The sequence below is a fragment of the Panicum virgatum genome, chromosome 3K (assembly GCF_016808335.1).
Source record: "Panicum virgatum strain AP13 chromosome 3K, P.virgatum_v5, whole genome shotgun sequence".
Lineage (NCBI taxonomy): Eukaryota > Viridiplantae > Streptophyta > Magnoliopsida > Poales > Poaceae > Panicum > Panicum virgatum.
In genome coordinates this window covers 50945579-51017261 of record NC_053138.1, presented here as the reverse complement: position 1 = coordinate 51017261, position 71683 = coordinate 50945579, and the positions used below count along the sequence as shown (strand labels likewise).

Genomic DNA, 71683 nt, shown 5'->3' with positions numbered 1-71683 from the left:
ATAGAACTTCCAGAGTCTCCAACCTCTTCAAATGACCCGGCCTTGGGGGTATATATAGCCGCATACCCCAAAAGAGCCGTTGGAGGAAAGCTGACAGAAAAAGTATGTAACGCCGGTTAAACCGACGTTTCTCCAATAGCCATCGTCGGTTCAACCGGTGAATATAAACTGCCCACTGAAAAACTATTCGTTACTTGTACGGGCAATCAACCGACGTATCATCGGTTTGACCGGTGAATGTAACTATCCCCTGATTCCCAAAAAACCAACTCTCTGGACAATTACACCGACGTTCACTTTTCCTTCATCACCGGTTCAACCGGTGTCCCTCTGTGTCTGACTTCACTTCAGTCAAGTGTTGTGTTGTCTATATCAATCACCAAAACATTATATTGAAAAGTAGCATAAGAGGCCATTTTCTCTACAGATACAAACTTGTTCAACATTTTAGTAATGTTAACTCAATATTTTTTTAAACACGTTCAACATTTGGCTTTCAAAATGTTAAAACTGTGAAGACAAAATATTGAAATGGGAGATATAAAATGTTGAAAATGTTGAAATAGAAATGTTGAAGATTTTTTCTCTCACGAGCTGAGTGTTTCTTCTCTGGCGTCGGCATGTCCTGGCGTGGCGCGGCGCGGCGCAGCAACAGCACGGGGGCAGCGCGTGGCAGCAGCAGCAATGCCGCGGCGCAGGCAGCAGCGTGCGCCGGCGGCAGCAGCGTGCGGCACCAGCAGCGGCGCAGCGTGCCGCAGGAGCAGCAGCGGCGCTGTAGGCTGCAGCGTGCCGCAGCAACACGCGGTAAGCATGCGCGGCAGCCGCGCGTGGCAAGCAGGCGGGTGCGGCACTCGCGACGGCACGGGGCGGTGGCGGCGCACGGTGAGGAGGAGGGCAGTAGGAGGAAGAAGGTTAGGGTTGAGAAGATCTAATAGATGAGATGATTCGCATGACTCTTAAATATTGAAGGGTGGAAAAGAAAAAAAAAATTCGAAAGATGTATAGGATTCCCGCCTTCCTCCTCCGGTCACCACCACACAGACATAGCCGGGCTCGATTAGCTAAGGTGATTATGTGCGAACCATCACATGAAGGCGTCAAGATCGGTCTGCACCGTCAAACCCCCACCAGCATACTAGGCCCAATCAAATTTTAGCCCAATCAAAAATCAACACGCAACAAGCATCTATGCATGGGCAGTGAGCACATGTAAGTCATCTGCATGCACATGTACTGAAGATTAAAAAATTAATAAATTTTAAACTGTATATCTAAATTAAATTCTGATTGCACCGTTAGCTTTTTTATGGCAAAATCTTCAAAATAAGACCACACTTGCTTATGTTTGCATAATATTTTGAAAACATATTATTTAAATACTAAATAATTATTTTTAGCTACTGGGAACAAGTATTTTAACAATATGAACAAATGATTATTTTCTACGAATAAAAAATTAAACATGACCAACAAAATAATAATGTTCTACGAACAAAAATATTGATTATATAGGATAAGAGATGGAAAATGAATATTGCGAACAAATGATTTAGTGTCACCAAACAATTTAGCCTGCAAACTGAACAAATAATTTAGCATTACAAACAAATTAGTTCAAGCGGATTTACATGAAGAACAAAAGCATCCACATGTCGAACAATTTTATCTACAAAACGAACAAATAATTGAGTTCTACGAACAAATTGATTTGCAAAATGAACAAGATTGATCTATACGCGAACAAATTCTTCTACGTATAGAGAAAATGCGTCCACATGTCGAACCAAATCAGCACTAAAAGTGAACAAATTAGTTTAAAAAATAGTTGCAGTACAGGACCCATCAAATATAGATTTGTTAACATCCGAATATTCAGAAAATAAAAAAGAATGATACGAATTATAAGTAAACTATCAAAGAAAAGAATATTTACATGACTATTTGAAAGATAAAATAAACAAAGGGACAAAAGGCATGGATAAAATTATATATTTCGATAGTTAGATGAGAAAAAAGAAAATATAAAGTGTAAGTCTATAAAATAGGAAGGGGAAATAAAAATGAATATTGCGAACAAATGATTTAGTGTCACCGAACAATTTAGCCTGCAAACTGAACAAATAATTTAGCATTACAAACAAATTAGTTCAAGCGGATTTACATGAAGAACAAAAGCATCCACATGTCGAACAATTTTATCTACAAAACAAACAAATAATTGAGTTCTAGGAACAAATTGATCTGCAAAATGAACAAGAGGGATCTATACGCGAACAAATTCTTCTACGTATAGAGCAAATGCCTCCACATGTCGAACCAAATCAGCACTAAAAGTGAACAAGTAAGTTTAAAAAATAGTTGCAGTGCAGGACCCATCAAATATAGATTTGTTAATATCTGAATATTCAGAAAATAAAAAAAAGAATGATACGAATTGTAAGTAAACTATCAAAGAAAAGAATATTTACATGACTATTTGAAAGATAAAATAAAAAAAGGAACAAAAGGTATGGATAAAATTATATATTTCGATAGTTAGATGGGAAAAAAGAAAATATAAAGTGTACTCTATAAAATAGGAAGGGGAAATAAAACTATATAGAAAGACAAAATTATTAACATGAAAATAAGAAAATAAATATGAATATAAAATAAAAGAGAATAAAATAGCAAGCAATGCAAAAAGGAATAGGAAAAGAAAAAGAAAATAGATTGAAGATGAAATATATCACTAGTTGTGAAAGTAAGTAATTGCAAGCAGAAGAAAGAATGTACACAGGAAATACAAGAAAAAGAAAGAAAGAAGAAGCAAATGAAGAAGAAAATGAATAGGAAAGGAAAATGAAGGGAAAGCTATCCTTAGCAATTTCACACGGACGGACTTACTGTTTAGAAGAATAAAAACAAAGAAATAAAGAAACTGGCACATTGCGTGTGGAATGACAGTGGATGGAGTGCATAGCAGACAAAATAAATTTCGGTGCACGCGTGAACCACACCTGTTCGACGGGCCACAGAATTAAATAAATTAATTCTCATCTATTGCCTAAAACATATAAGTGTTGCAGTGGTATTGAACTCCGATTTTAACTTTTAAGTATTAGATTGCAGGTTCGAAACACACCACATCCTCTGCACATGGCTGATGGGCCGAGCCGGCGAGCCGTAACTCGTAGGCCGAAGAAATATAAATGGGCCCGACAGAGCGCGCGGCCGGAATAAGTAAAAACTGGCCCAACAGGGCGCGCGTGGAATGCTTCAGGCGATGGTTCCGCAGTTTGCAGCCCGTGCAACATATAGCCTCCGCGGACATAGCCGCACCAGGTCCAGCTCCCTCGCTGACTCGGACGACGTGGCCATTCCCTTCCCCATTCCAGGACCCGAGGAGCGATGAGCCAAATCGAATGGCGGAGTGACGAACGATGGATGCTGCGACGAATCCGTCCCGTCCGTCCTAGCATAGCTGCAGTTGCCTATCTACGCTTGCAGCATCACCACGAGAAGGTGGCAACAAATTTGTAAAGGCTTTGAGATGAGGTGGAGATGGCCTCATCAAGCTTGCTTGCTGCACCTAAAAATAAATTGAACATTATAAATGAAAAGGCCAAGAGGCATTAAAAGTTACCGTTGCAGCAAGAAGAGACGATACTGATTCTCCCTTGCCCTCTTGCAACCAGAAATGAAAGGGAGAGACTAGAGGAAGCAACACTACCCGTTCACGAGGAGCAACCTGCATCAGCCAGCAGGAGGATGCGGCACTGGGCTGGCTTGATGCTGAAATCGACGTTATTCACTCGTGTTCGACCTCATCGTCAGGCGCCGCCAGCTGCTGCAAGACCTCCATCGCGACCAGCCGCTAGACCTCCTCCACGCCACCTTATACTAAATCTAGGGGTGCCAATAGGTGACCCTTAGGGACACCTTCAACATTCTTTAGTTCAAAATACTGTACTACCTTTTCAAATTGTAATTTATTTGCACTCCTAGCTAAATTCCTAGTTCATCTGCAAATTGGGGAAATCCAAAATCATTAATGTGGCATCTTGAAATAAAAAAGAGAAGATAAGGAGGTTCATTTCCTAAAAAAAAGATAAGGAGGTTCCAAGATTACCTGCGGAGGTCAGAGGAGCAGCTGATTGATGGAGCTTGCAGCTACCCGATATGAAGCTCAACATTGGGGGACAGCTGATTGATGATGGATCTTGTGGCTGCTGAACATTGACCTCAACGTTGGGCACTCCGCACTGGCTCTGGGGAAAATTCGAATTGGTTCAAAGGGTCTGTTTGCTAATTTCGAAGTAATACAGGGTTGTAGTAGAAAAATTGTGTGAGCCAGTGCGGGCGGTAAATTGTAAAAAACGTGCCATGGGACTGCTGGGTTCATCTGGGGCCCCACGTTTCAGGTTTGATGGTTCACGGTGCAAGTTCCCAGGTTTGCAGCTAAGTTCAGTGCCGGGGCTGTCGGCTAAGTATTTACCATTCTTATGTGGTACTACCTTCGTTCTTAAATAAACGATGTTCTCACTTTCGAAAGAGTCAAACTATTCTAATTTTAACTAAATATATACAAGAAAATACTAATATTTATAACCCATAATTAGTATCATTAGATATATTATTGAATCTACTTTCATAGTAAACTTATTTGAATACATAAATGTTAATACTCTTGTCCATAAATTTGGTCAAACTTGAAATAGTTTGACATAGGAAAAAACTAAAACATCGCTTATTTAGGAAAGGAGGTAGTACTTCTTAAGAAGAAACCACTCTTACAAATGCTCCTTCATATTTGTCATCGTGGAACAAATGATGCTATAAAATTGCCATTTTTATAGACGTGACATGCTAAATCCTTAGTAACAGCATGGACTAGGTACGGGAAATGACCATGTTGCCCCTGCCTTCTTCACGTTAGCCATCGAGTACCATCCCTTCTATCCTGCCACTGAGGTGTGGGATCCATGCTCAGTCGTCTTCAACCTCTGGTAGGCTTGATGGCGCGGGGCACCTTTGCGAGGAGCCACGGGCTCAGGGCGGTGATGCGGCCGGCCATATGGGCCCCTTTAGCAAGTGGTTACGAGGACGGGCGAGGGCGGCAAGGGGCGGAGGCACGAGGTCCTCTGCCTCCGCAGGTGAGGAACGACCACGCCAACTCCTTCCTATCATTAAGAGGAAGAAGATAAGGCAAGAAGGGGGGCGGAGTTGAAATGAGCCTGAGCCATGGGTCCCACATGCTAGTGGCAAGAGAGCGCGGAATGATGGCTAACATGAAAAATGAAGGGGCACCATGGTAATTTCTCGTATCAGGTCCGTGTTGGAATAGGATTTGGCATGCCATATCAGCAAGAATGGAAAGTTTATTGCTTCATTATTCAATAGGTGGTGGCGAATATGTAGGAGCAGGAGCCATTATTAGAGTGGCTTCTTAAGGAGTTCCATCCCGATGGCAAATTGTTCAATATTCTGAATAGCGAACCAATCATGGAGGCGAAGCGAGGATGACCATGACGCGATATGGAGACGGAAAAAAAGGGCTGAAGGAATGGAGGGGCGATACGGTGAGAATTTTTGCACGTTGCTAACCGATTGTGGCGATCAACTGTGTTTTATGCGTACGAAGGGATGCCGGAGACAATAAAGCTAGCAATATCGCTGGGTATATCTCTTATCAACCCTCTTTTCCCCATCCCAGACACTGGTCAAGAAACATGCATTAGATGGTCGGTAATCCCTTTTAGTATTTGAGGGGTGGACGATATAGCCTCTTCGGTACTAAAGAGGGTACCCATTAATACCTGGTAGTACATCCAATCTGTACTAAAGGGATGCTCTTCTCTTTTCTATTGTTTTCCTTTTTTTTGTTTTGTTTAGTATTTGTATTCCTTTGTCTATAGGCTGCCGAGTATTGTACTACTGTACCACTGTACATAATACCAAATACATTGTTGTTGTAATATTTGGACCGTTGATGCACCATTTTGCCAAGTTATTGCATCAAGTTGAGCATTTTATAAGTTGTTGTACCTATATGCACACACTTATTAAGTTGTTGCACTAAATAGAGTATTTTACAAGTTGTTCGACAAATTTGCACCCAACTCTCAAGTTGTTGTATGGTGGGTGCAATTTACTCTTATTGCCGTGGTGGTGGTGTTGGAAGTCAGTGGTATGGTGGATAGAAGGTAGGGTCCCTAGTGCCATGGCCCTAGGCAAGGGCTAATTAGGTGTTGGGCTGACCCAGACCAACCCCAGGTTTAACTGGTCCATGCCACCACCACTATTGGGTACTTTTTGGATCATATAACTTCTGATCAAGGAGTTGCCACTGATCTTACCAAGACATCAGAACTGCTAGAATGGCCCACTCTTACTAATTTCACCGAACTGTGGGAATTTCGAGGTTTAACTGGTTGTGCCACTACTAGACCCCCCTTCCCGTCCCCTTTAGAGACGTTGTAGTTGTAACGTCAGCTGAAAGCGTCTCTATGTCATCAAGTAGAGATGATTTCTGACATGTTTTAGAGAACTTGTCAAAGTGAAATGATAGTATCCACACTTTTCAACGTTTAGAGATGTGTAAAGGAATTTTCTAACACGATATTGAAAATGTCTCAAAATAGCATGAAGCTAGACAAGATGTTTATGTAAAGTGTATCACGCGATCATCTATGGCCATGTAAAGATGTTTTTTTTTTTGACATGCTACTTCGATAGTGGACAATCAGCCAATTTTTATAGGATTAAGGGATTCAATGCTATAAGTGCTATATGGGGTTCGATCAATATTATTAGTCTATTTTTGCTAGCAAATTTGAAATATTCTAACGATTGTCATTTTACCATTTTATGATTATGTTTTATATGTGTTTTCCAAATCCTAGCTCCGCCAAATCTTGGCTGGCTACTGGCCATTTGAAATATTCTAACGATAATCATAAGAATATGTTTAGCTGGCTACTGGCCCACCCTATCCTCAAATCCTAGCTCCGCCACTGCCGCGTGGGTGTGCGGCGTCTTCTCGCGCGTCCAGGAGCTGAGCAGGCTACGCAGGAGGCAGCAGGCTTCAAGCGCCAAGGTAGCAGCCGTGCAACAACCAGCAAAGAAAAAGAGGTAAGAAATTTATGTAATTTTCTGTAGGAATAAGATAGTTACTTGGTTAGGTACTTCAATTGTAGAAATAAGCAAATTTCTATAGGATTAAGGGATTCAATGCTTGGGGTTTCATCAATATTATTAGTATATTTCTTGCTAGCAAATTTCAAACTTAATCACTCATAATAAAGATGTTGTAATATTTTTAACTGTTACTATTTTACTGTTTTATTATTATGATTTATATGTGCTTTTCAAATAAGAATATGTTTAGCTGGCCGCCAGCCCACTCTACCTTCAAATCCTAGCTCCGCCACTGTGTGTAAGAGCCAGCTATTAAAAAAATGAACTATGCTATAGAAATAAACAGAGAGTATTTACTGCCATATGTGTAAGATCCAGTGAATTAATGTGCACCGGGAAAAGCAAAGAGACGGGAGATGAGGCATTTTTCGGCCTCGTTGATGACAGCAGTTGTAGATAATTAATATTTTGCAAAAAAAAGGTTGTACATAATTAATATTGGAATAATTTATTGAAGGAAAATAATTATATATTAACATCATATGATATGCCACATTAGTATCAATAATATAAATATAAAGGAAATCATGTGAATTTTTTTATTATGTACGATTCTGCTATAATTACTGCGAGTAGAAAGCACTGAAAAATGATGATGCAATCCTCTCCTTTGCTATGCTAGCTGCTTAATAACCACTCCCTCTATTCCAAAATGTAGGTCGTTTTAGCTTTTCTAAATACGTTCATTTTGCTATGCATTTAGATATACGTCGTGTGTCTAGATACATAGCAAATACAATGTATCTAGAAAAATGCAAAACAACCTACATTTTGGAACAGACCAATAGCTAGGTCTACATATGAATGGGACTCCTAAGAAATACTCCAGAGAGTTGGAATGAAATAAATGTTTTCTACAATAGAAGTTTGCCAACCCAAATTCTCCCTACTCTATGTGGTGAGAAATAAAGTTGTGATCCTTCCATAGATAATCAAGCACATATTCAAAGGCATTAATTGCAATACTTTAAAATACAAAAAATGTCCTGGCATCCATATATGCACCATGATATGCAGTACCTTCAAGTGTATATATATTGCATTCGCCTGATCCGTTTTCCCTAACCATTACAGATTTACAGTACAAAACATACCAACTCAAAAGTGGTCTAGCTATATCATTCAGCAAGGATCCATGACGAAAGCGACTAAGCTGTTTATTAGCAGTCTAATCCTTTTTCTCTTCACTACCCTCTGCATCCAAGGTTTGTACATCTCCTAAACAAAATATTGATCGTGTAATAGGAGGAGAAACAAAATCCCCACCATGTTGCCAAAGACATGCATTTCACATATAGATTGCGTCGTAGTATATGTGAAAATAATATGTATGTAAAGACAAGTGATTTTTTGTTTTTCTTAACAATATTTTTCATATGCATATGAATTCAGGGTAATGTGTATTTTTTATTTCAATGAGATGTGCTAAGCGTCCTCCATTATGTCTTGATTTAATTTAACATAAGAAATCTACAGCTAAAGTATTTGTGATTTACTACAGGTGCCGCAGAGTACGACAATGTCACTGGACACAACCCTGCCCAGACCCTGATCCAAATTAGGAGAGGTTGTGTACCGAATTATCTATGTTGCCCTGGGAAGAGTGCAAAAGACTGCTATCGAACTAATGTCTGCATAGAATTCAGATGCAACGGCCCTAACCAACCAATAGGCGCTTGCCAGCAAGCAACGCTAGCTTGCAATTGTAACAATTGCTAAAACAACGGATGGATGAATGCCTTTGTTTTTATCATGCATGATGGATGCCAATAATGTACGATATATTTTGATAATATAATCTTGAAGATTAACACTATCCTCAGTATATGTCACTGTGCTTATGACATATTTTGGAGACATGCTTTCTGACAAATTTTGGAGAACATGTCAAAGTGAAACAATAGTATCCACGCTATGTGATGGGAACATGACCCGATCTGACGAGAGGTAGGGATAAATTCGATTAGTGGAGTATGTGACGTTGGCGATCCGGACTTCTAATCAGCACGATTCGAAGTCCTGCAATCGTTACACCGTTATTTGTTGGTTATCAACCAAGCAAAATTTGATTGACCTCGCCGAGAAGTCTTGTCCAAGTTAGCGACGACTCGTAGCTTGGTGATGAGTTTGGCTTGTGTGTGTCCCCACATGGTGATGTCCTCGTCACTATGTGTAAAGACATTTTTTCTAACACCATATTGAAAGTGTCTCAAAATAACCCGGAGCTAGACATGCGTTTTAGTGTGGAGAACCTGTAGGCACGTTGAAAAGTGTATCACACGATCGTCCATAACCATGTAAAGATGCTTTTTGACATGCTACCACTATATAGGAAAAGACCTATATTGACGGGCGTCATCTCCCTATGGTGACGGGCATCGCGCCTGTCACTCCTACATCCTCACTGTTTAGAACAGAAGGGTGACGGGCATTTGCCCGTCACCTATGTGACAAAAAGGTGACAGATATCAGTAGACAACCGTCACCTTGCTTGGTGACCAAGCCCGCCGTGTGAGGTCTTCGGCCGTCACCTTTGTCTACTCTAGGTGACAGGCCTTTAACAAAACCCGTCACTTATCAGTATGTAGAAGGTGACAGGCTTCAGTTTAGCACAATCACCTTTCTCGGTGACCACGCCCCCCGTATGGGGTCTACGACCGTCACCTTTGTCCAACACATGTGACGGTTAGCTCACGACGCCCGTCACCTACAATTCTAGATAAGTGACGGGTTGTGCTTTACTGCGCCGTCACCTGGTGAGTATACAAAAGGGACGGGTTTGGTTGTTGCCCGTCACCTTAGAACCTAACCCCTGCAAGCTGATATTTGTTTCCTGGATGCATCCTAGAGCACAGCTAGGATTTGACAGCCTTCTTGTTGATCTAGCAAACACACAGAATAGAACTCAATTGATATCTCACAAAGCTTACATAAGAAACAACCACCAACTGTACATGACAAACTATATATTGTATCTCTTTACTACAAATTAACAGTACACATATACAATAATCACATGAAATCAGTTCAGCTGCGATAGTGGAAGTCACCTTTGTCGCTTATGACATCTACAAGCAAGAAGGAGGCAAGCCTTTCTCTAATAGCCGAGAGCTGCTTATTGTCTAATTGCTTGTCCGGATGACCCCGCACGTCCTAGAAAAAAATGACAGTCAAATGATGAGTGCTTGTACGACAAATATATATATGTTGATGCAGCAAGCGGTCAGAGATATATTTGACAAATGCTTACTTTTGCTCATGGTTTTAAATAGCCAGCTATAGTCCCGTTATAGCTTCGCTATAGCCTTTTTAGAGGGTTCCCACTACGCTATTTGTATTTGTGCCGCTATGGCAGCTATGGACGCTAAATTGGGTTATAGCTGCGCTAATTGCCATAGCTATAGCGTTATCCTTATCTCAGTATTACTATTTTGGTCTTTTGGACAACTGAATATTTGATTGTATGAATTTTATTGTATTGTCAACTCAAGTAATGTTCCCGTAGTTCTAGAAATATAGTTATGTTTATAAAATTCACTAATTATTATATTTTTGTGCATCTATTACTTGTATTTTTTATGATTTAGTAGCAAATCGCTATTTGCCATAGCCCGCTATAGCCTCCCCTATAGCCTCTTAGCCTCGGAAAAAAATACGCCGCTATTTGTCATAGCCTGCTATTTAAAACCGTGCTTTTGCTCCTTTAAGGTTTTTGAAACTTCCAGCAAGGCGGATCATGTGGTATGCAACATAGAACCCGCATTCATTTTCAGGTCCTTGCTGCATGCACTGCTCAAGATGATATATACTGTTAGGACAAATATATTATTTAGTGAAATCATTAAAACTTAGTATGCAGGCGGTCATTGATATACTGGAAAATCGGTCAGATGCGTCAACCTAGTTTTTGGAAGACAGTGCTCGGCTCGAAAGGTGGAGAAAGCACTGCATTAGGTGTTATGGATGTCGTTAGCTGCAAAATAAATAGGTAACAGGCTCCAAATGAGAAGATTGCAAATGTGGCAACTCAGAGATATACCTATCAATAACCGCCTTGATGCTGGTGTAGTCTCGTTCTCCCAGAGTGATGCCATCGTCGCCGCGTGGTCTTACAGAGTCGAAGTACCACACTATTTCCCACTTCGGACAGATGACGACTAGGAGATAGTGGGTGCCTGTGTGGTGCGCGGCAAACAGACAGCCTGGTGAAGACTTCAAGACCATTGAGATGGCAGACTGTACATGCTGTGGATCTGAATCGATCACTCTGGCAGAGAAATCCTGGGGTCAATGAACGCATCACCAAGTTGACATTCCTTTGATTTTGTGGCCAATTGCCTACATACAAATACATTAGTTCTCAAGAAGCTGACATAGGGTTTAGCATTACGAAGTAATTAACAATGACAGTGAACAATCTTTTGTGCTATATATACTCACAGTGTCAAGCAACGGATGAGGGAGATGTCCAAGGCATCGAGGTTGAAGATATCATACAGATCAGACCAAGAAACGGAGAAAAAACAAGGCCCACTATGCAAGTCCTCAGCCTTGAATTCACCCATGATTGCTGTATTATCATTGTCCATGGCATGGGTGATGTAGTGCTTGTGGAGTCCCTTGGTTTTCACCCCTGCAGTGGCCAGATCCAGCTCTGACAACATTGGCTTGCCCATCTCAAATTTGGAGTGAGCAGAAATCCATACATTCTTTGCTGGTTCCTTGGGTGCCACCTTACCCTTTGATTCCGTTGATTTGTGTGCTGGTTCTTTGGGTTGTGCCTTACCCCTTCCCTTTTTCTTTGGGGTGGCTGGTCTCTTTTTCTTTGGTGCTGGGGAGGGTCTGTAAGGATCACCGGGGTGTCCGACCCTAGAGGGGGAGGGGGTGAATAGGGTCGATAATCGCTTTTTAACCTAGGGCTCAAACTACTTGCATAAGATAAACCTAACACGTCCTACACATGCTAGTTATGACTAAGGTTTATCTATGTTACTCTCTACTTACCCCTAAAAGACTTTGCAACCTAGCTAATCCTAATCAAACTAACTAGGAAAGTAAAGGTATGCAAGGTAGAGTAAACGCGGAAACGTAATGCGGTAAGTAAAGAGGTAAGTGCAAGAGGGATGCAAACTCCCGAGTAGACACGGTCATGTAATGTGGTTCGGCATAAACGCCTACGTCCACGGAACACCGAGGCTCTTCCGATCACCGTCTTGCACAACGCCACCAATGGCGATGCCGGCAAGCAAAGGCAAGTGCTCACAAGACACCGAGTCTCGTGCACCGCCACCGTCTCTCTCGGTCACCCGGCCAAAATCCACTACGGAGCTTCTCCACCAAGGAAGGGGCCTCATCTTCCCCTGCACAAAGTGTCGTTGCCACTCCACACCAAGACGGAGGGTCACACGACGGATCACAAGTTGCTTGCCGCAGCAAGGCTTCTCTCAAGGGAGCTCTCGCAAGAACTAATCCCTATTACAAACACTAAGCACTCTCACAAGTGTGCTTAAGCCTATATGATGTACAATGAAGCTCTATGGTGGTTGGAGATGTTCTTAGGTGTGTGTGGGATGTCCAGCAACTCTAGCAAACTTCAAATGGCCGGGGTGAGGCATATATATAGGCCACCAAGTCTTGTAGCCGTTGCTCCAACGGTCAGCGGAAAATATGCGTGCCACCGGAAGAACCGATGCCTCTGGCAGGGGTAGCGTCGGTTCTTCCGGTCACTCATAAACCGAAGTAGCCGTTGAACTCCTGACAGCTAACGCAGTGACCACCGGTTGAACCGATGCTTTGCACCGATGCTTCACCGGTTCAACCGGTGCTGAAGGAATCTTCTCCTGGACGCTGACGTCATTACACCGATGGTATGCACCGATGCACCGTCGGTTGAACCGGTGCTGAAGAAACTTCTTCTGGGCACTTGACATCGTCTCTGGTACAAAGGACGGCCAATGCACCGATGCCCTTTCTTGGACCGTCGGTTCAACCGGTGCCTAAAGGCTGACTTGGCTTCGATTCCATCCTGCACCAAACATCATGGCGTCGGTTCTTCCGACTACCACCGGATGCTCCGATGCCCATGGCGTCGGATCTTCCGGTGCTTCTGATCCGAAGAGCTTTCAGGGCGCTGCCCTGAGACCCGTAGGGGCGGCCCTTTGGGCCTTGCTACGCCTATCTTCTCTTCCTCTTTGTCATCACTTGAACCTAAAGGCCTGAGAATGATCATCTTAACAATTATATTAGTCCAAGTGTTGTGTTGTCATTCGATCACCAAAATCACTCGAAATGGCATAAATGGTGCCATGTTCGTTTCAATCTCCCCCTTTTTGGTGATTGATGACAACACAATCAAAGCAAGCATAAATTTGCAAGAATTGACAAATTAACCACTTGATACCAATAGAAATCAATTTAAAACTGCTTACGCTTGCTTGGATGTTTACCACCATCCAATGATGACTTGGCCTCCCCCTAAAACCATGATTTCCCCCTTTGTTCCTCCCCCGATCTTGCTACTTCTCCCTCATGACTTGATTCACTTAGGTGTTTCTCCCCCTTTGGGATATACTTCTTTTCCTTGAGAAAACACCTTGCTTTGATACACATTTCTCCCCCTTTGGAATCAAATCACCTAAAAGGTCTTGCTCCTAAAAACAAGGTCTTGCAAAACAATATAGCTCAAGAGAAGATTAGTAGCCTAGGGAGTTAGTTCCATGATTCATGATCCAATTGTAGGTTATCAATGAAGATACCAATTGAAAACTTCACTATGGTGGATCACAAAATCACAAAACTAGTATGACATGAGCTAAGCTTTCCACAAGTATGTGCACAAAATGATAATGTGAAAATCAAGTGCACAACTAGATGTTATAACTAGAAAGCTTAGATCATATCATGCACGGAGGTAGCTCCAAAATAAATAGAATATGGCAAAGATACCAAATTAAAGAATTTAGAACCTTGCATACCTCCGGGGGACTTTGTTTACCTTGCATGTACCAAATGAAAGTGACTTGCAATCAATTGAAAGTCTTTAAAAGAAGAGCTCTTGGTACACCAAGGTTAAGCAAATGTATGAGCGCATAGCTTATGAACTTAGATATGAGCATTTTAAGTTCAATAGAGCATGGCTCAATATGCATGAAGCACAATTTATCTAAACACTCTTATAGAGTTGTTTGTTCACATTGATCGTGAGAAACATTCTCTTAGAGTGCTAACTCCAAGTGAGACTACAAAAGATAAACTTGTAGACATGTTAGTCTCAAAATCACAAGCCATAGGATGAACTCCCCCTAAATGTGTGCAATTAGTGTTTGATTCATCAAGCAAATGTATGCACATTAATTTTGACACAATTAGGAAGTTTACCCTATAGCTTGTGTTCAAGGTACATATATGAAAGATATACCTTATGAAGTCCATGTACCATGAAAGGTGACCTTGTGTAGCTTTCTACATACTTATCAAACCATGTAGGTTGCTCATGGGTTAGAATCATGACACAAGCAACCCACCATATAAAACTCTAGGTGATGCAATGCAAACAACCTAGCAAGAGCAATGGAGCTATATGATGTTTGAATTGAAATCTAGCTACCATTACCTTATGGGGGACTTGGGCAACAAATGTCCAAGTTGTGAGCTTAGCTTCTTTGGCTTGAACCTTCACTTCAACTTGTGAGCTAAGCCTCCAAATCCCCCGTTGCACTTGTTTGGTGCTTAAGTCTTAGGAACGCAAACCTTTTGAGAGCCATCCATGGTATGAATAATATCCTTGGGCACCCAAAAAGGTCGGTTCCATCCATATGTTCTCCACCCCATGACATGAGCCACCACCTTGCCATTCTTCTTTTCAAGTATGTAGTGGTTGCTCTTTTGCTTGTTCTTGTGGGTGGGCTTGGTGTACATGTAGGACGCCTTCAAGTATGGAGATGTGTTTTTCTTGATCTCCTTAGCCTTCTTATATCCCTTCTTGCTCTTGTTCAAGTTCTTGGGCTTGCTATTTTCTTTGCCCTTTGCATTGCCCTCTTTCTCCTTGCATTGGTAGGACTTGTGGTCTTCTTTGTGACACTTGAAGCAAGTCACGGTTTCTCCCTTCTCAAGCTTCTTCATGCCCGCGGAGGTGTTATCTTGAGAAGGTTGGACTTGCTCTTGAGTGTACTTTCCTTTGAGCCGCCTCAAGTCCGTCATTAGCCTTTCTACCTCTTGTTTAAGCTCATCATTTTCCTTAGCAATGAGATCATCACAAGTTTCTATAATCACATTCTCATTGCAAGGGGTTAGATCACAAGAGGTAGACGCATCTACCTTGTCAATAGAGATAGCACAAGGAATATTGCAAGGAAAAGATTTATCCGATGAAGATTCACTTTTAGATTCAAGACTCTCATATTTTATTTTAAGTTCTTTATGCTCATTGTCTAACAAATTGAATTTGTTTAACAAGTTCTCATATCTTGAGACAAATGAAGCATGAAGTTTTTCTTTAGCCTTGAGAGTTTTGATTTCTTTATTTTGTTTAGTGAGATATTCTTGTTGATTATGGAGAAGTGTCATCATCTCACAAATTTCATTAGTTTCAACATCGAATTCATCATTGGAGGAGGAGTCATCACTTACATCGTTATTACCTAGTGCCATAAGACACATGGGTGGTGGTGATAATCTCCGAGGGCGATGGGTGGTGGAGCTCTTGGAATTTTTCTTGTGACTTGAGCTTTCACCACTTATCTTGGGTTTGTAGATGGCGGAGAGAGCTTGAGGTTTTGACTTGTTCTTTTTCTTCGCCATCTTCTCCATCCCAACCGCACTCCCTCTAATGAGTGTTTTGTACCCAAACTCATAGAGCTTATGTACATGCTCGGCAATCTTGCGGTGATGGTATAGCACGGCCCTTGGATATTCTTCATCACTTGAGCTTGATTCATCATCACTCTCTTCCTCATCCTCTTCTTCTTCTTCTTCACTTGAGCTTGATGAGTCTTGTCGCCTTGGTTGATGCTTGCATGAGTGCTTGGCGGCGAGACTCTTTTTGCTTGAAGAAGAGATGGACTCTTGCTCTTTCTTCTTTGTCATCCCCATACTATATTCATGGGCAATGATTTGATTGATGACTTGGTTGGGTGTAAGCTTGGCCAAGTCTTCCTTTTGCAAGAGTGTGTTGATGATGTCATAATCGGGCTTGCGAAGGCTTCGGAGGATCTTGCGGTTTATGTCCTCATCTTCAACTTGATTTAGACCTAAGGCATTGATTTCATTGACAAGAGTGTTTAATCGTGAGTACATGTCATGAGCATTTCATTAGGAAGTTGCTTAAAGCTACTAAGCTCCTCGCCGAGAATATGATATTTTTGATTGGCAACATCCTTTGTGCCCTCATGATTCTCGACAATTTGCTTTCATAGCTTATGAGCATTTTCATTTGCAAAGACACGATTAAACACACTATCACATAGAGAAGACAATAGAATTGATTTTGCAATGGCATCATATTGTCTCTCGGCCTTATTCTCATTTTTCTTGCCCTCTTCGGTGACACGCCAAACATCAAGCCCCCGGGCTTGAAGATGTGCTTGCATAAGCACTTTCCACCGTGGAAACCCCGTGCCATCGAAAAACGGAGCCCTTTCGGTACTCATCCCTTCCCCGGACATGATACTCACTCGACGGTTAAGTCGACGGGTCTCCTACGAGCTTTCTCACAAATTTACCAATAGAAATTGGCTAATCCTCGTAAGAGGTGTGAGACCAAGCTCTGATACCAATTGTAAGGATCACCGGGGTGTCCGACCCTAGAGGGGGAGGGGGTGAATAGGGTCGCTAATCGCTTTTTAACCTAGGGCTCAAACTACTTGTATAAGATAAACCTAACACGTCCTACACATGCTAGTTATGACTAAGGTTTATCTATGTTACTCTCTACTTAACCCTAAAAGACTTTGCAACCTAGCTAATCCTAATCAAACTAACTAGGAAAGTAAAGGTATGCAAGGTAGAGTAATCGCGGAAACGTAATGCGGTAAGTAAAGAGGTAAGTGCAAGAGGGATGCAAACTCCCGAGTAGACACGGTCATGTAACGTGGTTCGGCATAAACGCCTACGTCCACGGAACACCGAGGCTCTTCCGATCACCGTCTTGCACAACGCCACCAATGGCGATGCCGGCAAGCAAAGGCAAGTGCCCACAAGACACCGAGTCTCGTGCACCGCCACCGTCTCTCTCGGTCACCCGGCCGAAATCCACTACGGAGCTTCTCCACCAAGGAAGGGGCCTCCTCTTCCCCCGCACAAAGTGTCGTTGCCACTCCACACCAAGACGGAGGGTCACACGATGGATCACAAGTTGCTTGCCGCAGCAAGGCTTCTCTCAAGGGAGCTCTCGCAAGAACTAATCCCTATTACAAGCACTAAGCACTCTCACAAGTGTGCTTAAGCCTATATGATGTACAATGAAGCTCTATGGTGGTTGGAGATGTTCTTGGGTGTGTGTGGGATGTCCAGCAACTCCAGCAAACTTCAAATGGCCGGGGTGAGGCATATATATAGGCCACCAAGTCTTGTAGCCGTTGCTCCAACGGTCAGCGGAAAATCTGCGTACCACCGGAAGAACCGATGCCTCTGGCAGGGGTAGCGTCGGTTCTTCCGGTCACTCATAAACCGAAGTAGCCGTTGAACTCCTGACAGCTAACGCAGTGACCACCGGTTGAACCGATGCTTTGCACCGATGCTTCACCGGTTCAACCGGTGCTGAAGGAATCTTCTCCTGGACGCTGACGTCATTACACCGGTGGTATGCACCGATGCACCGTCGGTTGAACCGGTGCTGAAGAAACTTCTTCTGGGCACTTGACATCGTCTCTGGTACAAAGGACGGCCAATGCACCGATGCCCTTTCTTGGACCGTCGGTTCAACCGGTGCCTAAAGGCTGACTTGGCTTCGATTCCATCCTGCACCAAACATCATGGCGTCGGTTCTTCCGACTACCACCGGATGCTCCGATGCCCATGGCGTCGGATCTTCCGATGCTTCTGATCCGAAGAGCTTTCAGGGCGCTGCCCTGAGACCCGTAGGGGCGGCCCTTTGGGCCTTGCTACGCCTATCTTCTCTTCCTCTTTGTCATCACTTGAACCTAAAGGCCTGAGAATGATCATCTTAACAATTATATTAGTCCAAGTGTTGTGTTGTCATTCGATCACCAAAATCACTCGAAATGGCATAAATGGTGCCATGTTCGTTTCAGGGTCGTCGCATGCCGTGGCATCTTTCTTCACATATTCAGGATCAGGTGTTGGGGTGCGTGGCCGCTTTTGGGCACCACTAGTTGATGACCGACCAATGGGAGGGATGAGAATACCACTTTTCTTCCATTGGATCTGCATGGTACGGACATCCCCTAAAGTATAAATGTCGGCTTCTGGCAGCGGGATGGGCAGAATGACATCCTTGGCATTTTCGTGGACAAAATCATTCTTGACCACAACATACCCATCCTGCACTGGCACCATGTGGCATTCCTTGTCCACGGATTGCACAATCCCCTGTGCTAGCTCAATCAACAAAGTTGAGTAACTTCCAGTTATAATATTGCAGGGGGTTGGAACATTATTGAGCCTGTCAACTATGCCCAGCTCATCAAGTATAGGACCAATGCTGGGGGAGGGGGGTCCTGGGTTCGGCATGCTGTGCTGATCGGGGGAGGGGGGTTAGGTAAGGCTGCAGCTGTTGGTACTCGCTGTTCCACATCTTTGGAGGCACAATTGCTCTTGCCACGGGCTGCAGCTAATAATGCTGCATCAACATCTATCCCCACTGCCCTGAGTGTAGCAAATATGTCATCCTTTATCTCCTATTTCAGTCGGTCGGGATCCACAACAGATGACCGTTTCTTTTTCTTCCACAAGCCTTCATGTTCTTTACCGAAGGCTTCCTTTCAACCCCTTGAATTGGAGACTCCACGCACGCGACCGGTGTGCTCTGGCGTATCAATGGTAGTGGAGAGGATGTCATGTTCTCTTACACTACTCTCATAATCCTTCAGCTCGATCACCCGGTCGGCCAGCGTCTTGGTACCGTCGCTACTCCAGGTGATTTTCCCGTTGGATGGTGTTGGACCAGCCCTGGCCCTTAAATAAGGCGTTGATCGCCCAGGATATTGTTTCCAAGGGTTCTCTGGCCCCGCCTCCTCCATTGCCTTGTCCTCTTTGCTCCACCTCCCCTTCTCTTTCCCAGCATAGCCCTCTAGACCGAGGCGATGGTTGTCTGTGATCCTAGCACGAAGGTTCTTGAAGTGCTCACTCTTCTCTTTGAACTGCTCCAAGGTGGCATTCTCTACGAACATCTCCCAGTCTTGACGATCCAGGTGCTTGTGCAGCTCGAAGGGCTCTTTACCTTCATTGACAAAATTTCGGACCAGATTGGACTTGAAGGTCCTGTGGAGCTTGGCGATTGACTTGCATGCCGCCCCTCTGACCCGATTCATCTCTATCTCGGATGTGCCCTCAGGAAACTACAAGTATTGCTTCATGATATCGAACAAGCCCTGCCGCACAGGCTCATCCAAATCCTCAAAGTGGACATTGATTCCAACCCTTTGCCGTACAATTAATCCACAGATCAGTTGCCAGCGTTTCATTCCATCATCATTTGTTGGGAACCCCTCACTGTCGAAGTCTGCGACTTTGATGATGTCAGTAGGTACTACATGCACCTGTTTGTGCAGACATTTCGGGTTGAAGATTCAGCACTTGGTCAAGTTGTGCATTTGAATCGGAGGATCCAGTTTCCGACATGGCTGCTTCCACTGATCCTGCAAAAATAGGCAGCAAATTAAACTATGATGATCCAATTAAATAGGCAGCAAATCTACCACATCATCATTTGCAGAAAGAGGTAGCAAATTAAACCAAAATGATCCAATAATACATAAAAATGACCTTAGACATAAAAGATCAGCAGCACTTGTATGTCAACTATCAAAAATATAACATAGAAAGTCATCAGAAGTGGGAGAGATATGTTCGGATTAACTAACTATCCATTTGGCAATCCGATATCACTCTCAAGAATCCATGAAAATCTCAGCCTCGAAATTCAGAAGCACATGCCATAGTACTCCAGCAAGTGTACATGCTATATGCTTCATGCCTTTCGAGGTTGACTTGTTCATGGCAAGAACTCAATCTCTCAATTTTATTTGGCAGAGCTAGCAATGACTAATTCACTCTCCAAAATCCATGAAGAGCTCAGCCTCAAAGGGCAGAAACAGATGTCACACATCAGCGAGTGTTCATGGCAAGTATGAATCTCTCAATCTCTCAATTTTGTATGGCAAATATATCAATAAGATATTCACTGTTCCCATATCATCATTTGCCTCTAATTGCAAAAATAGACAGCAAATCCAAGCAATTCAGACTGATGTTTCGGATAGAAAAAATAGATAGCAAATTCAAGCAAATATATGACAGCAAGAACAATATTGATTGAAGACGATGACGTGCGCGACGGCGTGACCGGCTCTGGATCTTGCCTACTGGCTGCGGCTGGGCTCTGGATATTGTCTGCATGACGGCGTGCCCAGCTCTGGATCTTGCCTGCTGGCGGCGGCTGGGATGTGGATCTTGCCTGGGCGACGGTGTGCCCAGCTCTGGATCTTGTCTACGGTCGTCTCCTCAGCGAGGGCAGGCGGGCGTCGGGGGCCACGACGAGAAGGCGTGACGGCGAAGAGAACGACGCGACCGGAGAAGGCGACGAGCTGGGCCTGCGTGACGGCGAAGAGGGTGGCGCGACCAGAGGAGGCGACGAGATGGGCCTGTGCGACTGTGAAGAGGGCGGCGCGAGGACCAGAGGAGGCAAGGAGGTGGGCCTGCGCGACGGCGAAGAGGGCGGCGCTACCGGAGGAGGCGAGGAGGTGGGCGTGACCTAGGGTTTGAAATGAGAGCCGTAAATAACTACGGCTAAGGGGGATGACTTTAAGTTCAGTTGGAACTTAACCAAGGTGACGGGCGAGGAATGTAGCCCGTCACCTTTCTATTAGCTTTACAGTACAACACCTGAAGATTGTTTCTAGTGTGGCCCATCACCTACGACTTAGGTGACGGGCTATGTTTTGGACCCGTCACCTTTCATACAAGGGTGACGGTCCACATAGATGTCGCCCGTCACCTATGACTGATAGGTGACGGGTAATGCAGTTGCACTTACACTTCCAGAAGCCTGTTCAGAAAGCAAATTCAGAGTGATATACATTGCAGTTGCACTTACACTTCCAGAAAGCAAATTCAGACTGTTGTACATTGCAATTACACTTACACTTCCGGAAAGAAAATTCAGTCATATTACAGTTGCACTTACACTTCTAGAAAAAAAATTCAGTCATATTACAGTTGCACTTACATTGCAATTGCACTTACACTACTAGAAAAAAATTTAGAATGATGTATATTGCAGTTGCACTTACACTTTCAGAAAGCAAATTCAGTCATATTACATCAAAATTCAGACAACAAGTAATGTACATTACACTATAATTATTTGGGACATCAAAATTCAGAATTTGACCATGTTACACTAGGTTTCTTTACGTCCACGTCCATGTCCACATCCACGCCCACGTCCACGGCCTGAATTTGACCTCACAAGTTGCAAAAGGAGGGATTTCATCAAATTGATTAAACTGCTCCTCATCCACCGCATTATGCACTCCAACGATCCTTCTCTTGCCAGGAAGGACAATATGCCGTGTCGTCCTAACTGTATCAGGCACATAAAACACTTGTAGCACATCTTTTGCCAAAACAAAGGGTTCTGTTTTATACCCAACATTGCGAAGATCAACACTAATAAACCCATTCTTGTCACGTGTCACTCCCTGTAACCCTTCAACCCATCAACATTTGAATAGGGCAACCTTGAATTCCAGGTAGTTGAGCTCCCATATCTCCTCTATTTGACCACAATACCGGGCCTTTTGCATGTTGTTATCTTAAGCATCAATGCAGACCCCACTGTTCTGGTATATGCTCTTCTTGTCCTGCTGTACTGTGTAAAATATGTATCCATTGATATCATAGGCCTGATATGTCATCAAAGTGAATATGGGGCTTGCAGCTAGTTTCTTAATGTCATCATTCGGTACATTGCTTGCTGCCACATGGTCTTTGAACTAATTGTTGAACTCTTTCATGTGCTTTTTGGCAACCCAACCTTTACCTCTCCCAGTATTTTGCCGCACGATAAGCTGTTTGTGCTTGAGTACATATGGCTCCACCACCTCCATGTGTTCTAGGACAAGAAAATGGGCTTGATCGTACATTTTCCGTTCCTGATTCATAGACTTCTTGCCCAGAGTCCCAACCCCATCCAACCTCCCTTCGTGTCTTGAATGAGATACACTAATTGGGTTATCTGTATCCAAGTAAGTCATCGACCACTCAACAGCCTCCTCGGTCCCATATCGGCTGATGATGATGTTTCCCTCCGGATATTTCCGATTATTTACAAATGACTTCAGGATACCCATGTATATCTCATAAGAAAACATCCGGTGGAGGTAAGAGGGGTCAAAGTAGTGTATCTACTGTACAAAGTGAACCGTGAGGTGAACCATAATATCAAAAAATGTCGGAGGGAAGAAGGCCTCCATCAGAGAAAGTGTCTCATATAACCGTATGTCTAGAGCTGTCAGCAACTCATCATCAATGACCTTTTGCTCTATGGCACTGAAGAAGAAGCAGAGGCTCATGACTGTCTCACGAACCTTCACAGGGAGCACATTTCTGATTGGTACAGGCAGTACTGATGTCATAAGCATGTGACAGTCATGAGACTTCATCATGGCGAAATTCAACTTCAGTTCTTTCATGCTGACTAGCCTGGCAAAGTTAGAACCGTATCCTAAGGGAAATTTTACACTATGCAAGAATTGGCATAATTCTTTCTTCTCCTTTCTGGACATTGTGGTGACGGCTACAGGAAGGTCTTTTCCATTTTCCGCTTCTTCGACGTAAAGCTCAGGACGAATGCCCATCTCTTCAAGATCAGCTCTGGCATTCTCATGGTCCTTTCCTTTACCCTTTGTGTTCATGATTGTGCCGACAAGGCTCTTACAAATGTTTTTCTTTAAATGCATGGTATCAATTGAATGTCGGATTGCTAACATGTGCCAATACTCTAACTCCCATGGAATGGATTTCTTATTCCAGATCCCTTCATCATGACCATTATCATCACCTTCATGATCAACTCCATATTTTCATTTGCTGAGAACTGTTCTGACATCCTTAACATGCTTATACACATCACTCCCTGAGAAATGTGGTGGAGGATTTCTTGTCTCCCTTGTACCATCAAATTGTTTGTCCATGCTTCAATATGAGTGATTCTTCGAAAGCCATCGTCTGTGGCCCATATATGCAAATTTGTTCGAGTTCTTCAGCCTCAAGGAACATGTCTCTGACAAACAGCGGGAGCAACTTTGACTCTTTCTTTTGCTCTGCCCAGACAAATTACGATGAGCCGGATTGTCACTGATGGTGGTCATCAGCATAGCATGCAAAGTGAAGTGCTTATTGACGACAACATCCCTAATCTCCACACCTTCCCAAAGGAGCTGAAGATCTTCGACGAGGGCTGGAGGAACACATCAATTCTATCACCGGGTTGTTTCGGTCCGGAGACCAATATTGACAGCATTACATACTTGCGTTTATTACAAAGCCATGGGGGAGATTCATGATTGACAATAGAACAGGCCACGTGCTATGTGATGTACTCATGTTTCCTTATGGATTCATTCCATCTGCGCTCAGAGCAAACCTGATATTCCTAGGATCATCACCAAACTAGCCATAGGTGTTATCAAAATGTCGCCATTGAGCACAATCTATAGGGTGATGTAGCATTCCGTCTTTATTACATCCCTCGTCATGCCAACGCAATAGCTTCGCATCCTTCTTGTTTGCAAACATCCGCTGCAGTCTGAAAACTAGAGGAAAGTACCCTGCAACTTTCCAAGGAGTCCCCTTCTTCTTCCTTCCATTTATGTTATCCTCTCCATCATCACCACCATCCTTTTGATGCTTGTACCTCGATATTCCACATTCAGAGCAATTGTCTAGATCTTCATTCTCTCCACGAAACAGGACACAATTATTCCAGCATGCATGAATTTTTTCAATTTTTAATCCTACGGGATACACAATCTGCTTAGCCTCGTACACAGTATCTGGTAGCAAGTTCCCCTCTGGCAGCATATCCTTTAGGAGAAGAAGAAATGCTTTGAAACACTTGTCTGTCCAACTATGAGCAGGCTTTAGCTGCAGAAGCTTCAGATCCCCGGTTACCCTCGAGTAATTTTGACAATGGGGATAAAGAGGTTTTTTGGAATCTTCAACAAATTGCTTATATTTACGCAGCTCAGCTTCAGTCATCTCATCTTCTCCCCTGACATCATGGATCATCTCCTCAACATTGTCGACCAAGGCATCAAACTGGTCGTCACTGAACTCCAGAATGCACTCCTCATTGATATCATCCCTGCACCCATCTTGATTGCAGTTGTCTTGCCCATCTTGATCATCATCCCTGCACCATGCTTCTTGGGTATCGGCGACCCATTCTCCCCTTTCTTTAGGCCCATCCTCTCCGTGCTTATTCCAACAAGTGTAATTTGGTACAAATCCATGACGATCAAATGCGCATAAACCACTTCAAAATCAGAGTATTTTTTATCATTTCCGCAATCGAGGCACGGATAATACATTGTTATTTCAGACCTCGCTTCCATGTCGGCCCTCGCAATCTGTATGAAAGACTTCAACCCCCTCAAGTACTGTGGACAACAATGGCTAGAAAGGCTCATCCAACATCTATCCTCCATCTACATCCGCAAAGCACAAGATTTTTTAATAGTTAATTGAACATTGAGGTTGAGGTGATCAAGGAGGAGAGAATGTGGAGATCAAGCGGGATAATTTGGAGCACTAACCTTGCATGACCCCCAAATTGCCCAAATGCGTCGCCGCCAAAAATCGCCGCCTCCCGCCGCCTCTGCGCCGCAACGAGCGGCGGCTGGCCACCCGAGCGGTGGCTGATCGAGGGGAAATACTAGGTTAAGATCAACAGGTGATGGGCAACGTTTACAGGTGACGGACATCGTTGTATTCCGTCACTTATGATAAAGAGCTCACATCACCTTGAAATGGTTACAGGTGACGGGCAACATTCGTGGGTGACGGACATCATAGTGGTACGTCACTTATGATAAAGAGCTCACGTCACCTTAAAATGATTACAGGTGATGGGCTCCACATACCACCTGTCACCTATCTTTCTCTCTCGGGAATCACAACCACCGCCTGTTGCCCTCTTCGCAACCGTGTGCCCGTTCGAATTCCGCTGGCCTTTCGCATTCCGGCGGCCCTATAAATACTGCCTCCCGGCCTCTTCTTCTTCTCCACTCGCCACGGTTGCCATCTATCGCCTCATGCATCACACATCTACTCTCGCGCAGCCGCCGCCGCACGCCGCGATGATGTCGGGTTCGGGCTCTCCCTCCCACCACTCCCGTCGCCGCCGCTGCTACGTTCAAACGGTGGACTCGTCGTCCTCGTCACAGTCGCCGTCACCGTCTTCCTCCCCCTCCTCCCCTCATCGCCGTCGCCTTCGTCCTCCATCACCTCCTGCGCCAGCCCCTACTCGGCCCCTACGCCTGCTTCTGCTCCAGCCCCTGCTCCGGCCCTAGCCCCTGCTCTAGTTCCAACTCCGGCTCAGGCCCCTTCTGCAGTGGAGGACGTCTTCAATCCCCACCCCTTCGGCCCAGGCGACACCTGGGCAATCGGCGTCCTGAGAGACTCGTTCAACTCGATGAACGAGACCCTCCGCCGCCTTGGGAGACCTCCGGTGAATGCGCCACTCGTGCCGAGCGTCGCCGGATACGTCTACGCCATCTTCATGGTGGAGGAAGCTATGAGGGGGCTACCATAAACTATGTATATCGTAGTTTGTATGTAGCTCCCTTTATATATATACATATATTATGAACTTCTGCCTACTTGTTATCCCGCAATAATCTCCCAATTTCCACGCTTTTCTTATCTCGCGCTATTCTCAGCATTGTTACCTCGCAATTTTCATCGTTTTGTTAGAACTGCGGCAACGTGTCCAACAAAAAATGGCTAAGTTCGTGGCCACTGGTAAGATGACGCATACACATAAGTGACGAACTATACTCGTAATGCATCACCTTTCAAGTAGCATAGGTTAAGCGCATCACAAGACGCGGTGATGGGCTAAGTAAATGCCGTCACCTTCGCAGCTTCAGTCATGGCCCGTCACCATTGAATGTAGTCTAGGAGACGGGCAAAGAATGTGGACCGTCACCTCCAGTCTAGGTGACGGGCATTGTTAAGACCCGTCACCTATCCTGTCTCAAAGCTGACGGGCCACATTTCTGCTGAGGCCTCGCGAGGCCCAAACTGGTCCGAGGTGACGCACGGAGATAAAGCCTGTCACCTCTACTTGTGGGGTGACGGGCAACAACGGCAGGTCATCTTTGTGCATGTCACTATAGGCCGTTTCTTACGTAGTGTACTTCGATCCTAGAAAATCAGCCAATTTTTATAGGATGAAAGGATTCAATGCTATATGGGTTTCATCAATATATTATTACTCTATTTTATGCTAACAAATTTCGAACTTAATCACTCATCATTAAGGCGTTGTAATATTTTTAACTATTACCATCTTACCATTTTATGATTATGTTTTATATGTATTTTCAAATAAGAATTAATACGATTAGCTGGCCGCCAGCCCACCCTATGCTTAAATCATAGCTCCGCCACTGCGTGTAAGATCCAGCTATTAAAAAAAAAGAAAAAGATGAACTAGCTATAGAAATAAACGAAGGCAGTATTTACTGCATATGTGTAAGATCCAGTGAATTGATGTGGACGGGAAAAAGCTAAGAGACGGGAGAGGAGGCATTTTTCGGCCTAGTCGATGTTACCAGTTGTAGATAATTAAATATGTTGACAAAAAGTGTTGTACATAATTGATATTGTAATCATTTTTTAAGGAAAATAATTAAATATTAATATCATATGTGATGCTACATTAGTATCAATATAAAGGAAATCATATGAATTTTTTTACTATGTACGATTATGCTATAATTACTGAGTAGTAAGCACCAAGGTAAGAAATAGCGGGCTAAGATATTTAGCAGAAGCCCTTCCAAAAAGCTAACAGAGCTATAGCAAAAGCTATAGCGGAAGCTAAATCATTTAGCGAAATAATAGAATAATCAATAATTATATATAAATTTAGAAGAATCATTGGTCTAACATTCTAAAAATAGACTTAACACATATCTTGATTGTCCAACTATGTCTCCACTGTTTTGTTTATTATCTACTCTAATTATATTGTTCTTTATTTCTTTTGAATAAATCTTTAGTGGACATAGCAGACATTTATTACCGCTAAATCCTATAAAATCACCTTTAGCGGACATAGCAGATAAATGTTGTATAGCGTAGCGGTATGTCTCCTAAAAAGCTAATAGCGGGCAATAGCGGGCTATTAGCGGGCTATTTTGTACATTAGTAAGCACTAAAAAACCTCTCTTTTGCTTGCTGCTATCCGTTCTAAAATGTAGGTCATTTTGGCTTTTCTAGATAGTTCATTTTTCTACACATCTAGATATACGTCATGTCTACATACATAGCAAATACGATGTATCTAGAAAAAGGCAAAACAGCCTACATTTTGGAACAGACCAATAGCTAGGTCTACATATGAATGGGACTCCTAAGAATTACTCTAGAGAGTTGGAATGAAATAAATGTTTTCTACAATAGAAGTTTGCCAACCCAAATTCTCCCTACTCTATGTGGTGAGAAATAAAGTTGTGATCCTTCCATAGATAATCTTTAGCACATATTCAAAGGCATTAATTGCAATACTTTAAAATACAAAAAAATGTCCTGGCATCCATATATGCACCATGATATGCAGTACCTTCAAGTGTATATATATTGCATTCGCCTGATCCATTTTCCCTAACCATTACAGATTTACAGTACAAAACATACCAACTCAAAAGTGGTCTAGCTATATCATTGAGCAAGGATCCATGGCGAAAGCGACTAAGCTGTTTCTTAGCAGTCTAATCCATTTTCTCTTCACTACCCTCCGCATCCAAGGTTTGTGCATCTCCTGAAACAATATTGATCGTGTAATAGGAGGAGAAACAAAATCCTCACCATGTTGCCAAAGACATGCATTTCACAAATAGATCACGTCGTAGTATATGTGAAAATAATATGTATGCAAAGACAAGAGAGTTTTTGTTTTTTCTTAACAATATTTTTCATATGCATATGAATTCAGGGTAATGTATATTTTTTATTTCAAGGAGATGCGCTAAGCGTCCTCCATTACGTCTTGATTTAATATAACGTCGGAGACCTACAGCTAAAGTATTTGTGATTTACTACAGGTGCCACAGAGTACGACAATGTCACTGGACACAACCCTGCCAAGACCCTGATCCAAATTAGGAGAGTATGTGTACCGAATCAGGTATGTTGCCCTGGGAAGAGTGCAAAAGACTGCTATCGAACTAATGTTTGCATAGAAGTCAGATGCAACGGCCCTAACCAACCAATAGGCACTTGCCAGCAAGCAATGCTAACTTGCAATTGTAACAATTGCTAAAACAACGGATGGATGAATTCCTTTGTTTTTATCATGCATAATGGATGCCAATAATGTACGATATATTTTGATAATATAATCTTGAAGATTAACATTATCCTCAGTATCTGTCACTGTGCTTATGACACGTTTTGGAGACATGCTTTCTGACACGTTTTGGAGAACATGTCAAAGTGAAACGATAGTATCCACGCTATGTGATGGGAACATGGCCCGATCTTCCGAGAGGTAGGGGTAAATTAGATTGGTGGAGTATGTGACGTTGGCGATCCGGATTTCTAATCAGCACGATTCGAAGTCCTGCAACCGTTACACCGCTATTTGTTGGTTATCAACCAAGCACAACTTGATTGACCTCGCCGAGAAGGCTTGTCCAAGTTGGCCACGACAGCTTGGTGATGAGGTTGGCTTTTGAGTGTCCCACATGGTGATGTCCTCATCAGTATGTATAAAGACGTTTTTTTTTCTAACACGATATTGAAAGTGTCTCAAAATAACACGGAGGACATGCGTTTTAGTGTGAAGAACCTGGAGGCACATTGAAAAGTGTATCACGCGATCGTCCATAGCCATGTAAAGATGCTTTTGGACATGCTACTTCGATCCTAGAAAATCAGCCAATTTTTATAGGATGAAAGGATTCAATGCTATATGGGGTTTCACCAATATATTATTACTCTATTTTTTGCTAACAAATTCCGAACTTAATCACTCATCATTAAGGCGTTGTAATATTTTAAACTATTACCATCTTACCATTTTATGATTATGTTTTATATGTGTTTTCCAAATAAGAATTAATATGATTAGCTGGCCGCTAGCCCACCCCACTCTATGCTTAAATCATAGCTCCGCTAAGATCCAGCTAATAAAAAAAAGAACTATGCTATAGAAATAAACGAAGAAGTGTTTACTGCATATGTGTAAGATCCAGTGAATTGATGTGGATGGGGAAAAGCTCAGAGACGGGAGAGGAGGCATCTTTCGGCCTCGTTGATGTTACCAGTTGTAGATAATTAAATATTTTGAAAAAAATGTTGTACATAATTAATATTGGAATCATTTATTTAAGGCAAATAATTAAATATTAATATCATATGTGATGCTACATTAGCATCAATAGTATGAATATAAAGGAAATCATGTGGGTTTTTTTTTACTATGTATGATTCTGCTATAATTACTGTGAGTAGTAAGCACTGAAAAATAATGATGCAAACCTCTCTTTTGCTTGCTTCTCTCCGTTCTAAAATGTAGGTCGTTTTGGCTTTTCTAAATAGTTCATTTTTCTGCACATCTAGATATATGTCATGTCTAAATACATGCAAATACAATGTATCTAGAAAAAGGCAAAAACAACTTACATTTTGAACAGACAAGTAGCTAGGTCTACATATGAATGGGACTCCTAAGAATTACTCCAGAGAGTTGGAATGAAATAAATGTTTTCTACAATAGAATTTTGCCAACCCAAATTATTCTCCCTACTCTATGTGGTGAGAAGTAAAGTTGTGATCCTTCGATAGATAATCTTTAGCACATATTCAAAGGCATTAATTGCAATACTTTAAAATACAAAAAAAATGTCCTGGCATCCTTATATGCACCATGATATGCAGTACCTTCAAGTGTGTGTGTGTGTCTATATATATATATATATATATATATATATATATATATATTCACCTTATCCATTTTCCATAACCATTACAGATTTAAAGTACAAAACATACCAACTCAAAAGTGGTCTAGCTATATCATTCAGCGAGGAACCATGGCGAAAGCGACTAAGCTGTTTCTTAGCAGTCTAATCCTTCTTCTCTGCACTACCCTCTACATCCAAGGTTTGTACAACTCCTGAAACAATATTGATCGTGTAATTGGAGGAGAAAAAAAATCCTCACCATGTTGCCAAAGACATGCATTTCACATATAGATCACATCGTAGTATATGTGAAAATAATATGTAAGTAAGGACAAGAGATTTCTTGTTTTTTCTTAACAATATTTTTCATATGCATATGAATTTAGGGTAATGTATATTTTTTAGTTCAAGGAGATATGCTAAGCGACCTCCATTACGTCTTGATTTAATTTAACGTCAGAGTCCTACAGCTAAAGTATTTGTGATTTACTACAGGTGCCACAGAGTACGACAATGTCACTGGACACAACCCTACCCAGACCCTGAGCCAAATTAGGAGAGTATGTGTACCGAATTGGCAATGTTGCCCTGGGAAGGGTGCAAAAGGCTGCTATCGAACTAATGTCTGCCTAGAACTCAGATGCAACGGCCCTAACGAACCAATAGGCACTTGCCTGCAAACAACGGTAGCTTGCAATTGTAACGGTTGCTAAAACAACTGATCGATTAGTGCCTTCGTTTTAATCATGCATAATGGATGCCAATAATGTGCGATATATTTTGATAATATAATCTTGAAGATTAACACTATCCTCAGTACATATGTCACTGCGCTTATATTCCGTAGCCTAGACCTTTGTTTTGCATAGCCCGGCCGGGCCAGGCTAAAGCTGTCCGCGCAGTGCCGTTTGGCACCACGAACGCAAAGCGCCGGGGGGAGCCAGGCTTCAGGTCGTAGTGGCGTGCCCGGCAACATGCTCATCTGTAGCGTGGCCTTCGCCACAGCAGACGCGGAGTGGGGCGGCCCTACGCGTTAGCCGACAGACGAGGGAAGCAGCGGTACCCATCGGCGGCGGCAGCGCCAGATGCGGCGCCGCGCCCTATCCTCGTCGCCATCGCCAGATCAGGGCACGGCGATAGTGAGCTATGTGGGCGGGACCGGATCTATCTTCTCCTGACGGCGACCTGTGCGGGTGGCGATGGCGGCGTCCTCTTCCCTCCCTCCCGGATGTGGATCTGCGGTGGGCCAGGCGCGGCTCAGGCGGTAGCAACAACGGGGCGGCGGCGGACGACCTCGTGGGCGGCAGCGGTGACCTGGCAGAGCGGTGGCTGGGAGGAGCGTGCACATGTCGGAGCAGATTTCATGGCGCCCGCTGCGGCTGATGTGGAGGTGTGTGCTCCCCTGTGGTGCCTGTGGCGTATCTGCCGAGCGAATGGAGCGGTGGCGCACCGCTTCCAAGTGCGCGCTATGGGGCTTCGTATGCCATGCATGGTGTTACGCACCGCTTCCAGATCCGTGATGCGGATGCGGGAGCTCGAGACAGGTGGAGGGGGCTGGCTGGCGCTGGAGCTCGAGGCGGGGCCAGACGCTCGAGAACAGGAGCGGAGGCCAGGCGGCTGCTGGTGCTTGAGTCTATAGCGAGCGTGCGGCGGCCGCTGGAGCTTGAGGCGGCGACCGCTGGTGGTTGAGGGCAGCAGCGGTGGGAGAGAACTAGCTGCGGGTGCAACGGCGGCCTGGTGTGGATAAGGAGGAGAAAGAATGGGGAAGAAAAGGAAAAAAGATGAAATAGGAAAATAATAGAAAATATAAGAATAATATGGACATTTCATCATTACAAACAAATGAAGAAGCTATTTTACCAAACATTTTGACAACTAGACAATCCAAAGCAAAAAAATCGAGATGTTTCTGCCACAATCGAAGCCCTGCCAAACACACCCTTAACCTTAGCAATAGATCGTTTGTCCTCAGTGGAGAATGGAAGATGTGGTGTGAGTGTGACGTATAACGCATTTGTTAGAAACATAGTACAAACGACGTAGATGCTCATAAGCACGTATGCACGTTTACCCTTATGAATACACGTACGCACCTGTATCCCTACGAGCAACTCTATGGGACTGAGCGGGCAGATCCAAGGTCGACGGTCACATCGTCGCAGGCCATTGAAAGAATAGTGCCGATTAAATTCAGAAAAATATGAGCACTCTTGTCGAGTCGGATACTCAAACTCAGATGATGGACAGATTCTACCACAAGAAACGTTACTAGTCGAGCGCTACGCTCACTTCGTTTGTTTAGTGACCCCGGCCCCGTCTTAATTAGTTAGCTTCTTGATGGACGACCGACAATACAAGCCGAAAAGGTTATTACACAGACTAATCAAGAGCCAGATGCTGAATCAAGCAGTGATCATCATCAGGTAATGGGAGGAATTAATAACCACCCCTAAATATGGACCCACCAGCTGATAATGGACACGATGCTATGCTAGCTAGCATGCCGATGATACAAGTGGAGATTATTGAAGAACAAGGATCTAGCTACCATATCGAGCCTCTGCAGCACCACAGAGGGACTCGTCCCACTAACGCGTGGACCCCACCCCATTATGGTCGGGCCCGCGCTCCAGTGGAAGCGAGTTCTTCTGCAGTGTAATAAGCATTGGTGTGACTTATTACATCTCTGCAGCAGAGTGGCTGGCAGGGCACAGGTGAAGCCGTGAAGGTCACAAGCGCGCCTCAATGCAAGGTGAACGTTTGCCGCAATGGGCAAGGGTGAAGCTTCCTCGATGGTCCTTGGATGCATCCTCGTTCTTCCCTGCTCATGACATGTAGTGCGTGGTCAAGACAAGCATTGCATCCACAAGGGCGTACAGACAAAACATACGTGCAGCAGGAGAAAGGGGCAAGGCTTTCACAAGCTTTATTAATGAGCTCAGCAAGAAACGAACTGATGGGATCCTTCTCTACGAAACCACACAAACTAAGATATCCACAAAACCTTATTGAGATCCACAGAGACACGAAAGGGATCGGAACGCATCATGGTTGTTCTTCTAAAGTGATCTGAACCGCACCGTGTGTGGAAAGGCGGCTATGCATCTACTGATGATAGATTCGAGCGTGTTGTTAACATAGAGGACTTTAGGGAGGATCGGAGAAAGTTATTGACCCTAATATATATACTTCCTTGCTAGCTAGCTATCATCACCGTCTTGGGAATTTTAGATCTTGTAAAAATAAAATGACCCTAATAATCCTATTCAAAATAAGTCTTGCTTGCTTGTACTTGCAACTTGTATTCCTGCAGCAGCGGTGAGAGCTAGCAGGAGCAAGTGCGCTTCAATGTGTTTGCCTCATTAGGAAAGGGCGAACCTTCCATGGTCCTTCCCTGCGGCCTGCATTGCTTCCACATGGTCAGGGCACTCAACTCAACTGCCGGAGAAACGAGCACAAGGCTCGCAGCATTGCAGGAGAGACGCACAACCGCAAGCCTTTTCATCCAAGCTCATGTTACTCGTTAGGAAACTTTATACATGCCCGGCCGTAATCACCTAGTCGCTGATTAGGAGTAGATCGCTGTCTGCTTTGTGAGGAGTAGATCGATGTCTGCTTTGTGCCTCCCAACACCAAGGTACTAATTAAATTCTCTCGAACCCAAGTTAAATATGCACGTAGGCGCACGCTAGCAGAACGATTAGATAAAGGTAGGGAGGAGTCATTGTTGTTGTCCTAGACTACCCCTGAACCATGTATAAAAAGACCAGCAGAGAAAAGGCATGCTACTCATGTACTATTAGGAGGATAAGGAGCAAAGGTGAAAAATACATTAGTGCTAGTGAGTATGTTGGCGCAAGATTGCAGTCCATTTCACTGGCAGTTTTTCCTCACCTTCGTGCAATGCGGTTGGGGATTCAGTGGCGAAATCGCAGGCTCTTGCAATCTGCTCCCCAGGATTTTTTTGCACAACTTTGGCGTATTTATGTATTTCTTAAGATTCTTGGAGTTGGTGTTTAATGTGATCGGTATCATTTCCTTCTTGCCATCCGGATAAAAATAGTATGTTTCCATGTGGCGATTCCCCTGTTTTCCCTGGACACGGCCTCCCATGATCTTCAAGGCATAGCCCTTGAATTCCTGCAGTACTAACAAATGTTACCTATGTGTACATTCACGCACTACTAGTGACCGGAACAACTAAGAAATAAATACCCGCCCCTATAAATTCATGTTTAGAAAATAAAAAAATAAAAAAAATTCAAAACAGCAAAAGAAAAAAGAAAAATATATTTCGACCACCACCACTAGCGCTGTATTGTTGAGCTACAATTTATTTGATTAAATATGCACACTTGCATTATCTGGGATTTGAACCGCCCTCCTCCATTCTCGTAGGTTTCTTCTTTACCACCACACTGCACAATTACTTGTGACTCAATGAGTTCTTTTATATTAAATTGGAATTGATTTGTAGGGGAGGGTGCGTAACTCGCGCCTAAAAATGCATTTTGAGGGGCGGATCAAAAGCTACCTCGCCTGTAGTTGATACAAACGCATCAGTTAGCCATATGAATAAGCAGATGATTTAATACAGTGTACAACTACAAAAAGGACAAACTCTCGTAAAATTATTGGCACACAAGAAAGTTATCACATTTTTTTCAATAATAAACAGGTAACATTCAACTGATCTGCTTTATTGATTTTGGAAATGTACTTTAATTAAGTCGTTTCTTTGACACAAAACAATCATTTCCCTAGAGAAGCATTGCCATAAAACTCAATAGACAGATCTAAGCAGCATTTTTTAAAAATTTATCTCCTTCATAGTACCTCATTATTTCTATAAACACAAGATTTGCATAGTTTACAAAGCCTGCGAATCATTACAGAAGGGATGCAAGGAAAACAAACAATAAAAATGCCATTAAACAATTCACCCCTATTTACTGCACAATAATCTATAGACCCTAAGAGCATCTATAAAAGCCTATCTATCTTGACTTGACTAGCTAAAAAAAGAGAAATACCTCTAAAAATTAGATCCAACAGACTTTGTAAACATACCCGCTAGCTATCCCTCTAGATAGCCACCCAGCAGCTCCGCCCGGCAAAGATGTTGAACCCTCTCCACTCGGTATCCCCACCCCCAACCCGCCTCCCGCCCCCACCGAGCTCCCTCTATGCGTCCCCTCCGCGCTACTCGGCGGCCCTAGGTGCTGCCGCACGGGGAGCACAAGTAGGAGGAGGAGGAGTGGATGATGTTGTAGGACCCACGTGTCAGTGAGTTGGAGAGAGTAGAGTTGGATATGAAGAGTGAGTTTGACTAGTTTGTTGGAGTATAGCTAAATATACAGAGGGGGTCTTAGCTAAATGAATATCTAAATAGAAATATAGGGTGAGATTTGACCAAGTTTTTGGAGATGCCCTAAAATTTAGCTACAGCACACCACCCACATATAAGAAAACAGCAGCCTGCTCCAAAATTGAACCAATTGCATTACCCAATGTTCATCTAGATTTCGACAATCAACAGTTCAAACACCCATAAAACAGTGAATTCACTAGCCGTTTGGTAGCACCGATACTACAGGACCGAAACCTACAATTCCAATTTCCAAACCTTCATCACCTATGAGCAATGGGTGCCCTTGACACATCGCTCCACCAACCAAAATATCACAAAAAAATGAAATAGTATTTCCTATCATCACCGCTCTAATTAGTAAACAGCTAATAACAGTGATCGGCAGATCTAAGCAACGGAAACAAACTCGGAGGGCAGCCACTGCACGCAAGTAGTGCTATAATAGAGGGAGCAGGAGGAATAGGGGGGGGGGTTGGCGCTGGGCTCTCACAGCTTCTGGTCGACACCGGTCTCGAGCTTCTCCAGCCACCTGGGGGTCGGGGTGGCGATGTTGAACTGCGAAGGGAAGGAAAAACCACACAAATCAAAGATCAAACAAACAAAAACAATCCCGGTGGTTCTGGTGGCGTGGAGGCCAGGGGAGGAAGAGGCGCGGGCGCTTACCTTCATGGTGGCGGCACCTCGAGGGCTAGGGCTTTCAGGCTTTGGGCGACAGGCGCAGCGGGGAGGGGATGGGCGAGCTTTATACCGGCGGGCAGCTGCGGCGCAAGAGCCGAGCGAGACCCACACATGCTGGGCCAAGACCCGTAGCTAGAGCCCGCCGTGGTCATCCCTGATGGGCCGCAGGAACCGGCCGGATCGCTTTTATTTTGGGAACTTTTTCATTTTTATATTTAAAAAAAATCAAAATTTCAAAAATATATGGCGAATAGGGAAATTTTCAAAAATGGGTGCCTGTCGCAAATCCAGTGGGCGACAGGACCTAAATGTAAAAAAAATTTACATTTAGGTCCTGGCACTCAGGGCGCATTAAATAGTAAACTTGTAAAATTGATACAAAATCGTAGAAAAATAGGAAAAATACAAACTCAACTGTTATGGATTCTATGAAACAAGATCTACAACTTTTGTTATATAAAGTTTTTCATTTGATCAATGTATCTTTCTCTATTTTAAATACCAGTTTAATGCACTTTTATTTAAATCTTAAGATCCATTCTTTGGATGCATGTCATCTTTGGCCAGAGTGTTTCATATGGTGAGCATAGGCTTGTAAAAAATTGGTAGTCCCAGAAAACATTTCTAGAATAAGTTTTTAAATTAGATCTTGCAATATGTCTAGTTTAAATGAGTTATTTATCCATGCTGCTATATTGAGTATTAGAAGCCATAACTTTTACAGTACCATTATTTTATTTCCTAAGAGCTATAAAAAAAAGTTTGGTAAATTTTAGATAAGTATAACTAGACCAAATGAATTATTTCAAATTTTTTTAGGTACAAGAACTATTTTTCTTGATTTTGATACATTGATCAAATGAAAAACTTTATGTAACAAAAGTTGTAGATCTTGTTTCATAGAATCCAGAACAGTTGAGTTTGTATTTTTCCGATTTTTCTACGATTTGATATCGATTTTACAAGTTCATTGTTTAATGCTCCCTAGGCGCCAGAACCTAAATATAAATTTTTTTTACATTTAGGTCCTGTCGCCCACTGGATGGGCGACAGGCACCCTGTCGCCCATTAGTGGGGCGACAGGCACCCATTTTTGAAAATTTCCCTATTCGCCATATATTTTTGAAATTTTGTTTTTTTTTTAATATAAAAATGAAAAAGGTCCTTTATTTTGAGGCGATGTGCTACGTTGCGGCCCTTTTTTGGAAGGAAAAAAAAACTAGCCTCCTATAAAACAGCTATTGGAGCACAAAGCAATTAATCAACAAAACAAAGCGGAAACAATGGACCAATCGTTGAAGATGTCACTCCTACTGTCCTCTCAAAAGAAAACGATGGAGTACTTGAAGCAGCAGTCGGTGAAAATTTCCGATCTCTTTCTCTTTTTTTAATTATTAGACAGTCCAATTGAGAAACTCAGAAACGCACGCACACCCACCCACTCCTATGAACGTGCAAACGCAAATCCTACCCCTATGAGCATCTTCACTGGGCCGGCAAATTCTCAAGATTGACAAAATCATCACAGGTACGTCGCTATCGACGGGGACGTTACTACCACTGAAAGCAACACTGTTAAATTCTAGAATATTTGCTGCTAAGTGTTTGTTCGGTTTGGAGTAAATTGAAGGAGATTGAAGAGAATTGGAAGGGATTAAATCTCCAACAAGTCAACCCCCCCCCTCCAAAAATCCCTCCTAAGCCCCTTGTAATGTAGGATGATGTAGAGTAATTTTATTAATACTTCCAAAAATCTTAAAGATTCTTCCAAAAAAAGATTTGTTTTTGTAAACCCTTGCGATCCTACATTTGAGGAACCATCCAAATAGATTCCATTTAATCGAGTCATAACCAATAATGCTCAGGATTGTGGAAGTGGAGTTCGAATGACATGCGGGGCCCGTAGGGGTACGTGTCGCTAAGGTTCTGCACGCTTGACGCGCACTAGGAAAAAAATTAGTGGACCGTCCACAAGTGAGGCGCAGACCATCAGGGGGTGTTAACATGGCAAGAAATTGACTTGGTTATGTTGACCTCTGTCAGACATGCTGATGAACTGGGCAATCCGCCTTACAGGGGCAGACCTGTTTCATGTTTACCTCTATAATTTTGAAAAAACTTAGCTCTATAGTTTATCATCCCTAAGTGCATTGAACAATATTTAATGTTTGATGATACTTATGATGACATGATTATCGTTGTAATTACTACGTTGAGTCGCCGGCCGGCCGCGACAGGCGCGTGAGTGACAGTTTGAAAGAGCGAGTGGGAGTGTGACGCGCAGGCTCTCAGGGGAGTACAAAGCAAGGCAGGGAAGGCTTCCTATTGTTTGTTACTCTCTCCGTTCAGAAATAATAGTTATTTAAGGTTTATCATAAGTCAAAACTTATTTAATTTAACTAAGTTAATAAAAAATTACTAACTTCTCTACAATAGCATCGGGACATATTTATTAACAGTAAATTTAACAAAATAGATTTAATGTTGTAACTGTGGGGCAATGTTAAAGAACTTTGATTTATGATAAACTTAAAATCAAAACGGCTTACATTTTGCATTGCGAGGATACGTACTTCACATGTCCAAGCAAAATGTGGAAGGTACGTACCCACGGGCTGGGCGCTAAGCAATGCCGAATCCGGCAAGCTGGCCGGACAATGGACGCAAAACACCAGAGAGAGAGAGAGATGTGGATGCCGCATAGGGACACAGATAGGGAAGCTTCCGGGATCCTTCCATGCATCTTCTCCACTGGTAGTGGTAGTGGGGTCAAGTATATGGCCGTGTTTAGTTTTTTACATGTAAAAATTTTGTGTTGGAATCTTACTAATTTGAAGTACTAAATGAAGTATATTTATAAAACTTTTTGTATAGATGGGTTGTAAATCGCGAGACGAATCTAATGATGCTAATTAATCTATAATTAATCCATAATTAGCGGATGGTTACTGTAGCATCACTGTTGCAAAATCATAGATTAAGTATGCTCATTAGATTCGTCTCGCGATTTACAGCCCATCCATGCAAAAAGTTTTGTAAATAGACTTTATTTAGTACTCCATACATGTGTCCTAATATTCGATGTGACGTTTTTTTTTGCGTTTACGGGGTTTACGGGTAAAGATCTAAACAGAGCCTATATATCACAAGGCACTGACTAGCCTAGGGAGAAAGGAGCACAAGAGCTTCTTGTTTACATCCCAAAGAATTTTGGCAAATCGAATGTTTGGATACATGCATAAAGTATTAAATATGGATAAAAAAAATTAATTGCACAGTTCGCGTGTAAATGGCAAGACAAATGTTTTGAGCCTAATTGCGCCATGATTTGACAATGTGGTGCACAGTAAATATTTGCTAATGATGAATTAATTAGGCTTAATGAATTTGTCTCTCAATTTATAGGCGGAATCTATAATTTATTTTATTATTAATCTACGTGTAATACTTTAAATGTGAGTCTGTATACTTCAAAAACTTTACACCAAAAGAACTAAACACACCGACTCCACTCCAGGTCCATCACGGTCACGGGACTCCAGGGATGATCGGAGGAACCTGTGTCCATGCATGCTGCACCTGATTTATTTTATTTTTGTTCCGTCGTTCGTAGTTGATTAGGAGGGGATCCTTGTCTTGTACCTGCTGCTTAAACACTAAGAAAATAATTAATGATCACAACTCATTTTCGCTCAACAATTAATCCTGGAATTTTAGCGGCCTTCAAGTAAGCACGATTACGAGACCATTGGCGGCTTTGGAAGATCTCTGACAACAGATTGTGGAATGTCTTCCAAATTGGCTGTGAAATGGGTATCTAAGTGTATGTCTTGATAGCGCATTTGTTTAGCATTTCATATGTTGATTTATGTTTCTATAAATGTAGTTAAAATTAGACGAGTCTGACCTGGAACATATATATAGGAACCTACGTTCTGGAAATTCCGGAGACGAGGGAATAGCATGTAGTATGATAATAGTACATATATATACTACTATGATGATGTAGTATGAAGAACCAGTGTGTACCACTACTTGATGAGTAACCGAAAGAAAAAAAACTACCTTTACTATAAGTGTAAAGTTCCAAAGTTGATGAGAGGTGTATAGTGGCGGATCAAGAATTTGTGCTTTGGGAGCTTATCTCTTTTTTCCTTCGTCGAGCCCCTCTTTCTTTTTTCTTCTCCCTCTTCTTTAATTTCATCTTCTCCCTGCTTCTCTCCTCTTCTTTCCATGGAGTTCGTGGGGTAGGGGGCTTGAGCCCCTCGACGCTGAATCCGCACTTGGAGGTGTAGCTGGATCTAAGGGTCACTAGGAGACTTTATATCAGCTTTGGTTTCACCAATTTTGTGCAGATCCAAATATTTTCGCATAAAGCCATTATGCAAACTAACGTATAAAAATGAACTAGCATATCAATTAATCTAGTATTTTTTAGCTTTATCGGTGAAATCATTAAGGGAAGGACTCCTTAAATAATCAAACGGTACATTTCACTAGAGATTGGATAAATAATAACAGCGATTACACTAGGATTAATATTTAATTACTACACAGGGCGCACCAGCCGGATTATAAAGACAACGAGTCGACAACCCGATTGACCAAGCCAGAGACGGGAATCATCGGAGTCTCCAGCAAACCTTGCTATCCACGCACGTAGAGACGGTAACGAATCATGGCTCTAGTGCTGTCTTCACAATTCAACTTGACTCTTCTATATTTTTAATATATAATTATATAAGATAAGAGTACGGTTTGATCTAAACTAAAATTTAGAAGTGTTTACACTCCTACCACCAGCGTCGCCGCGCCGGCGCTGGTCAGCAGGTGTCAGAGCGAGAAAGAAAGACAGGGACAGGCGCAGAGACAAAACCGCACAAGGTTCGGGCAAGGAGGGAGGCCCCTGTAAATTTCACAAGCTTCGTTAATTATTCCCCAGCAGGCTCATACGAAAGTCACTCCGACAAAGAAGGAAACTGTTTTTTTTTCGCGAACGTGCTTTAGCACGTATTTCATTAAGAGGGAAGCAGATTACAGACATAACTTGATGCTGGCCAAACAGGAGTTGACCTGCACAAGAACACAAAGGACTAACAATAGAGAAAAACTGAAAAAAGTCCAACGAAAACATATGGCCACAGAACTAGCGGAACGACGACCGCAGAACGGAAGAGAAAAGCACACCAACCCGCCGAGACCAACCAAGCGACCTAACATAGATGAACCTACAAAAAGAACAACATCACCGAGGCCGCCGACTGAGACCATAGCCACAACCAGAGGGTGGCCAAGTATCCACCAGAAGAAGCAGTCCCACGGCGGCGAAGCATCCGCCGGTGACGACCAATAAGCAGCGCGGTGGCAAAGCATCCGCCATCACGACGACGGCAAAGCATTCGTCAAGGTAGTCGCAGCACTAGCAGACCAAGGTGATGATGCGTCAATGAAGCACGGGTAGGTAACACCCAAGAGGCCGACAAAGAAGGAAACTGTCATCTCTGTACGTTATTCTGTCGTCGTCGATTAGTGCCTCCTTCAGCACCAAGAAACAAACTGGTGATGGGACGAAACCACACAAATTAAGACACGAAAGGGTTGGAAAGGGTCATGGTTAAAGTGACCTGAACCGTCGTGGAAAGGCCCTGAGAAATGCGGCGATCTATCTGCTGATCTGATGATCCGAGTGTGTTCTTGACATGGAGGAATTCAGGGAGGACAAAAGTTGTTGACCCTAATATAAACTACCTTGCTATCATCATCACGGTCTTAGGAGTTTTAGAATCTGTAAAGACAAAATAATGGCCCTAATAATCCTATTGTAAATAAATCTTGTGGCCCCAACAAGCACAAAGAGCTGATGCCTGCTACACTGCGCTAAAGCGGAGCACGAGACGAGGGGGGTAAATCCGTAAATGTGGCATGTACTTGCTTGCTTGTTGCTTGCACCTTACTACATCACTGGAGCAGGGCAGTGGTGAGAGCTAGCAGCAGGAGCAAGTGCGCTTCAATGTGCTTCAGTGCTTGCCTCGTTAGGAAAGGGCGAACCTTCCATGATCCTTCCCGCGGCTTTAATTTGCTTCCATGGTCAGCTGATTAGGAGTGGACTGCTGTCTGCTTGTGCCTCCATTACCAAGGTACTAATAAATTCTCTACGAATCCAAGGCCATGCTTAGTTCCAAAAAAAAAAAATCTACAGTATTCGTCGCATCGAATTTTTGGACACATGCATGAAGTATTAAATGTAATTAAAAAATAACTAATTGCACAGTATAACTATTTCATACAAGATGAATCTTTTAAATCTAATTAGTTCATGATTGAACATTAATTATCACATAACAACGAAATGTGCTACAGTACCAAAATCCAAATTTTTCCCGCGAACTAAACACGGCCTTTAAATATCCAAGTAGGCGCACGCTAGCAGAATGATTTGTTAGAGATGGGTAGGGAGGAATCATGGTTGTTTCTAATAAAGTACCCCTGAACCATGTATAAAAAGACCATCGAAAATAGGGAGTGTCATGAGTTTAGTATTTTAGTAACATAGGGAGATCGAGGGAAGCCGACAATAAGGCATGCTACTGATGCCATAGGGTTACAAGGAGCGAAGATAAAATGATTCTGCTGGTGCTATTTATAAATGTCTAGTAATTGAGGGTGCGCTGATAAAATAACCGCAGTTGCACATTATTAAATGACATGGAAACGAAAAAGTTAGGAGTTAGAACGATTTTGATGAACTTGTTAGAGAATGCCGTGGGAACAAAGCAAACCGAAAAGGTAGAAAGACTATAGAGATCCTATTATATAAATATAGAGAAATCTAGAAGATAAAATGACTCTAGTAACCCTATGCTACATGTCTTGGGAAGAGAGAAAGGTAGAAGATAAATGTCCATAGTAACCCTATCAAATGTGTCTTGGGAATAGAAAAAACTAAAAGATAAAGGAACTCTATTGACCTAAGACTATGAGAAATGACGATAATACCCATCCATGGTAAGAACAACTTTAATGTGTGTGCAGTACCATAGCCATATCCAAACAAAAAACAAATAATTTTCTTCAATGGTGAAAACTGTAATACTCAAATGAATTACACCGAGCAAACATCAGAAAGTGTAAATTTTTTCTTCAATGATTTTTTTACTAACGTCTTCAACTGTTCAAATTTTTTCTTCCGCACACATGCCTTACGAGGATGAACAAAAAGATGCATGAATTTCAGAACCTAACAAACTTGATTTGATCCCGTTTTAACGACTCCCAATTCCACACGACTCTCTTCCCTGTCCATGCAAATCCGTGCATGGATGCATGGTAGTAGCTAGTAGCATCACGCCATGTGTCACTCTCTCTCTCTCTCTACCCTCACCTCCCCTTCTCTCTCTAGGAGCCATCTCTGACCGCCCGTTGCCCTTCAGCCGAGTCCCCTATCCTGCAGGAAGCGAGGGGCAGAAGCGTCATTCTGCGAGGAGAGCAGGGGAAGGAGCCACGCACACACATATAGCCCCCCTCCGAGACTTCCGACTTCCCCCCTCTCCTCTTCCTCTCCCTCTGCTCCGCTCATCTCCCTTCTCCCGCAAGCCGCCGCCTCCCTCTCAAATCCTCCGCAGGAAATCGCCGCCACCGCCGCCCCAATTCTCCCCGGCGGCGCGCCTCCGGAGCCCTCCCCGGGGCCGCAGGATCGCGCGGCGGCGGCGCTCCTGCTAATGCGCGCCCTTCCCTGAGGCTCTTCCCGGTAATCGTCCCCGGCCTCCCCCCCTAGGGCGCCCTCTCGTCCGGTTCGATCGGGGTGCGTCGCCTCCTTGGATCGGATTGATCGCGCGGTTCTTGGCAAGATCGGGTTTTTCGCGGCGGGGCCCCTCGGCCCGCGGCCCGCGGCCCCGGGTGGGGGTTTCTCGTGATCGGGGGGTTTTTCTCGGGGTTTTTCGCGATCTTTGGGTGGGGTGCGCGCGGGTTGGTTTCTTGGCGCCGGGTTGCCGTCCTTTTCGCCGGCGATTTTTCGTCGCCTTCGCGCAATACGATCGGGGATGCAGTGGCGAAATCGCAGGCTCTTTGGTTGCTCCCCCGGAATTTTTGCGAAACTTTGTTGTATTTATGGATTCCTTGAGATTCTTGGAGTTGGTGTGAATGCGATAGGTATCATTTTCTTCTTGCCATCTGGATACGAAAGGTCTGTTTCCATGTGGCGATTCCCCTGTTTTCCCTGGACACCCTGTTGTCGCCTGCTGATGGCTTCATGCCAAATCGTTCGTACTGATGCATGCTTTCGTTCGGTAACTATTTTGTCCTTGTTCCTGTGATCATGTAGGTGATTCCGTAGTATTTGTGCGCCACATCTAACTGTGGGTGCCGTAGGATTGGTGAACCTACCTACATTGTGTGATCGAGCTGGCATTGGCGGTTTTGTGGACTGTCTGGTACTGATATGGACGAAGCGCAGAGTAATCAGGACAATCCGGAACTCCGGCCCTTTCTTGGCAGCATCACTGGAGCCATGTTTGCAAATCATGGGGAACAATCTGCAGGGTGTTCTTCCCCTGAAGAAGGGTGGGTTTCTTCGCCGGTTGCTCTGCATGATATGGCAATGGTGGGAAGGAACCGGCATGGTGTGGGCATCATCAACAATGCCAATTTGTTTGATAACTGGTCATTGACAGCGGCATTTGAGAACATGAACTTGAGCTCGACAGATGCTACTGCCGACTCTGCTGCTAACGCTGGTAGTGTTGCATCCAGGTATGGACACTGCCCTCCAGGCCTTATGATTTCATCTGCTGACAACAGGAGGAACACACAACTTCAGCCAGCATTTGCTCAAGATAGTTTTGTGACTTCATCTCTGATGATCAACAATGCTGAACACATGAAGCCAAGGTTTCGTGGGCAAAATCATCCATTGTACTCAGGGATGCATGGTCCAGATAATTCTTATGTGACTGGAATCAATTTACCATCAGCTTTGCCTTTCCAACAACTGCATTTTATCGATAGGTGGCCACAAACGTATGCACCTTATCAGCAGATGGACTCGACATTAAGGCGTCATGATATTGATGCGGAGAGGCATTCTATCATGCAGCCACAGTATTCTTATCAGCAGATGCCACCAAGTTCTGATGTTCATTGGATTAATAGCAATCGATGTGGTGTTGTCAACTCCTCATCTAAGTCTGCAGCTTCACCTCATCTTAGAGCACCAACTGTTCATCATCTGGGACATCGCAGTCCTGATATCTGCTTGAATGGTCGCATGATTCCTAATGGAAATAATCGACTGAATTCTACACATGTGGATAACTGTCCTTGTATAATTTATCCTGATTGCTTATGTGAAACCTGTGAATATTGCCAGAATCAGCTATCTGAAAGGCTCAAACATCCATATGGGCTCAGACGTTCATACAAAGGTTTATCACAGAATCACACCTTGGATAAAGTCAAACTGAAAAGTTCTCCTGAGAAGATCCTGATGAAGTTTGAGGGTACAAATTCTGTTAGAAATATCAACCCTGGCTTTGAACTTGATGGGTGTGCTGAAACAAATCAAAGAATTGACTGTAATGGATACAATCATCATCTCAATATTCAGAACAACCTGCATTTGGACCTGCAGAGCTCTCAGTGTCAGTCACCTTTGGGATCTGAATGTACCATGAAATCTGCCCAGCTCAACTATAATTCAGTGGATGAAGTTGTTGGAGAATTGTACCTCTTGGCAAAGGATCAGAATGGTTGCCGTTTCCTACAAAGGATATTTACAGAAGGTTCTCAAGAGGATGCCCAAAAGGTCTTTGATGGCGTCATTGAGCGTATCGATGAACTTATGGTTGATCCATTTGGAAATTACTTGGTACAAAAACTACTAGAGCAGTGCAATGATGACCAAAAAATGCATATACTGTATGAAATAACCAAAATACCAGGCCAGCTAATTAAAGTTGCATGCAACATGCATGGGTATGACCAATTCATGCTCTGGTGTTAATTTTGTTTCCCTTTCAATTTCATTTTATCATAACTTTAATGTTTTGTTGAACATAAAAAATCCAGGACACGGGTGGTACAAAAGGTGATAGAAACTATTAGTACTTCAGCTGAAGTTTCCCTGATTGTATCTGCTCTGAGCTCCGGTGCCATTACTCTGATGATGGATGCCAACGGGAGTCACGTTGCACACCGTTGCTTGCAGAAGCTGTCACCTGAATACAAAGCAGTAAGACATCTTTGCTTGAACCCAATGTAGTAACATTGTCTGTCTCTGTTAATCTTCCCTTTATCAGCTTAATCACACCATTATAACTCATTTACTCTGCTACACGCAACTAAATATTGAGGATGGTTCGAGCATGCTCTAGTAACCATCACTGAATACCTCTGTTCCTTCAGTTATAACCTTTATATCCTGCTTTTGTTATCCATATCATTCAGCGTTTCCATGTTATTCTTCGCCTTGTGCTTATACACTAGTTTGCATAGATCTCTGTCTAGGGTCATACAATGATTTATGTTTTAATGCCAACAATAATCTTGCTTGGTACCTTGAGCATAATTGGAATTGCACTGCATGTAATCTTAAAAAAAAATGTACTGTCAGTGCTATTGTTATTTGCCAATGGTAGCATTCTCTTTTCAACACAACCTTACTAATAAATAAAGAACAGTACTTAGTTTCATTTGCTTACCATGATTTTCATGACATGGTGGCCTGTCAGAGCTGTAAATTTTGTTTGGTGCCTTGCTCTCTATGGTGTTTGTACTTTGTTAAAAAATGTACTGTCAGTGCTATTGTTATTTGCCAATGGTAGCATTCTCTTTTGAATGCAGCCTTACTAACAAAGAAAGAACAGTACTTAGTTTCATTTGCTTACCATGATTTTCATGATATGGTGGCCTGTCGGAGCTGTAAATTTTGTTTGGTGCGTTGCTCTCTATGGTGTTTGTACTTTGTACTGTGGCTATGCCATCTTGTCAATATTATAGGCAGCCCTCCTACCTGTTTGTTCCTGAAAAGAAAGTGTCTAGTAACTACAGTTATTGTTGCAAGGAAACTGAGAACTGATTGTATATTCTTGAAGCTTCTCATTTTTTGTTCCTAAAGTTTTTACTCTCACAACATTCTGCATTGTTTGAGTTTTAATCTGACTCCCTAGCAAGGGCAGGTCCAGTCCAGGGTGGATAGGGCTCCCACTCGGTCCTACATATAAGATAATAGACAATGGGAAGTCTACCAAGAAAGTAGAAAAGTTCAAAGGATGGGGACTAAAGCCCGGCTTGACCCAGGGCTTGGTCTGTTCCTCTATCTACTGTCTTAGTTCCTATGTCAATTGTGACATATTATGATAGTGTTTTATCATTTCAAAGCAACCCCAGCTGTTTATGGTTTTATTCTAACTGCACAATTAGAACTTGGGCCATGCCACTAATAGTACTACCGAGTTACTTCACTCGGCATTCCTTTCCTGAATATTTATTAGCTATCTGTATTTGAACTTCCATTTGGCTTCTCAATTTTGTTTGCCATACTGGTTTGTAATGATCTCCAGTACTGTTATCTAAATTAATTTCTGATGTGCTCTGCAATGAATTCTTGTTTGGTGAGGCATTAACCATGGTCCGATGTTGGTTGAACTAACCAAGCAAGATGATGTTCAATTAAGCAAATGCTGAAAAGTATAGTCACGAGCTCATGCTAACTGCATTGAAGAACAAGAAAAGGATAATATAATTGTACTTTGTCAGTACTAAATATTTCTCTGCTATCATCATTACCAATTTATGAACTCGATTCTGGACTGCTTGTACCATCGCAGTTCCTTCTTGATGCGGCCACAGAATGTTGTGTTGAGCTAGCAAAGGATCGTCAAGGCTGCTGTATCATCCAGAAGTGTATTATTCATGCAAATAAGGAGCAGAAGAACAGACTGTTGTACAATATCACATCCAGGGCTCTCGATCTCGCTGAACATCAGTACGGGTATGTACATTATCTTTTATTTGCCTTCAAAGCCCAAGTGTATCTCTGCTTGAATGCTAAGCATATGAATATTCACCTCACTGCAGGAATTATGTAATACAGTACATACTAGAGCTCAAGGTTACTCGGGCAATTGATGAAATACTGGACAAGCTCGAGGGCCACTACGGATATCTATCAATGCAAAAGTGCAGCAGCAACGTGGTTGAGAAATGCCTGAAAGAAGCACGGGAGCCAAAGCGAGCGAAGATCATCCCCGAGCTCATCAACGACCCCAAGCTGCCGCACATCTTGGTTGATCAGTTTGGGAACTATGTGATCCAGACAGCATTCCGGGAGTGCGAGGTAAAAACCACAGCACATGGTGTTTTGTGCGCAAACATCTCGAATAATTTCATTCTCTCACTGACCGCACCTTAGAACTCGCAGGATGCTACGGTTGAGGCTGCACTGATCAAAGCCATTAAGCCACATGTCGGCGCTCTCCGGAACAACATGTATGGCAAGAGGATCCTGTCAAAGACCTGCCTGAAGAACAGGAAGTTCTGATCCCAACGCCTGGTTGAAGCGCCCGTTTGAGTTCTCGCACTGGCTCGGGCAGTGGCGCACAAGGTGCAGCACTGGTGTATAATTCTGTAATAAAGCAGAGTACGTATGTTGAAATATAAGTCGCTGGAAAATCAAGTAGATAGTTTGAGAGGGAGGAAGAGGGAGGGCTTACTGTGTCTGGTTGGAGGAATCCACGTTTTGGGGCATTGTAGGATGACGTGATGCAGTGTTGTAGAGTTGTAGAGGTTCTGTGCAGATAATTTGTAAGCTTGTGTGTGACTACGGTAGTAGCCCGTTGGATGCTGTTATAGTGTTATGTATGGTCTAGCTCTACTCCTTCTGTTTCAAATTATATGTTGTTTTAAATTTTAAATGGATAATATTGCTGTGCACATAGATGCATGCTATGTTTTGATTCATAGGAAAAGCTAGAGTTAAATTTATAGGAAAACCAAGACCATTTTGTCTTTTTAGATGAATAATATTTGTTATGCATCTAAATACAAGCTATGTTTAGATTCATAGGAAAAACTATATATCTAGAAAAACTAATCAGGTCTATATAATTTTGAACGGAGGATAAAAGCTGCTTTTGCTCCTTTTTGCTGGTAGGGGTGGGCACAATTAACTAAAAACTGAACGGAGATGATCTATATTGGAACTGAAGTAATTGAAGTTGAAAATGTTGACAATAATTTCGGTCTTTATAGTTTTTAGTAACTGAATATAACTTGGTCATTTCGATTCTCACCCTCGGGCAACTTGGTCATTACCACAAGCCGGCAGAATCATGAGCGAGTTTAGGCTGTCGCCTGTTCGGATGGCTGGAGCTGGTTGGCTGTTCTAGCAGCAGCTCGGGACCCCTCTATGCTTAGTTGGCTGCTCGCCGCCGCCCTAGGTAGTGGCTGTCCACTAGATTGCTCCTATCCGCATCCACTCGTCGTTCCCCACTTTCAAGCTATGTGCAGACCCCTTTAATTGAACTAAAGGGTATTTAACTAAATATATATTATTTTAGCAAAAAATTTATATATATTATATCCATGTAGTATTTGACTCGAAAAATGAAAATTTCACAGTTTTTTTAGATTACAACAGAACTCCCATCTGTCATTCAGGCAAAAAAAAAAATACCGATAGTAACCCCACCTTCCCCCCTCCTCACCGGCCCACACGGCCCAAACCGCCAAACGGGCAGCCGGGCAGGCTGACTGCCACACCGAAAGCCGGCCCGGCCGGCGCTCGCCCGCCCCCAATCCTCCCGATTCCGAGCCGCCCACTCGCCCAGGAACCCTAGGCCGCCCCGGCCACCGGCAGCTGAGTCCTTGCCGCAGACGGGGGCCGGGCGGACGGCGGCGGCCAAGCTCCAGCCGCGCCCCTGACCGCGGCTCGGGCGGGCGGCTGGCGGCACAGCGCACCGCGGGCCCGCGGCTCGGGCGTCGGCGCCACCTGCACCGCTGCACGGCGCTCAGCGCGGCGGTGCCCCGCGCCTGGTCGCTAGGGCCGCGCACGGTGCACGGCCCAGGGCGGCGGGCGGGCGGCCCACTGCAGGTGTGCAGCAGGCAGGTCGGGGGCACAAGGTGAGGAAATCACTCTCTGTTTTTTTTTATTAGTTCCTTGCAATTGGTGAATGCCTCTCAATTTCTGATGAATTGACAGTAACGAAGTGAGAAAAACGTTTAAGATAAATTGATAGTGAGTTTGTGCTAAATTTTTAGAATATATTGATCATTTAGTACATTTATTATCCCACTTTGATATATTGATGTTCCCGCTTTGATATATTGATCATTTAGTACATCATGTTATCTATATGCTGAAAATTTTCAAGTTATAGATAACTCAATTATGTGCTATGAATATATACTTTAGGCTGCAAAAAGATTAGCCCTTGAAGATTTTGAATACCCATACCCCAAATCCTAGGCCCACCCCTGCTGCAGGCCACACCGCCACGGCGCACGGTGGCACAGTGCCTGAACGGCGAGCACCCAGCCCCAACGCTCGATGCCGGGACACGTCACGGCTGCTGCAGGGGTTCCTGCAGCACCATTAGGCCCTCACTGCTCTAGTTTGTGCTCTGCGTCTCTATTCTCTGGTGAGTAGTGACTGCTATCTCATGCCGTTCTCGAGCAAATTGAGGCGTAGATTTGCTTAGCGAGTTATCTTAGCCTGAAATTGGCGCGCGCGTTGACTTGCGAATCTGATTCAGTGGTTGGGGATTTTTTTTTAGCATAGCCTGAAATCTCAAATCAGAGGCCTAGACTTGGCGATGCTTTCATGGCCATGAGCAAGCAAAAGCCCTTGATTAGTATTGCAATCTTCTTCTTATGTAAGACTTTATCTTATATTGTAATTTATGCATGTTCCGAACCTATTTGTTGAATTTAAGGTGTTATGTGACCTTTATATATGTTTTTGTTGTACTTTTAGTTATCTTATACCTGTGTACCTTATTGTTCGGAGAATTTTTTTAGTTGGCCTTATTGCATACTGGAGTTTTGGCTACGCATACCGTAGGTTCAAATGCTTGCGCAACTGGAGGGTTTCTGCTCTGCGTGCTTTGTTTCTAATCCAATCTTTCTGTGTTTCGAACTTTCAGTTAGGCCATCCTTAGCGAGTAAGGTGAACCCAGCCGTGGTGCAGGCACAATCAGTTGCCAAGGAGTTTCTGTTGGCCCCTGGACCGCAGCAGCAATGAAGATGTGAGCATTTGTCTCTCACCAACAACCTGTGCCTTTTATTCATTGTTACTCGCATGCTATGCTAAGCTGTCAATCTTCGAACTGCACATATTTCTCTACTATCGAATTTCTTGAAAAATGGTGCCCAGCTATTGCCTCAGATGTTGATAGTGATTTGTGAGTTCGGCCAGATTTAACAGGGATATCGAATTTAGTCTAGAGCTGAGTGCCGTTCTCGCCAGGCTGTTAGACATCGATTCAGTTGCCAATTTTGCATGCATGCTTGCCTCGTCCTCCCAATCGCAAAAATCAGATTACTGCCAAATTTAATGGATGCATCGTTATCCTACATGCGCATCCTTATTGCGCTTTGCATTCATTTCAGTCAAAGTTAATGGATGCATTGGTATCCTACCAGTGCCTTATATATTGGCTGTTTCTGAAAACTGATATACGCCTTATAAAAGGGTCTGGAGGGAGTAATGCTCAGTGATGCAAACGACCCTGATTGCAGAATTCTTGAATGCCCTGTGCTGTTTATCAGCTATCATGCTGTTCATAGCTCATAATGACCAGTTCCATTGTTGTTCTGCAGACTCAAAGCAAATGCAGGGTCACTTACAAACTTTGAAGTTCTTGACTTCTTACGATCAAGAGGAGCCAAAGTTGACCCTATGGGATGCTTGGGGGTTGTTGCTGCATCAGAGTGTAAGGTGATTTCTAATGCTCTGTACCTAATGCTTCATTGCCTGAGCCTGCTTTTGATGCTGTTTTGCGCCTAAACTGGTTTAACAGTTGTCATTGTCTCACTTAGGTGTATGAGTATCTCTTAAAAACCCCTGCTTGCAACCAAACAAGGGAATCAATCTATGAATTTGTGAAGAGAAGTGAGGATTTCAGGCTTGCAGATGCTGATAAGCTAAATGTCATGAATTGGAGACCATCCTCAGCTGCAGATGCATATGCGGTACTGTTGTGTTTATCTTGTCAATAATGAGCATGATTCTTTTTTTTCCTCAGTTTTGCTATACTGGTTGGTTAATGCAAACTAAGCTATTGCAGTTACAATTTCTTCTTCACCATGAAAGTGTCTTCATGTCCTATTTCTTATGATCTTAGCTTTTGTTTATTGTTTTTGAAAGATAGTGTTTGAAGTTTAGCATTGATTCATTTGAGGAACTGGGTGTTGTCCTATTGTGGAGCCTATGCATATTTCTAAATATAGAAGCGAATGGACTGAATTGCTTTTGCCTTTTAGTAATGCACATTTTAGGAAAAATCATCTTTTATGAAATCACGTGACATGAGCTTGAAAGAATATACCGAATGACAATTATACTTGTTTCATATCTAAAAGAACTTTGACTTGTCCGTAAGTACTTAAGTAGGATTTCTACCTTTTGTTTCATATCCTTAAGATCATTGACTTGTCCATAAATTATTTTCCCCATGGCTTTTATTTTGAAAGAGGTTCACATTTTAGCTTGAATTTTCCTTGCAACAATAGGCAGATAAAAGTAGTTCAAGTGCGTCAAATATTAGGCAATGGTTGTTAGGTTATTGTTACTGTTATTGATTACACGTCCAAGAACTGCTCATTTTGAGGTTATAACTTACAGCGGTTACACTTGATAGCTTCATGCCACCAGGAGTCAAACTGATAGCCAGCAATTTGGCAGTCAGTGTTTACTGTTAGAACAGCCTATCTGCAAATATGTGCAGAATTCTATTAATTGTTTAATCATCATTCTGATATTTCCCTTTTGTTCTATTTGATTTAATCCTCCACCACAGATGATAGAGGAATGCGGGAGGCGATTTAACAGGAACGAGCGAGGAGAAACATGTGATGAAGATGAACGGGTCCAGGAATTTTTGGATATGGTGAAGGAGGTTTTGCCACCACCCCCTCCAAAGGCCGAGGCCGAGGCCGAGGCCGAGGCCGAGGCTGATGCGGATGCGGATGCGGAGGCTGGGGCGGAGGCTGAAGCTGAGGCAATGCAGGAGTGATTGTGGCGTAGATTACTGTGTTGGAGAGTCCAATTGCATGAAATCCTGGTGCTAAATTCTGCATGGAGCTCATATGCATATACATGTTCTTTACAAATATTATAGGCTGCTACTGTATTCGGACTTACCTTTGACTTGTCACTCTTCTCAATCGTACTATCATCTGACTAACTTCTAATGAAGCCTTGTTCGGTGAAACATGATTCAGAACATGTCTGAACGCTCCAGCGTCCAGTTGAAGGAAATGTTGAAGCATATATATCATCATGAACTCATGCCAGTGGCTCTGAAGGCTAAGAAGAAAAGATATCCGATACAACGTTGACAGTAGTTATCTATCTGTACTCCTAAAAAAAACTTCAACTCGATTCCGCACTGATAGTACCATGGCAAACAGCTTTCGAGCTAGTAGCAGCCTAAGCACAGTGGTCGAGCTAGGATTGCAGAGAGCTAGACTGGCGTCCGGATGCATCGACATCAACGGAGATCGTTGCTGCTTCCGTCTCAGGCAGGCAGCACCTCTAGGTTGATTCCGAACGCGCCCATTCCCCCGAGCGCCTCTGGCCATTATCCAGCAGCCTTGCTATGCCATTACACGAGATTGCAGAATCTGATACTTAGACATTGAAATTTGCTGTTCAAATTTGAAATCCTTACACTTGCAATAGGGATTGCAAATTTCTTCGTCTTGTGTCGCTACCAACTATCATGTATGGACTTCGTAACCGGGAACGGGGAACAATGCATTGCCATGTCCATTGTCCTCCCCCATAGAAATGCAGGAGCAATTTTGTCCCAATCTTGGGCCTGTTATGTGTTGCAGACCATGCCTTGAATGTTAGAATGAGCATGAGGGGTGAACCCTATACATCTTTGGAAAGATTTTTTTTTTCTTCCACACCTTCCGTGGTTTGAGATTCATGCGCATGTTCGTCCGTCCAATTGATTCCCACCCATCTTCCTCCTACCGTCCATTGCCGCCTCCTCCATTTGTTGCTATCGGCCGACCGCTGCTTCGCCTTCTACCTTGGGAACGGAGGGGTGGAGGTGGGCAGGTGCGGCTGGCGGCGAGCAGTGGAGGTTGAGGCAACGGTTTAGGGTTATAGGGGAGGGGGAGCTCTAATAGCCTGCGACTATAGAAGAGGAGGGGGTTGGGGGCGCTGGAGGACCAGCAGTTCAGCCGGCGGCGGAGGCAAGGCTTTGCAGTAACTGCCGCCAGACAGTGGGCAGTGACAGGCGGAGGGGTCTTGAGCTACTTAGGGGTTTAGGAAGGGCGGGGTGGAGGGTGGGTTGCCGACTAGGGATGAAAACGGTCGGGAACGGTCGGGAAAACCCCTTAACCGTTCCCGCAACTGTATTTTTTGGTCGGGAACGGAAAAATCGGACGGAAAAACGAAATCGGTATTACGGGATATCGGGAACAAAATCAATCGGTCGGGAGCATGCCGATTACGATCGGGAATCGATAACTCAAAACGGGAAAATACATACAACCACTTCAAACATTTAACTCGATAAAATAATTACAACTATGCATAAATAACATGGAAACAAGACTCGTATAACTAAGAAACACAGATAAAGTGAATCACGAATTCACAATTCACGTTGTAACACATGCAAACAACAATTCACGTTTCCAACACAGGTAACACAGCCGACTACGACAAATACGGGAATTCCCGCGGGAATTTTCCCGGCTGAAAACGGGAACCGTGAAAACAGTCGGGAAAACACCCCAACCGTTCCCGTTCCCGTTCCCGCCCGTTTTCCCGTTTTGTTTTCCCATTTTCCTATTTTTTTCTGCGGAAACGGTTTACGGTCGGTTTAAACGGTAAACGGAGCCGGTCGGGACGGGATTTTCCCGTCCCATTTTCAACCCTATTGCCGACGCAGCAGTTGCCAGCCATGGTGGTGGAGGCAGTGGGGGCGGTGAGCGCCGGGAAGGAGGGGAGGCCTCAATGGGCCTTTATGGGCTTATAGGTGACTCCTATCTATCTAGGGGAGGCCTCAATGGGCCTTTATGGGCTTATAGGTGACTCCTATCTACGATAGATAGATAGGAGAGTTCCCCCCACCCACTAACCTGAGCATCAGTTCAAGGCTCCAGCCTTTCAACAAACCTCCTGCATCGGGCACCAGGTACAGGGCGAGAGTACACAAGAAACTACGTGTGCAGTCAGCGCAACAGCCGGAAATAGCCAACTTCCTACTGTCATGTAATTACATCAGGGGTAGGCTGACAGCTTCAGGAGGAGCCTCTTCTGTTTTCCTCACTGAAAAAACAGCCTGAGATAAGGGGTCGACAAAAATTCCCACCGGGACGGCTGCCAGGACCACCATAATTCCGTACTAACACTCTGCGAAGCAATTACAATTTCTGCATCATAAGAGACCATGCGTTAGTGTTTCGTCGATAACAGATCACAAGGTGTAAGCACCAAGCAGCAGTGCAGTGGATAAATCGTGACGTTCCAGTCGATAACAGATCACAAGGTGTAAGCACCAAGCAGCAGTGCAGTGGACAAATCGTGACGTTCAAGCTTCGTTGCTTCCTAACAATTATACAGCATATTTTAGCTTTATAATTCAGATTTGTAGGCTCCTATGTTCAAGAAAAAAAACCCCAAGTTATAAGTCAGCTTATATAATCTAGTCCCAGCACCCCTCCCCACCCCCCCCCCCCCCCCCCCCCCCCCAACCCAAATTATATAATCCTATAAGCTGGGCCAATGTGAATCATAATAGACGAGATTTTCCTATTCCTAAAAAAGATTGCCCCTTTATTCCTATACATTACTAAGGAATAGGAATCCTTCTTTTCTAGGTGAAATTCAACCGGATTTTTAGATGTATATATACCCTTACTTGATTATATGAGACCAAAAACAAGAAATGACAAGAAAGTTCTATATGGATAGAGAAATAGAAGAAAATTAAGATGTGGAAAACAAGAAAGGAATTATTTACTTATTTTGATTTTTTTTCTTCCATACCTATAAGCTGACAGGAAAACAAACAGGTCCAGAGAAAGGTAACGCTATGCAATGAAAACAAAGAAAAGCTACTGTATGCAATAAAAACAAAGAATAAGCAACCCAACATTACCTCCCAGCAAGCTTAACCATTTCAGTCAGCAGATATGCAGCTATACATCTGATGCAGGAACTCATTCACTGAATGCTACATCCTGACAAAGCTGAGCTGAAACACTTGATGTCAACAGAGTTCCTCGAAAGCCTTCCTCTGCCTGTGGCATATCAGCCTTCTGCTCTGAAATCTCATCTGAAATACATAAATAGAAAATGCTTAAAACCACCAACAATCTCCATTTTTTTTTAGAAATGATTTGCCACATCATATTTGGTTACTCACCTGCTATGTCACGGTTCTCATAGATTTCAGAGTCTCTGACCCAAAGAACATCTCCGGGAAAAATACTCTTGTCAGCGAGAGTTGCCAAGTCATCTTCAATCTCAACAGAGCCTTTGTGAAGCTTCTGGTTCTCCTTCACGATCTGAAGGCATCAAGAGTTTAAGCTATTTGAATAATTTTGGAGCCAGTCCAAAGAAATATGTAAGTATAAACAACCGAAAAAAGAAAGGAGAGAACATCCCAAAGCTAAATGGAGAAAATAAATGTCTGCAACTGCCTTTTGAATAAAGAAACCAATATAGTACATTAGTATCTGTGCTCGCAAAAATTCAAATAAAGATTCAGTATGTGCATACCCCTAAAGATTCCCATATCATGAGTTTCAACTGATAGACGGATGTAGAACCAGAGACTTTCAAACTGATTGAATTTCCAGAGCTTGTTCTTCGGGAACGCTTTGAGGTCCGACGATCTGATACAGCGACAGATTTAGATGCTTCTTTAATAGACTTTGGAGCTTCTTTTCCACGGACTAAATAGACATGGATGTCTTCATTCTGGTAATTGAGCTTCTCCACCAATGCACAGCTCTCTCTTTCTCCAATACATTCTTCACAAACCTACAAATACGAAGTAACTTTACACTCATTAGATGTAAATTATTTCAGTGTCAATTAAATCATTTGATTACTGAGAAGTGTAAACATTGAAGAAACTACAAAAAGCTATACCACATTTTTTAGGCTGCACAGAGCTAAAGACCCAAATTTAATCAGAAGAGATAATGCAACTGTAAGTGCACGAGTCAAGATTTTGTAGTTTGTTCCCTCCCTTGGATGGGGTTCAGCTTCACCCACTTGGAGGTGAGATCTGAAATATTTGAGGTATAAAGGTTGTCAAAGCTGTACTTAATATTTTTTTTGGCGGTGCAGCTGGGGGGTTAATGAGCCTACAATTTTTTGTTAATAAAATGAGCTACAAAATGATTTCCATAACATCTTTGTACATCATGAAAGAGCCACATTGCTTCACCAGTAATGTCAGTATAGCATGTTTCTATTCTACCAAAATAAAGACCTATTTTCTTCAAGATTATATGGGTATGGTAATACTTCCGATTATATTCTTACTCTAACTACCAACATAATTATCATTTACATTTACATAATACAACTTCTATTAGGTCTTCCTAACATATTATTTTCTGAAGCCCCAACCATGGACAGCTGCAGTTTACCTCAGGATCAGTTCTCACATAGGGCTCTCTGTCCCCCACATCATCATTAGCGCCATCAAGAGACTGGTCTAGATCACCATCCATAATTGGTGTTGCTTCAGATGCCTCCGGCAATTTGTCTTGAGAGCTCTTGCTAAAAGCAATTTCAGCAGATATACCTTTTTCAGGTGTGGCACTCCACTCCTCAGAGAATAAATTCCAATCGTACTCCGGGATTATTGTCAAACCATCAGTCTGAAAGATAAAGGAAAATGATTAACTCGTGATGCTCTAATCATCTGTTTTCATCTTGAAGGACAATTTATACTAGCAAATACAGAAAGGAAACGACAAAGGCTGTTGGACAGTGTAAGATTAGTAGAAACACAATGCAAAACACCAAGAGCCTCATGTTTCCAACCTAAGGGCACTTTTGGATGGTATGGTTTTCAGAATCTTTGGGATTTACTTGCAGAAAGAGTTTTGCAGCCTGATGTGGAGGATTCTCACATCTGGAAATTCTCAGCATCTGGACAATATTCAGCAAAACCAGCATATGATGCAATGTTCATTGGAGCCATTCAATTCCAACCTTGGGAAAGAATTTGGAAGAGCTGGGCCCCGGGTAAATGCAAATTTTTTATGTGGCTGGTTGCTCACAACAGGTGCTGGACGGCTGATCGGCTTGCTAAAAATGGTTTGGCACATCCAGAGAAATGCCCCCTGTGTGATCAGGAAGAGGAAACTATAAATCATTTGTTACTATCCTGTGTTTTTGCGCGCCAGACCTGGTTTGAAATCCTGCTAGGACTTGGTCTGCAAGTGCTCTCTCCCCAATTGGAGGATCCTTCCTTTGAGGAATTGGAGGATCCATACCAAAATATGTTGGGCCTGCTTGGTAGTGATTCTTACAGTGCTGCTACAGCTGAGCTGCCAAACAGCATGCATACATCTTGCCACTGAAACTAGGCCCTGCAGTGCAGCCTGCAGCTGTGTGAGCTGCACAGCGCTGCAAGAATCACTATTGAGCAGGCCCGTTGAACCCAAATGCCTCAAAGTTTTCCATAGCATGGCGTCTTAATGAAACCAGATAAGCACGGCAAAGAAACTTTGTGAAGAGCACGGACTTACATTTGATGTTTTCTGAGTAATGTTTCCACGCTTACAAACAAGATCCAAAGGCCTTTGCAGCAATCTTGAATGCTGAAAATTATCAACCCTCTCGTTAAAAAAAGGTAGTATGATCACAATCAACTGAACACAGATATTCTAAGACAAATGTGAATTCATGAACTCTGTAAAACTTGCATTTATACGCACAATAGATATCATTTAAATACAGATGAAGTTACAGATGACAGTTTACACAGATATCCATATTTGGGTCTGACTCAAATGAGTTAAAGCAGTATAGTATACCACACTACAACAAAAATACAATACAGGTATACAACTCATTATGTGCAAAACTGTATTGTGTCAGCAATCAGGTTTTATCAGTCCTTATCTACAGCAAGTCATTATCTCTTCAGATGTAGGTTAGGAACATTACTAATAACAAGCTCAAAACTTTGGTATGGAAGTTCTGACAAGGACATCCTTTGCAATTTTATATGAATCCAATTTGTTCTCGAAAAAGTCTCTCCTCTCAAATTTAAACATTAGAGTTTCCTCTCTTTTATTGCCTTCTTGGTTTAAGAACCAGGCACGTATCAACATGTGACCAAGGTTCTAAAAAACGCTAGACGCTAGGCGAACGCTTGCCTATGGTTTAGAGTTTTTTGTGATTAAACGTAGATTGAACATGATTAAACGTGTTGTGATTAAACGACACTGATTAAACGCAACGCTTGGCCACCATTCAGCGTTTAATCAAGATTAAACGACGTTTAAAAATGTTTTTTAGAACACTGCATGTGACACATTAGTTTACCTTTTCACATATAAGTGAGTCGACAATAGCTTCCAGACTTTGAGGTTCTGGTAACGAAGAAATATTTTTCCCGGTCGCTGTAATATAGACTCTCCATTCTGACAACCAAGATGAAGGTACCAAATAATATTTTTGACCGGGATGAAGTGCCAAGCTTTTCCCAGATATTAACTTTTCATGGTTCTGTCGTTGCTTGAGTTTCACTGCTCTGCATGTCATAGACAGTGTATAAGAAAGTTCATATTAGACAGAAATATTTTAGTGAATAACCCAATACCTAACTGTTAGCGTGATGTATAGGCCCACGGGCCCAGGGGGGTTCGGCTGCAACCCTAGGGGGTGCGGCTGCTGCCTCCCTCCCTGGTTTTGGTAGTGTTGGTTATGTTTGGCAAGGATTCCCTAGATTAGCTCTTTCCTTTCTAGATTAGATCTTTCCTATTCCTGGGACATCCTTGCCTATATGTACTGAGCCTTGGGCTCCTCCCATAATCAATCTACTAATTTTCCCAGCCATCCTCTTTCATGGTATCACGAGACCGGGACTCCTCCCTCTCGCCCTTCCGCTGCCCCTGCGCACACTAGCTGTGCATCGGTATGGTTGGGACTCCTCCCCCCTCCCACGTCGATCCTGCCGATCAGCCTCGCCAAGACGGCGATGCTCCTTCGCAGACCGACGCCGAGGCTCGCCGCGCCCTCCGCGAGGCTGCTCTGGCCGCCGCTCAGGCAGCTGAGCAGGAAGCCGCCAACGCCTCCAACGAGCGCGACGCCGCCGCGGAGCGCGTCCGCGCTGCCCTCGCTCGGGCTGTCAAGGCCCGGGCCGACGCCGCCGCCGCGGTTGATCCCGTCGAACAGCCTCACGCGGGAGGCGACATGAGCGTCACCCACGCCATGGTGCTCCACGAGGCCGCTGCCGTCCTCAACCTCCACGCCCAGGCGGTCTCCGTGCAGAACGCACGCAGCCTGGTGCCGACCGTCCTCGACACTGCCGGCAACTACCCCCGTTGGCGCGAGCAGTTCCTCCTCGCCGTCACCAAATACTCGCTGCTGGACCACGTCCACAGCGACTCCGTCTCGGCCCTTGCTGACTGGACTCGGATGGATGCCGTCGTCAAGTCATGGCTCTACAGCACGGTCTCCGCTGACCTCGCCGACGCCGTGATCGACCACCGCGCCTCCGCCCGTGAGGCCTGGCTCGCCATCGAGGATCACTTCCTCGGCAACCAGGAGACCCGCGCCCTACACCTCGACGCCAAATTTCGCGCGTTTGCTCAAGGTGATCTCTCCATCACCGAGTATTGCAAGCGCTTCAAGAAGATGGCCAACGACCTCGCTGACCTCAACGAGCACGTCACTGACCGCACCTTGGTCCTCAACGTGCTTCGTGGGCTCAACGAGCGCTACAAGGACATCGGCGTCCATCTCCGGCGCGGGCGCCCGTTCCCCTCCTTCGCCGCCGTCCGCAACGAGCTCCTTCTCGAGGAGATCAACATGGTGCAGCACCCTGTTGCCCCCTCCACTGCTCTTGTCGCCACTGGCTCCTCTCGCCAGCCTGCAGCGACCGGCGGTGGCCCTCCTCGGACCGGTGGTGGCGCCCCCAAGCCGAAGAACAAGAAGAAGAAGGACCGCCGGGCTGGCGGCGACTCTGCTCCAGGCCCCAGCGCTCCCCCTGCTCCCTCCTCCGCACCTGGGGCGCCTGCTGGGTCCGGCGCGACCTGGCCCTCCGTCTACAATCCGTGGACCGGGTCCATTCAAATGTGGCCCGGTCCCCAGACTCCTCCGCTGGCCCCGCTCCCTCAGGGCCGCGCCGGCCCTCAGCAGCAGGCGCTGCAGCAGGCTCTGCTGGCTCAGCAGATGCAGCTCCCCCAGCCGGCCTACCTGCCGGCCCCCGGCGTCTCCGTCCAGCAGGCCTTCCAGCCGCAGCAGCTGGCGCCGTCCCACTACCAGCCCATGGTGGGCTCTCCGGTTTGGGACCAGAACTCGCTGGCCTCTACATTCAGTACCATGACGGTCACTCCGCCGGTGAACAACGACTGGTACCTTGACACCGGTGCTTCCTCTCACATGACCTCTCATGATGGTACTCTCTCTCACTCCTCAACCCCTCGGTTTCCCTCTCCCACATCCATTGTTGTCGGTAATGGTTCGCTCTTGCCCGTCACTGCCACCGGCAAGGCGCAACTTGGCCCCCTTGTTTTAAATAACGTTCTTGTTTCGCCTCAGCTTATCAAGAATCTTATTTCTGTTCGCCAATTTACTGTCGATAACAATTGCTCTGTGGAGTTTGACCCGTATGGTTGTTCTGTGAAGGACCTTTTCTCGCGGAACGTGATCATCAGGTGCAATAGCTCCGGTCCGCTCTACCCCTTGCAGCTGCCTGTCGCTCACTCCCTTGTCGCCAGCTCTTCGCCACCTTACTTGTGGCACCGTCGCCTCGGCCATCCCGGTCGCGAGGCCCTCTCCAAACTCGCTTCAGCTATTCCGGCTTGTAATAAAAGTTTGGATTCTATATGTCATGCGTGTCAGTTGGGACGACATGTTCGTCTTCCTTTTGGTACTTCAGCGTCTCGGGCGTCAAACAATTTTGATCTTATTCATTGTGACCTATGGACATCACCTGTTGTTAGTGTCTCTGGTTACAAATATTATCTTGTTGTTCTTGACGATTGCTCACATTACTTGTGGACATTCCCTTTACGCCTGAAATCTGACACTTTTACCACTCTGTCTAACTTCTTTGCCTATGTGTCCACCCAGTTCGGCACCCGCGTTAAGGCCGTCCAGAGTGACAACGGCAAGGAGTTCGACAACTCCAGCGCCCGCACCTTCTTCCTCACTCATGGCGTCTTGTTTCGCATGTCGTGTCCCTACACGTCCCCACAGAATGGTAAAGCGGAGCGGATTATTCGTACCACTAATGATGTCATCCGCTCTCTTCTGTTTCAGGCGAGCATGCCCCCTCCATATTGGGCCGAGGCGTTGCACACTGCGACCCTCCTCCTCAACATCTTACCAACCAAGACGCTTGATTTCTCGACCCCGCACTCTGCCCTGCTTGGTAGTGCGCCGTCCTACGATCATCTCCGCGTTTTTGGTTATAAGTGTTATCCCAATCTCTCGGCCACCGCTCCCCACAAACTTGCACCTCGTTCTGCCCTTTGCATCTTCCTTGGCTACTCTGCTCACCATAAGGGATACCGATGCCTTGATCCTACCACCAATAGAATCATCATCTCTCGTCACGTTGTCTTCGACGAGTCCACCTTCCCTTTCGCCGAGCAGACCTCGCCGCCCACGGCTGCGGACTTCACCTTTTTAGATGAATTCCCTAACCCGACAGTCCCTCCTATAGGACTGCCGACCATGTCTTCTGCAGGATCTCCAGGCTCTCGTGGTGCTGTTCTTCCTGCGCCCCCAGTCCCCCCGGGGTTCCCCGCACTCCCACGTGCGGGTGCTGCGCCACGCGCGGCCTCGACTTCCTCCTCGCCGACCGGGGCGCTGCTGTCCTCGCCACGAGCGGCCACGCCGGCCTCCTCCGCACTCCCACGTGCGGGACAACCGGGCTTCCCCGCGCTGCCACGCGCGGCACCATCTCCACCAGGCGCGCAGCCCCCAGTTCTGCGCGTCTACTCCAGGCGCCCCAAGCCGGCCGCCCCAGCCCCGGCTGGACCGGCTCCTGCGCCAGCCCCTGCAGCACCGGCTGCTCCTCCAGCACCCGGCCCTCTTCCCCGGGGTGCTGTCGCCGTCCCACCCACGGTCAACCAGCATCGCATGGTGACTCGGGCCAAGGACGGTTTCCGCGTGCCGGTCCTGTACCATGCTGCGCCCCTGTCTCCGGTTCCGAAGACCTTCCGTAGTGCCCTTGCCGATCCCAATTGGCGGGCTGCTATGGAGGAAGAGCATACAGCGCTTCTCCAGAACCAGACTTGGGACTTGGTTCCTCGCCCCCGACATGCCAACACTGTCACGGGCAAGTGGATCTTCAAGCACAAGTTCCACGCCGATGGTTCTCTGGAACGCTACAAGGCTCGTTGGGTCCTTCGTGGTTTCACCCAGCGTCCTGGAGTTGACTTTGCCGAAACCTTCAGTCCCGTCGTCAAGCCTGCCACAGTCCGCACGGTGCTCTCTTTGGCTCTCTCCCGCCAATGGCCAGTTCACCAGCTCGACGTCAAGAATGCCTTCCTCCATGGCACCCTGACAGAGACGGTGTTCGCTGCTCAGCCCTCCGGATTCGAGGATCCTGCTCACCCTGACTTTGTTTGTCGCCTGAACAAGTCGCTTTATGGGTTGAAGCAGGCTCCTCGTGCTTGGTACAGCCGCTTCACCACGTACCTGGTCTCCCTCGGCTTTGTGGAGGCAAAGTCAGACACTTCGTTGTTCGTCTACCATCGAGGTTCTGACATGGCCTATCTGCTCCTCTATGTCGATGATATTGTTCTCACTGCCTCTTCGACACATCTTCTGCGGAAGGTCATCCTGGCTCTCCAGCGAGAATTTGCTATGAAGGATTTGGGAGAACTTCATCACTTCTTGGGGATGCAGGTTCAGCGCACTGCTGATGGTATGGTTCTCTCTCAGCGGCAGTATATGTTAGACATCTTGGATCGTGCTGGCATGGCGGAGTGCAAACCTTGTACTACGCCCGTCGACACCAGTCCCAAGACCTCAGCCGACTCTGGAGTTCCAGTCGCCGACCCGTCAGATTATCGCAGTCTTGCTGGCGCCCTGCAGTACCTGACCTTCACACGGCCCGACATTGCCTACGCCGTGCAGCAGGTCTGTCTTCACATGCATGATCCGCGAGAGCCTCACCTGGCAGCTCTCAAGCGCATTCTTCGGTACATTCGGGGTACTCTTCACTTGGGTCTTCATCTCCGACCGTCGACTCAGGATGACTTGGTGGTTTACTCTGATGCTGACTGGGCTGGTTGTCCCGATACGCGCAAGTCCACCTCGGGCTATGCTGTGTTCCTCGGCGACAACTTGGTCTCCTGGTCCTCCAAGCGTCAGAATACTGTCTCTCGCTCCAGTGCAGAAGCTGAATACCGCGCTGTCGCCAATGGTGTTGCTGAGGCTTCTTGGCTACGCCAGCTCCTCCACGAGCTCCACATTCCGCTTCGCCGCGCCACAATTGTCTACTGTGACAATGTCAGCGCAGTCTACATGTCCTCCAACCCGGTACAACATCAACGGACGAAGCACATCGAGATCGATCTTCACTTCGTCCGTGAGAAGGTCGCCATGGGTGCCGTGCGGGTTCTTCATGTTCCCACGACATCCCAGTTCGCCGACGTCTTCACGAAGGGGCTGCCTTCTTCGGTGTTCACTGAGTTTCGGTCCAGTCTGAATGTCCGTGGCTAAGCACCGACGTTCAAACTGCGGGGGCGTGTTAGCGTGATGTATAGGCCCACGGGCCCAGGGGGGTTCGGCTGCAACCCTAGGGGGTGCGGCTGCGGCCTCCCTCCCTGGTTTTGGTAGTGTTGGTTATGTTTGGCAAGGATTCCCTAGATTAGCTCTTTCCTTTCTAGATTAGATCTTTCCTATTCCTGGGACATCCTTGCCTATATGTACTGAGCCTTGGGCTCCTCCCATAATCAATCTACTAATTTTCCCAGCCATCCTCTTTCACTAACATTAATTTTCTGACTTTAAATTACCTAAGATTACCCTCCACAGAAGCAACATCAGATAATTCCTGATTGCAGATTTTGCAAGGTTGAGAATCTGATGGAAAAGTCGTAATATCATCAGCCTTCTTCTCAATGATGGTTTGATAGAGAAATAACCAGAGGCTCTCTGGTACAGATATCCGCTTTGCCCCTGGAGCGTGCTCAGGCAGAAGATCCCCATGGCAACATCTTAAAGCACTTGTTGGTCCATTGTCAGCATCAGACGGGATATCAGCATTTTTCCTCCTCAGCCAATTTGTCAACCTAGGAGAAAATAGCAAATAAGTCAGCATGACCACACCTGCAGGTTGGTGACGTTGTGTAACAAGTGAGCCAGCAAAAAGGTAAAAAGTAAAAGGAAACTCCTCAAGAGGTGTGTGCATGAGAGAGGGCTGATTCAGAGTGAAATGAGCCTAGAGCAAAGTTAAAGAAATGACAAACTGCAAGGCAACCTTAAGACTACAACTAGCTAAGGTGTAAGAGCTCAATCAAGAAAAACATAACATAATGCAACAATCGGGGATAACAATAATTGCATTTACATAAAACCATGATCAACATTGAGCATTAACCTCTAAAATGTTAAAACATCAACATAGAGATGGAGCCTACCAATCATAGACTTATAGCCTAATAGGTGGCACACTGGTCTACAGTATTGTCACCACAAGGGATCAAAGGGCTATAAGGCAAATAGCCAAATAGTTCATAAAAAGGCAGACAATATATGAGTGGAGTAATCCCAAATGTTTTCAAAACTATTCACTTATACATAAAAGTAAACAGAAACAACTTTAGAATTCAAGAGAAGGATGCACTTTGCATACCATGTTTTCGAGATAAAGTAAGATGGACCATCTGGACAGTTACCAGCAAGTGCTGCTTCTGCAATATTTTTTAAAGACGCTTTACGTTCACGGTAAACATCAGCAGATACTGCATTTTTTGCCCCATCTTTAAGACACTCCATGCAACAGTCATCACTGCTCAACGTCGGTCCCCCTCCATACTTAAATTATTTCAATGACAGCAAAAGGAAATTCGTCAATATTATTATGCCACAAGCATTACAATACGAGTACAAAATATTATATGTTTCAATTACAATACTACAAAATGCTCCTGAAGTACAGATAATCATTAAACATAAGCAAGGTAAGGCAAAATTGAAGTGCAAACCAAGAAGTGTGGCAGGAAGTTTCTTACTTTCGAAAATAGTTTCTGCCAAGCTATAGATGATAGTCGCTTCATTGATGTGACTTTAGATGCTGGAACTTTTCCATGTTCGCATTGAATTGGACCATTGTCAATGGAGCTGCAAAAAAAAATACAATTGTAAAAGGCTATATTTCAATTAGTAAAGAGGAAAGGCCACAGAGTTGCTACATGAAAGCAATTCATATTGTGGTGTCGTCAACTTTCTGGTAGGTACCCTAAGTTCTATGAGGTGACCTTAGATCCCTGCAGCATGATACTGTCACTAATGGGAGCTGTATCACATACAAAGAAGAAAGGGATAGAGTATTTTTTTGTGCTTCTTGGATACAGCTTGGCCCCTCTCTGTACATTTAAACAGAGTCCAGCCTATAAACAGGATCATTAGACATAATTCAATCTGAATGATCTTATCCTAAATTACTTGATTCAAAACACTAAAAAAATTAATACTATTTCTATGCCAACTATAGGTGCAGCCAACTACTTGCAAGAGTAGACGAGGTGTTGAAGTGTTGTGTGCTGCATTTACGAAAAAGCAGGATTAGCATAATTGACCCCACAGAAAAGCACAGATCCATAGCAGATGTCAAAAGTACAGCCATGCAAACTAGTGATGCTTGTGCCAAAAAGGATTAAAGCCAACATAAATGTGATTATCATTGCATTCTTGATTTGATCATTGAATTCTTTATAACCATTGATGCTCTTAGCTCTTTTGGTGTGTGCCAACATTTGCCCAACCGACATTTGGCTAGCCAAAACCTCATGGTTTTGCTTGCCAACATTTTAGCCAAGTTGGCAAGAAATTGTGTAGGAAAGGAGTAAAAGGGCATGAGTTTGTCAAAATTTTGGCAACAAATCAGGTGCAAGAACAAACTTACGAGGGAGGAGTAATAATATCTGCCCATTGGCGAAGCCAGTCTGTTGAGATCCAAAAATACGAATCATCCTCTGGATCTGCAGGTGCTTCTGTTAGAATAGATTTTACTTCTTGACGCCTCTCTGTTATATATGCCAGATGGCTGTCCTTCTTGCTTTGGTATTCCTCACACGATTTCATATATGATTCATTTAGTTCACTAATTTGATCCAGAAGATGGCGCGGAAGTGACTCATTGATTTCCATATTTTTATTGCTTTCAGTGCCATTGACATCCTTACTAGTACATTTGTAGATCAACATATAGGCATCCGTAGATGAAAACATCTCTGCCATGGTAGAAGTGGGCGCTGCCTCCTGATGATCATTACTATTGTTATTTGTCATAGAACCTGCTGCGGAAATACCTTGGGATTTCTGATCATCTTTATTTGATGTCTTTCCTTGTTTTTCACCAAAAGGATGTAAACCAAGTTTGGATACGGTCTCATCATCAAACTCCCACCACTGCCCATTGCTTTCATCCTTTACATGTGCGACATAGTGCCCACTATTAGCACCAGTGCCCTTGTGAATTAAAATAGCAGCCAGGTCATAGGTACAGTTAGACGAGGGGTTTGACAACCGTTTTCCCAAATCAAGCTGTCCTGGGAAACTGAATGTTGAAGAAATCTTTTTCTTTGTAGTTGTCTGGCAATGAGAAAAGTTCGATAAAAATTGTTTGCAAAAGTAAAGAATAAGAATGCACAGGACTAAAGAAATGTGAAAGGAACATGTTACAACACAACTATGGATGAGCTTTGGGTAAATGTATATTACCTTTGGGAGGAATACATAACGCTTCAGCTGGAAATTGACAACTGGGGGAAGTGATTGAAGTTTTATGCAATGAGTGGCATCTACCCTTTTCTGGCATGAGTCACAAAAGTATTGGTTCTCCCCATCCAGTGCTTCGTCACTAAAGTAGTCATTCAGACTTTCTTCCAAATTATTTAAACCTTTAATATTCAGCTCCAGCTCATAGAAGTCCTCCATTTTTGAAGATGCTGCAGAATCCTTTCCACATGATGAACACCTTCAGCATTGATGGTTAAAAATCAGTTCTCACAAGTTACATCGGTAACTTGTCCAAAGCAGCAGTATGGAAATAACAAGATAAAGCATAGTCAACATTGAGCACATGAACATAATGCAGGTCATAGCATAAATGAGACTGCTGATCGCTTTGCTCGACCAATTTCAACAACTCAACGGTACAATATGAACAGATAAGTTTTAATTTCTTTCAACGCCAGCACCATGAACTGAACATAGTCATTTTGAAGCTGATGGCTATGAATGTAAATACAAATAGAAACAAAATAACTTGCCAGTGACAACACAGGCATCTACTTAATCACAGGGCCTTGAAAATCATCCTCAGCGTGCTTCTTCAAGCACTAGATACAGCAAAATAGGAGTCTAGTCCAGAAGAATTCTTGTCAGAATCATTTTATCAGACAAGTTAACCATACAGTACGCCTTGATTCATGGAATATGCATCTTCAGCTCTGTATTAGAAGAACTTTACAGAATGATTGAAGAGTGAAGTGCATTTAAGCAAAGAATAGCACTACAAACATAGTTATACCATAGTATTGCTAATAAAAATATTCCAGCACCTTAAAGCTTAATTTTCTATTATTCCAAAAATCCCTACCTAAAACTGCTAAACACAAATTTACTTCCGATGTGTATCACGTACCTTGTTACGTGTGATACGCTGCCACAAAACAAATGTTGCACGATTGTTCTAGCTCCAGGAACCTTGGAGTGACTTAATGATTGCTCGAGCAGAGACAGAAACAAGGTGAGAAATTCATGGCTGTCCTGCTGGACACCATTGTCTAATTCCAATGCCTTAATAAAAGGTGCTGAATCGATGAAAGCCATTTTGCTAGAGTGCAGCTGCGCAAACAACCTAGCCAGCTGATCCAGAACAGGATACTTCTGCAGCACATCCAGCTCCAAAGAGAAAATGCCTGAGCGGAAGGAGCTGTTCATGTAAAGGCACTGAAGTATGCTATTTGCATAACAGGTTGCGCCCAGGTTAGTCAATCCAGCAGGCGTCGCAGTGGAATCACGGAGGTCCCTGGACGGATTAGGACCGAGGCCACGAACAATCTCCTGCATTTTCTGCCAGAGGCCAGTTTTACGAACCCCGTTGGTGGTGGGAATTAATCCACAGAAACAATTTGGGGAGTCCTTGGTGTTCCCATGGCAGCCTTGGCAAACCGGTTTCCACACCATGTAAAGCTGCCGGATATCGCTCTTCGAGATATTGCCATTGGAATGTATCTTCCTGCAACCAGTAGCCAAAAACGAGAGCACATAAACAATGCGAGCAACTTATCAAACCGCCAGCATCTGACAAAGAAACTAAAAAGATGCGTACTTGAAAACAGCCGCGGACGGGCTATCGGATTCATCGGGCCGCTGCCTCTTGTTCTTGTTGCGAGTGTTGTGCCTGCTCATTGTCGCAGCAACGGGACCGGAGGCTGCAGGGGCGGATCCAGTATAGGACATGGGAGTACATCAGGGGCAAAAAAAATTGAAATTTGTAGGTAAAATCAATGGTCAGATCCGAATACAAATAGCACGCGTTAGGGGGTTCGGGTGTTCGAGCTCAGCAGGAAAGGAAGGGGAGGGAAGGGGCGGGCATACCTTGTCGGCTGGCGAAACGCCCGACGAAGAACTGGCAAGGGCGGCGCCAGTCCCCTGTCGTCGCCGCTTGGGAAGAAGGCGGCCGAGCGAGGGAGCGAGATGAGAGAGAAAGAGGAGAAGAGGATCGGCCAGGGGCTTAACTTTTTTTTTTTTGAGAGAGAACGGGGTTGGACTTTATTAAATATGAAAACGTAATATTGGTATATTACATCCAGCTCCATGCATGGGACCCCTGCAGAAAATAGATTACATTGAAATCCTTTGGTAGGGCTACAAACAATAGCTACATCAGCGGCTCAAGGTGAAGCTGTACCAAACCAAGTTCATGCAAACAGGTTCACACTGCGGCAACTTCTCTCTCCTCTTTCTCCCCCTCACAAACCATAAGGAGCCGGTTCCAACTCCTCTAGACAACATTAGTGTAGCTGGAACCAAGTGAACCTCCACCAAAGGGGGCCGATCGCTTAGACTATAAATCTATACTTTTTGCTATCAATTTTTTTCACCCTTTGAATCCTAGGCCCGTCCCTGGCGATCAATGCCCAGCTTTTCCTATGCTTAGGCCTTATTTAGATGGCTAAACTTTTGAGTGTAAAGTACTGTAGCACTTTTATTTGTATTTGATAATTATTATCTCGTCATGGGTTAATTAGGCTCAAAAAATTCGTCTAGTAAATTATAGACAAACGGTATAATTAGTTATTTTATTTAGCTACATTTAATACTTTATGCATGCGTTGAAAGATTTGATGTGATAGAAAATCTTATAGAGTTTTAGAATTTTGAAGCCAACTAAACAGAGCCTCAGTAAAGAATATGATGGAAGCTTGATTCCCGTGCGTACAAAGACACATCACGGTT

General features: G+C 44.1%; 3 protein-coding genes and 1 long non-coding RNA gene across 6 annotated transcripts; 3 read left to right on the top strand and 1 right to left on the bottom strand.

Annotated features, from left to right (window-relative positions):
• The first annotated feature begins 6975 nt into the window (after nt 1–6975).
• LOC120701520 lies at nt 6976–8918 on the top strand. The gene is made up of 3 exons (XR_005686139.1): nt 6976–7113; nt 8254–8384; nt 8681–8918. It is a non-coding gene; the product is annotated as an uncharacterized LOC120701520 (long non-coding RNA).
• Nucleotides 8919–44147: 35229 nt separating this feature from the next.
• On the top strand, nt 44148–49471 carry LOC120699497 (pumilio homolog 12-like). Of its 3 annotated transcripts, none has more exons than XM_039983501.1 (6): nt 44148–44350; nt 44924–46572; nt 46666–46828; nt 48426–48589; nt 48676–48934; nt 49019–49471. In XM_039983501.1, the coding sequence occupies exons 2-6, from the start codon at nt 45041–45043 to the stop codon at nt 49136–49138; spliced, it is 2238 nt and encodes a 745-aa protein (XP_039839435.1). In that variant the 5' UTR covers nt 44148–44350; nt 44924–45040; the 3' UTR covers nt 49139–49471. The 3 variants fall into 3 exon arrangements, with proteins under 3 accessions (XP_039839435.1, XP_039839432.1, XP_039839433.1); XM_039983498.1 differs by having other exon boundaries at nt 49010–49471; XM_039983499.1 differs by lacking the exon at nt 44148–44350 and having other exon boundaries at nt 44373–46572; nt 49010–49471.
• Nucleotides 49472–50331: 860 nt separating this feature from the next.
• LOC120699498 lies at nt 50332–54043 on the top strand. The gene is made up of 5 exons (XM_039983502.1): nt 50332–50718; nt 51741–51842; nt 52417–52534; nt 52636–52788; nt 53616–54043. The coding sequence occupies exons 2-5, from the start codon at nt 51835–51837 to the stop codon at nt 53829–53831; spliced, it is 495 nt and encodes a 164-aa protein (XP_039839436.1). The 5' UTR covers nt 50332–50718; nt 51741–51834; the 3' UTR covers nt 53832–54043.
• A 1881-nt stretch (nt 54044–55924) lies between these two features.
• Nucleotides 55925–70978, bottom strand: LOC120699496 (ubiquitin carboxyl-terminal hydrolase 26-like). The gene is made up of 15 exons (XM_039983497.1): nt 70823–70978; nt 70554–70656; nt 69864–70460; nt 68939–69194; nt 68121–68809; nt 67228–67336; nt 66849–67030; nt 66010–66285; nt 60356–60563; nt 59554–59625; nt 58444–58677; nt 57563–57826; nt 57207–57348; nt 56940–57116; nt 55925–56211 (listed from the first exon to the last, which is right to left on the bottom strand). The coding sequence occupies exons 2-14, from the start codon at nt 70631–70633 to the stop codon at nt 57001–57003; spliced, it is 3225 nt and encodes a 1074-aa protein (XP_039839431.1). The 5' UTR covers nt 70634–70656; nt 70823–70978; the 3' UTR covers nt 55925–56211; nt 56940–57000.
• Nucleotides 70979–71683: the final 705 nt, after the last annotated feature.

Excerpts from the sequence above, each read along its gene's own strand:
- LOC120699497 (XM_039983498.1), top strand. The coding sequence starts at position 45,041 with ATGGACGAAGCGCAGAGTAATCAGGACAATCCGGAACTCCGGCCCTTT. Across the intron at positions 46,573-46,665 it reads GTTGCATGCAACATGCATGG|GACACGGGTGGTACAAAAGG; the intron begins GTATGACCAATT and ends TAAAAAATCCAG. Across the intron at positions 48,590-48,675 it reads CTCGCTGAACATCAGTACGG|GAATTATGTAATACAGTACA; the intron begins GTATGTACATTA and ends ACCTCACTGCAG.
- LOC120699498 (XM_039983502.1), top strand. Across the intron at positions 52,535-52,635 it reads TTGCTGCATCAGAGTGTAAG|GTGTATGAGTATCTCTTAAA; the intron begins GTGATTTCTAAT and ends TGTCTCACTTAG. Across the intron at positions 52,789-53,615 it reads CAGCTGCAGATGCATATGCG|ATGATAGAGGAATGCGGGAG; the intron begins GTACTGTTGTGT and ends CCTCCACCACAG.
- LOC120699496 (XM_039983497.1), bottom strand. The coding sequence starts at position 70,633 with ATGAGCAGGCACAACACTCGCAACAAGAACAAGAGGCAGCGGCCCGAT. Across the intron at positions 70,461-70,553 it reads CCGTCCGCGGCTGTTTTCAA|GAAGATACATTCCAATGGCA; the intron begins GTACGCATCTTT and ends TACTGGTTGCAG. Across the intron at positions 58,678-59,553 it reads TTACTCAGAAAACATCAAAT|ACTGATGGTTTGACAATAAT; the intron begins GTAAGTCCGTGC and ends TTTATCTTTCAG.